Below are 72,089 nucleotides of genomic sequence, written 5' to 3'. Positions count from 1 at the left end.
TGACATTTCCATTGCCTTGGCACTATAAGAGTGTTTCGCAGATCAGTTGCTCTTGTTGCCGCATGGTTTCAAAGTAACGATGTAGTAATGGTGAGGCCACCAACCATATTTTTGTTCTTGCGGACCACTGGCCATTGAAGTGGGTTTCTTAAACCTTTGTCGTTAGTTTGAGCCCTGCCTAGAAGCACTCCAAAGAGATATCCTTGCCTATGTGTTCAAAGCTATTAATTCTAAGTTACATTTTCCACATCCTACTTTCACCCGCTAGGACGCAGTTTTAAAAATGATTAAATCTGCCAAGCCTGAAATATATATATATCCATGATATATAAGATGCATTTAGGAAAAAGGATGGACTTGGTGTCATTGTGAAACCTTTAATAAGAAAGGATTATGTAAATAGTATTGCTTATTTTATATCATGGGAGGCATATAATGAGGGGCGGAATGGGATTATGGTCACTAGCCACAAACCACAAAGCTGTGTTTCATCATTAGTTGTATTTGAAACAATTTTACAGGACCTGTCCGCACATGCAACAATCCTTGCATGAAGAAGGTTCATGTATGTATCTTACTCTATTACCAAATGTGTGGCTAGTGGTAGAAGGGAGGAAAATAACCTGGTGCCTTTCCAGAAGACAGGGTTAGGACCAGTCCATCCCTTAGGCAAAAGGAGGCAACTAATTCGAGAGGCAAACATTGAGTCTCTTGATCATTCTCCTTAGTTGGAGATCAGAACTGTGTGTGCTATATAGTCTAGGTTGTAGGGCTGGGCGGTTTCGTTCGTTAATTTCGTAATTCGTTAATAATTCGTTATTTTTCTTGAATACGAAGCGATAACAAACCATCCAGGAGCAACTAAAAAACGAAATGAATTTTTAAAGCTATTTTGTAATTGTTTTGTAATTGCTTCGTTATTATTTCAGCTCCCGGGCTGCAAAGGGGCCTGAGCAGGGGCAAGGAGAAGGGAAGGCAGGCGAGAGAGAGAGACTGAGCGAGCAAGCTCCCTTCCCGGCCTGGCTTCCTCCCCTCGCTCCCCTCGCTCCCCCCGCCCCCTTCTTCCCCCTTTTCCCGGCTCACCTGGGCATGCACACCCCACACATGCCCGGCCCGGCGCAGGGGTGGTCCGGCGTGCCCGCTCGGAGGGGCCCTGGCATCTGCCGCCCTGGGAAAGACCCCCGCCCAGCAGCAGCGGCAAGGCCGATGACGCTGCGGTTGCTGACTCCCCCGATCGCCTCCCCTGCTGGGAAAAGGGAACGCAGGAGGAGGCGCAGCAACGAGACGGAGGCGACCGCCCGGTTGGTAGGGAGGGAGAGGGAGGGAGGGATAGAGAGGGGGCGGACTAAAACTATTATTAAAAACTATTATTATTAAAACTATTATTTAAAACTAATATTTTCATGTTGCGCAACCGCGTCCGCCATTTTAACAAATTGATTCGTTAATAATAACGAAATTTCGTAAATACCGAACTTTTAAAAAGGAAAATTTTGTAATTATTTTAAATATCGAAACAAAAAAACCCCCCCAATACAAATCGATTTTAGAAACAAATTTTTGCGTTGTTACCCAGGCCTACTAGGTTGTTCTGAAACGGTTTCATATGCAAATTGTGGAGTAAAATTCAGGATCCAGTCCAGGTTGCATCTGTACATAATAGGCAAGAAAGTATGGCATTCGACTCTGTGATCCAGGCAGCATCTTGGAGTATTGGAGGCATGACTGGAGCACAGGAAAATATTTTAATTAGAGTATTGGGGCCAAATTCATTGTGTGCAATCTCATTGTGCAGTTATAAATTTATTAACACGTGAGAGAGCTTTGTGAATATTCAGAATGGCTTTAGATATATTGGGGAAGAGCATGAGAACTCATTCCTTCTTCACTGTGGTAAAACAATCCTTCGCTAAGTCATTGCAATGGGAAACAATTCTATGTTTAGCTTTGTCACTCAAAATCAAATCAAATTTTAAGTTCTTAAATTTGGGCATGTTATGCTTTAAAACTGCAGGATGTCCCTGGTCTTATGATTTTCAGCTTGCTTCTAAAGATTTGAAAGATTTTGGAAAAGGTCATGATGATGAGCAATGCATTTTTCTCTCCCAATTCAATTTATTGGCTTTGCATGACAGAGAAATAAGAACTTTTCCTATTTGTTGTTATAGGTTATCTTCTTCTGAAGATGCCTTTGATGTTTTTATTGCATTCTTGAATTGCCTCTGGATTCCATAGATTTGGATATTACTTCTATGAAAAAGAAAGGCGAAGCTAGACAATTCAAACCTTGTGGGTGATGGATATCAAAGAAGCATCAAATATGGTCCCTTTAGCCAAGATTTCTCATGTCCTGTCAGCAAAATTTATTTTGTGATGTTTCCAGTTTCATTCTGACTGTCATCATAGTCTCTGTCTCCTTTGCACACAGTCAGCTGTAACGGATAGGAAGAATGGCAGCTCAAATGCTTCAGGAACAAACAATAGGAAACTTACAAGCCAACACACTGGACACCAATGACTCATCTATATGACTAAGGAACCGGATGGTTTAAATAGTTTTTTAGTTAAGGAAATAGTCCACTCACATGTCAATGGCTTGAAGCATAGTACAAGCTAAGGCCAAGTTTCTACAGGGTACATCCACTTAAGGAAAACTCTTTGCAACTACAAAGCTGCTGTGCCCTTGTATGAGAATTGCAGTTGCAATGTGACATTAAAAAACAAGACGAGCAATGTTGGATCAGAGCCAAGGCCTATCTAGCTCAGGGAACCTTTCACATAACCCAACTATAACAACTACAGCATCCAGCCATTCCTGTTTCTGGTTTAGTATAGTTTTGACTGCCTAGCAGCAATAACCTAAGGTTTTGATGGGGCCTTTCCAGCCATAGGGTTCCCTGGCGGTGCAGCGGGTTAAACTGCCGAGCTGCTAAACTTGCTGACTTGCCAACCTAGCAGTTTGGAAACATGCGAATGTGAATAGATCAATAGGTATGGCCTCTGCGGGAAGGTAACGGCACTCCATGCAGTCATGCTGGCCACATGACCTTGGACATGTCTATGGACAGCACCGGCTCTTCGGCTTAGAAATGGAGATGAGCACCACTCCTCAGAATCAGACACGACTAGACTTGATGTCGGGGGGAAACTTTACCTTTACCTTTATTTCCAGCCATATATTGGAGAGATGGAAGGACCGAATCTCAAGCTTCTTGTATGCAATGCAGAAGTTCTACCACTAAACATTGTAAGTTTCAAGGCCCTTCCACACAGCCATATAGTCCAGAATATCAAGGCAGAAAATCCCACAATATCGGCTTTGAACTGGGTTATTTGTGTCCACACTGTCATATACTCCAGTTCAAAACAGATAACATGGGATTTTATTCAGCTATGTGGAAGGGGCCACAGATACAATTATGGCCAATTGTATTCATTGCAGTTGTATTCCTTAGCTTCAACCATTGATCTGATTCCTTGAGAAGTTACAGAAAAAAAAATTAAAAAAGATTTTCAATCATGATTTTTCTTGTTTATCTTGAAAGCCCTTTGTTTTGGGAGTTGGTCATGTTTTTATCATTTCATTCTGATTGTAGCACCACATATATTGTATTAATGATGATATTGATGAAGACAAAATATTGTCAACAGAACAAGAGAATGGTATTAATTAATTGCCTGGCATTTGCAGGAAACATTGCAGAGGAAGTGGACATTGACTGTAATTCTTCAGAAAGAATGATTGACTCAAAAAGACATTTTTTTGACTTGCATATTTCTTGAAGGGAGGATTCAACTAACCCAGCTGCAACCAATATGTCAGATACCTTTCACGGCCTTTAAGTATAAATGTTTCCCATTATAGGGTGGGAAACATTGTGTGTGTTGCGGGGGAGGGGGACATGAAAGAAAAGGAGCAGTGAACAAACGATATAACCTACCAAGAGTTGTACTATGGCTGCACAGGAAAAGAAAACTGTCAATAAGGGAAAATATAATACAAGCATGACAAATGAATTATGGGTAGGTCTACGTTAACATGTGCAAACGATTAACATGAGTTGCATTCTATGGAGGGGAGCTCTCCGTGTGGAAAAGTTCATAAGAGATTAACAGTAAGAATGGTGACTTTTAGTGTACTTTCCCATGCAAATATCATTGTTGTCAGCTTCCATCTTCCAGTTTTTTAAGAATTTAGCTAAAACTTTTTAATATTTATGTAGGGATTCCACCTCCCAAGGGGTAAACTGGATCATGATGTAGTTTCATTTCATTTTGTATCAAAAGCATTGCATAAATTAGTATAAAACTGATAAAAATAGAAGGAGCACAAGCGGCTAAATATCTTTTGACCAAAAACTGACAACACCAACCACATTGTCTGTAGCCTCAAACAATTCTTCCTCTGTACATGAGGCAGGACATTGTAGACAAGCATACAGATGCAGAGTTGTATGTTCTGCTCCACAGTCGCAGAAGGTGGAGGATAAGTAGTGCCATTTAGCCAGGTTGTCTTTTGATCTGCCCACTCTACTTCTGATTCTGTTCATGGACAAGTTGCCCATTCTTGGTTTGCCCCTGGAGGAAGACCACTGTGGGAGGCCATCCAGTTGGGATTTCCTGGTTTAGCTGCCCAGAGGGATATACTAGCTGTTGCTGGGAAACATTAAGAGGAGTGGTGGTTCTCCTGAAGCTTTTCCTTTATTTGAGTCTACTGGGAGGAGGCTGATAGCCATGCAGTGGATGACTTTCACAGTGTTCAACCTTATTTCTCAGTTGATGTAGTGATCAACAGAGACTTTATCTCAAAGCTGCTCAGCATATTATATCAACCACGGAGAGATTGTTATCCCAGTGGTGGGTCATCTGTCCATTAACATGATGAGAGGGTGACAATTTCTGGGAAATTCTGGAAATCGTAGTCTAAAAAAGTACAAACATCTGAATTTTATATGGCAGTGTAGAAAGGGGCCTGTGTCTGCTTTAAAACAGAGTTATGCACTCTCCAAACAGAAATACTCATTTCAAAATGAGGGGGTTGTTGATCACAGAACTGTAGAAATTTAGCAAATATCTTCAACAACTCGGGAGGAGGACAGACACTGAATAAAGGTGTTAGCAATAGAAACTTTCAGGGAAATCTTTTTTAAAAAACACAGAACTCCAAGAACAAAAGAGTAACCAACCCCATGACTGGACAGGGGCTTCCTGTGGTTATGGGATGCATACTGTCAACCTCTGGTGCGAACACTTCAGATATAAACACCAGAATGGATTTAAACATTGACTAATTACAAATAAGTCTTGGTAAAGGTTTTTAGCCCTCATCTCTCACTTTTGAAAAACACAGAATTTTTTTTATTTCCTTAAAAGGTCACATTATTGTTGTTTATTTGTTCAGTTGCTTCCGTCTCTTCGTGACCTCATGGACCAGCCCACGCCAGAGCTCCCTGTTGACCATGGCCACCCCCAGTTCCTTCAAGATCAAGGCAGTCACTTCAAGGATGCCATCCATCCATCTTGCCCTTGGTCGGCTCCTCTTCCTTTTTCCTTCCATTTTTCCCAGCATCATTGTCTTCTCTAAGCTTTCCTATCTTCTCATGATGTGGCCAAAGTACTTCATCTTTACCTCTGATATCCTTCCCTCCAATGAGTAGTTGGGCTTTATTTCCTGAAGTATGGACTGGTTGGATCTTCTTGCTGTCCATGGCACACTCAGAATTTTCCTCCAGCACCACATTATAGTGTTCATCATTTACCACCTTAATGTACTGATTAATGTAATGTTGCAGTTATATTATAGCCTCAATTATTAATTTCTTTTAAATATGGGCCCTAATGTCTTTTTGTAGAATGGGAGGCCAGAACTTTAAAAACCATTTCCTCCCAAATCCAATTTTGGCCACTTTATTTGCACATATATTTTTGGCCACTTGGTGGCATTATTGCCTAATACTTGTCATGCTGGGTTCATGTCTTGTTTTCTTCCCTATGTGTTTCTAAGTATTTAGCATTCCTTATACCCATAACAGCTGAGGATGCAGATATCAGTTCCTATAAAGACAATCCTGGCTTTGAATGTAATTTTGACTCTATTGAGCACGCTTCATCTGTAGTTCTATCAACTCAGCCATATGGTACGTTCATTAATCGATGATGCATAGACATCCCTGGAATTATGTGTGAAGTCTGAGTGCTCCAATACAGATCAGAAAGCTTCTTTGCATTTTAAGGTTCAAAAGAAGAAACAACACAATTTTCCAAAAGACATGAAAAAGATCGGGCTGGTGTTTAAACTGTCATTGGCATGAAGTACATACAGTTCACTTATTTATGTATTTCAAAGTCTATAGAAGTGGCAGGGGATAGCTAATGAACAATTTCAAAAATTGCTGCATAACTAATGTGACACTCTCTTTTTCTCTCTATTTTCAGACATGCAGATTTGAAACTTTTTCCTCGTGACTTGGAGACTGGACAGCACTTAACCTGCCAGCTGCTTACTATCATATACAGAGCCCCCACTGGCTCCTGAACTTGCTGACTGAAAGGTTGGTGATTCAAATCAAGGGCGTGGGGTGAGCTCTTTCTGTTATCCCCAGCTTCTGCTAACCTAGCAATTTGAAAACATGCAAATGTGAGTAGATCAATAGGTACCACTTCAGTGGGAAGGTAAGGGTGCTCCATGCAGTCATGCCGGCCACATGACCTTGGAGGTGTCTATGGACAATGCTGCCTCTTCAGCTTAGAAATGGAGATGAGCACCACCCCCCAGAGTCGTACATGACTAGATGTCAAGGGGAAACCTTTACCTTTACTAGCATATATACTCAGTATTGCCCAGATTGGGCGTTTTGTAATGGTATTAAAATACTTATTGTTTGTTTTTTGATATTATGAATGATCACGTTAGAAATTGCATACCCATATAATGTGACCTTTTATAAATTGTACAGCTAATGGGCTGTAACTCCAAACAACCCAAGCCTGGTCAGACTGCAACTCCCATTTACTCTAAACCTGGTCAGCTGCAACTCCTATCAGCCACAGATTTGGCCAGTGCAGCTCCCATCAGCTGTAGATCTGGTTGGCTTCAACTGCTATTAGTCCAAGATCTGGCTGGGCTGCAGTTCACAGCTCTCCTCTTAACTGGTCAGACAGCTCAGCTTTGTTGTTGGGCGGTAACTCCCACCATCCCCAGCTTCCCTAGTAAAGGGATTTGAATGTTGGGAGGTGCATTCTGGCTGAGCTATATGACCAATTAGGAGAAGAGCAATGCCTTTGGTCATGAGTGGGAATCATGCAGCTTTCCAGTTGTGACTGGACTCCAGCTCCCATCATCCTCTATCTCTCCTCAAACCCTGTCATTATTTTAAATTGTATTATGAAATGTAAGTCTGTCATGTTTGGTTAAGATCCATTGTTGGTGGGAATGACACAGTTTTCCCAGTGTGGTTAGACTCCAACTCCCATTATCATTATGTGCCCTTCCCAACCCTGCCAGTATTTCAAGTTGGATCATGAGAGGTATGTGTACCAAATTTGGTCCAGATCCATCAAGCCACATAGATGCCTTTGTAGATCAGATAAACCAAAAGACACACTACTTTGACAGACAGACAGATAATGTTGACTGGTTATCTTTTCTGGTATTTGATTTTATTTTTATTTCCTATTTATGCCATCACAATGTTTGCATTTATTTTCCTTGCTTTATCGCTTCTGCAGTTATTCACCCTGTGAATCCTTCCCACAACCATTATTTTCAATTTAATACCTCTACAAGAATATTACAGATGGGAAATGTTTAACCTTCTCGATGTTGCTTGAGTGGAACTTCCATCATTCTTCACCGCTGATTATATTGCTTATTGCTTATAGGAGCTGCACTTTAATTATATTTAAAGGAGCACACATTTCCCACATGTACTGTATTGATAACAACAACAACAACAACAACAACAACAACAACAACTTTTTTCTTATACCTCACCACCATCTCCCCAAAGGGACTTGAGGTGGCTTACATATAAGTTAAAATGCCCTTAAACATAAAAGCAAAACAATCCATTAAAGCAAAAACACAATTAAAATAAGAGCATAGTAAAATTATACAGGTGTGGTTGCATCTAAAACTGCATTTGTGGAGCTGCATTTGTGCAATGTTCTATCCCAAGGAAGTAAAAGAAGACTGCAAATCTCTTATTAAGATGCTTAATACCCAAAGAAAGGAAATACAAATCAAATCCTTCTCATGGTAGCTGATGGCAGCCATGGTGGTGAATCCACTTTGACTTCATTGGAGCTATCCAAGGTGCTGAATCTAGTCGGAGGTTAGACTTCAAGGCCTTGGACATTTCCTTTCATGTCCTAAGAATGGGAAAGTGTATGTCCATGAATCACTGAGTTGCTGGCACTTGATTGTTTGCTGTCTGGGGTTCTCCTGTTTCGGAGTAGTGTTCATTATTTACTGTCTTGATTCTAGTGTTTTTTAAATATTGGTAACCTAAATGTGAATTGCCACTCTGGGAAATTTCCAGGGGTGAGAATTTCCTTTTCCTCCAGGTACATCTACACTGTAGAATTACTGCTGTTTGAAACCACTTTAACTGCTCAATGCTGTAGAATCATGGGAGTTTTGCAAAGCCTTTAGCCTTCTCTGGTAAAGAGTGCTGGTGCGTCACCGAATAACAACTCCCATTATTCTACAGCACTGAACCAGGACAGTTAAAAGTGGTGTCTAAACTGTAGTAATTCTGCAGTGTAGATGCATCCTCAAGGACAAAGGACAGTTTGACGAGTCTGAAGCCAATTGCAAAAATGGTCTCGAAGAAGAGGGTTCATATTATCCCAGGGTTACTAACTTGATAAGTTTTCATAATGCAGAAACTACACACACTTCTTAAACTAATGTAAGAAAACAGCAGCACCTAGTGGTTTGCATGGTAAATGGTACTATAATGCTGAATTCATCTTGCTCCTGGATTTTTGTTTGAGTGTTTTTAGTGTCATGACTCTGGCATACATTAGTGGTGCACAGCAGGAAATACAAATTATACAAATGTTTATATTTACTTTTCTATAGGCTTTCAAGTTGTTTGACTTAATTTGCTTAAGAACAAGCAGTGACAAGTGTTGAACTACATGATTATTCAACATTTCTGCAGCATTCCCAAGTATATATAAGTATTTTGCAATTCTAATCTTCTTTTCGGTCACAGCCCCATGAGATGAACTGAGTTGAAAATGCAGAGATAATTTGTATATAAATTAGACTACATGAAATTCTGTATTTACTTTGTTTTACATCACTGAAGTAATTGGTGTATCTTTGGGTAAATCTACATTATAGAATTAGTCAGTTTGACATGACTTTAATTAACATGACTCAATGCTGTGAGTTCATTGGAGTTTTAGTTTGATAAGGCACAAGCACCATTTGGGAGAGAAGACTAAAGCACTTATAAAACTACAGTTCCCATAATGTCATAGCACTGACCATGGCAGTTAAAATGGAATCAAACTGCATTGATTCTACAGTGTAGATGCACTCTATATTTTTTATTTCTTTCCCCTTCTACTAAACTGGTAGCCTATATAGTGTGTGTATAGATAGATCATATTTTCATAGACATTAAAATGAAGTATTGTGCCAATATGGTGTCATGGTTTGAATATTGGACTGAGGTTAGCTCTAGACTGCTATATATCCCAGGATCTAATCCCACATTATCTTCTTTGAACTAGGTTATCTGAGGTCCCCTACACACAGTTGTATAAAATCTCACTTTGCAGTAATAACCCTAACTAATAAAGGGTTTTATTTCATTACTCCAGACTCCAGGAGGAGGCCACATGACATGGCAAGTCTTTGCCACAATCAGTCAAGTCTCCCAAAGAAAACCAGTTTAGAAACCCAGTAATACAATTACAGCACGGGAACAGTCTAGACAGAGACTGTCTGCTTATGTAAAAACGAATGGGAATTTATTTCCATTGAGACATGAGCTAAGTCTTTAATGTTTTTAGTTTGCTGTTGTTGACACGGTATTCATGGCACTGCTTTGTTGCTATTTGTTTCATAGGTAAGTCTGTTTCTAATTTTCTGGTGATTTGTATTGTGTAAGATAGTCCTTCTCAAAACGTTGATCTATGGAGTGGTGCTCTTCTGTAAGGTATCCGTTGTTGGACCACAAGGGAGTTTCAAGGCAAGAGAAGCAGTTTTAGCCAATGGTACAACTATGGCCCTGGGTCCTGTTTGTAAAATTAGTACATTGCTTCTTCATCACACTAGAGAATGAATCCACTTTAAATCCAGTTTTTGCCTTCTGTCGAATTCTGGGGTTTGTAGTTGAGTGAGGCTGTTCAAGGCTCCTCCCTAAATACAAACCCTATTTTTTCTAGTGTGATGAGGTCCTTTGTTAAAAACAGTGGTGTGCGAACTGGCACAGAATCTGTTCTGTTTTCGTTTTGAATTTTGGGTGTCTCCACAATTCAGTTTTGGGTAAGATCCTTCCCAAAATGGAAATGGAACTCAGGGTTCCAAATTAAAAATCTAAACACACACACCCCACTCCCAATCTCCTGGAATCTTGCCAAAAACAGAATGGTAGGGCATTTGAAATTCGAAACGAAATTCGAAATGAAAACAGAACAAAAACAGAACAGATTCGCACACCCCTAGTAAAACACCAATATATCCATATTAGCCATCCCCTGCCACGCATTGCTGTGGCCCACATGGGGGTTCTGTGTGGGAGGTTTGGCCCAATTCTATCGTTAGTGGGGTTCAGAATGCTCTGTGATTGTAGGTGAACTATAAATCCCAGCAACTATAACTCCCAAATGTCTATTTTTCCCACATTTGGGCATATTGAGTATTCGTGTAGTATTCGTGTAGAGTTTGGTCCAGATCCATCATTGCTTGAGTCCACAGTGATCTCTGATTGTAGGTGAACTACAACTCCACAACCACTGGGACACTGCCCATCAAACCCTTCCAGTATTTTCCAGTATTTTCTGTTGGTCATGGGAAAACTGTGTGCCAAGTTTGGTTCTATACAAATCCCAGCAACTACAACTCCCAAAAGACAAAATCAATTTTTTGAGTGAAGGACATACATTGGGTTGTTAGGTGTCTTGTGTCCAAATTTGGTGTCAATTCGTCCAGTGGTTTTTGAGTTCTGTTAATACCACAAACGAACATTACATTTTTATTTATATAGATTAGATACTAGATTAAAAGCATTGCTGCAAGGCATCTTGCGTTAGATTTCATAATAGAGAGGTGAAATATACACTTTCAAATAAATGAATGCCAAGCCCAGGAGAAGAAATACCCAAGCTACGATTTAACTGGATGCCGGTCGCTTTGTTAATTGTTTGAATTGCAGGAGAGAAAGACATTTTCCGAGCCACATTTGCTTTGGGGAGGAAAGATGTTTTCTCTGTGCTGCCATTCTCTTGACTTCTACCTGAGGATAACTTAACACCCTAGAACTGGTTGGCTACATTCTAAGTGTTAAATCTGTACCTATTCCTCACTTTCCTTGATCCCTCACTTATTTATATTCTGTTCCTTCTGCCCAAAACCCCAAATCTCCAATTTCAACCTACTCCGAGAGTTAAACTGCCAATCCTTTTTTCATTACGTTTCCATCCTTGGTTCCCAACATTCTAAGGAATGCCGTATGGAAATCTTTTCTCAAATTCTTTACTAGACTCTACTATATTAGATACAGATCTTGCCCTGCTGTCAGAATTTGATCTAAAGCAGAAGATTTTCTATTTCATGTATATTGAGATTTTTTTTTATTTTATGATCTTATCTAATATATCTATATCCATCTATCACTTTATTTATATCCCGTCTTATTCCCAGACTGGGATTCAAAATGGCTTATAAAAAAGAGAAAACACAATAAAATAAAAAATAGTTAAAAGCAGACATTGTTGTGGTAATATCTATCTATCTATCTATCTATATCTATCTATCTATCTATCTATCTATCTATCTATCATCTATCTATCTCAATCATAAGGGAAATTGAGAGGAGGAAAACCTTCTGGAATTGGGATTTACTGAATAATATGCTCCAATAATATTTTTATTGAGGGGGTAGAGGTTCATTACTTGTGAGATTTATGAACTTGTAGTACGTTATTGGAAGAAGCAAAGACCAGCAGCAATGAAGTAATGATTCCCACTTTTGTGGCAAGTCCATCAAATTTGGACTGGCCACATTGTCCAAATGCCCTATCACAGTCTTCCAAAACAGTTATTTTACTCTCAGCTCAGGAACGGAAAATTGAATGTTGATGGACAGCAGATTTACATATGGGCTTCAAGCTATCCTTAAAAAATATGACATATGCATAGAGAATTAGGAAGTCCTGGATTTCAAGCGTTCTAACTGGAGGCCTTGGATCGCAAAAAGATCCAACCAGTCCATACTTCAGGAAATAAAGCCCAACTACTCATTGGAGGGAAGGATATTAGAGGTAAAGATGAAGTACTTTGGCCACATTATGAGAAGACAGGAAAGCTTAGAGAAGATAATGATGCTGGGGAAAATGGAAGGAAAAAGGAAGAGGGGCCGACCAAGGGCAAGATGGATGGATGGTATCCTTGAAGTGACTGGCTTGACCTTGAAGGAGCTGGGGGTGGTGACGGCCGACAGGGAGCTCTGGTGTGGGCTGGTCCATGAGGTCACAAACAGTTGGAAGCAACTGAACGAAAAAACAACAATAACTGGAGGTCAGCTGCTACCAACAGTGCTGTGGATTTTGAGGAGACATAATTGGAGAGTGAAATTCTTGTTAGGACCGCCTTCCATCTGGAAATGTATGTGAAAGAACATGTGGATCAAGAAAAGGTCTCTACGAATCCACTGCCTACACTTGAAAGACAATTGGCCACGAGTGATAGCCTATGATAAAATAAGGATGTTATTAAATGTAGAAGTGTGACTATATAATATTCCTTAGAGGGAGCGGACTATTTATTTATTTATTTGAAGTATTTGTATACCATCCTTCTCAACTCTGAAGGGGACTCTGGGCAGTTCAGTGTTGGCACCAATTCAATGCCGTCAAGTGTAAAGAGCATTCCATTGCCGTCAGCCCACTTTCCCAATCATCACGATCTGGTTTCTTGATGTCCTGAAGGAAACATCAAAATTGACCCTCCCGTGATAAAACATTAAACATTATTAAAAACACCACATAAAATAATCATAGAATCATAGAATCAAAGAGTTGGAAGAGACCTCATGGGCCATCCAGTCCAACCCCCTGCCAAGAAGCAGGAATATTGCATTCAAATCACCGCTGACAGATGGCCATCCAGCCTCTGTTTAAAAGCTTCTAAAGAAGGAGCCTCCACCACACTCCGGGGCAGAGAGTTCCACTGCTGAACGGCTCTCACAGTCAGGAAGTTCTTCCTCATGTTCAGATGGAATCTTCTCTCTTGTAGTTTGAAGCCATTGTTCCGCGTCCTAGTCTCCAGGGAAGCAGAAAACAAGCTTGCTCCCTCCTCCCTGTGACTTCCTCTCACATCTTTATACATGGCTATCATATCCCCTCTCAGCCTTCTCTTCTTCAGGCTAAACATGCCCAGCTCCTTAAGCCGCTCCTCATAGGGCTTGTTCTCCAGACCTTTTATCATTTTAGTCGCTCTCCTCTGGACACATTCCAGATTGTCAATATCTCTCTTGAATTGTGGTGCCCAGAATTGGACACAATATTCCAGATGTGGTCTAACCAAAGCAGAATAGAGGGGTAGCATTACTTCCTTAGATCTAGACACTATGCTCCTATTGATGCAGGCCAAAATCCCATTGGCTTTTTTTGCCGCCACATCACATTGTTGGCTCATGTTTAACTTGTTGTCCACGAGGACTCCAAGATCTTTTTCACACGTACTGCTCTCAAGCCAGGCATCCCCCATTCTGTATCTTTGCATTTTGTTTTTCCTGCCAAAGTGGAGTATCTTGCATTTGTCACTGTTGAACTTCATTTTGTTAATTTTGGCCCATCTCTCTAATCTGTCAAGATCGTTTTGAATCCTGCTCCTGTCCTCTGGAGTATTGGCTATCCCTCCCAATTTGGTGTCGTCTGCAAACTTGATGATCCTGCCTTCTAGCCCTTCATCTAAGTCATTAATAAAGATGACTTAATGTCACATTTGTAGTTTGAATTAGAAAACCAGTTTGAATTAGGAAACGAGCAGTGTGTCTAGTTTGAATTAGAAAACCAGTAGTGTGAGAGGTCTATAGACTAGTCTTTATGTTTGCTAGTTAATCTTCTTTTAGTATCAATGTTAGATATGTATATATGTATATCTTTATATTGGTGTGTTTGATTTTTTGTGTCTATATGGGGTTTTTTTGTGTATGTTATCATGTGTTTCTCTATTTTTGTACTAGTTAGAAAGTAAGTTGCATTTTTTTTAAAAAAATGTATAACTGTATGATGTGCTTGTTTATGTTTGCCATAGAACAATAGAGTTGGAAGAGACCACATAATTGGGCCATCCAGTCCAACCCTCTGCCATATAGGAAAAGCACAAAGTATCCCTGACAGGTGTTCATCCATATATATATATATATATATATATATATATATATATACACACACACACACACACACACACACACACACACACACACACACCTTATTAAACAGCACATGTTCACTTCTTATGCTGCTGCATTACAGCAATAGAAAGCTTTTTCTTTTCCACATCTGTTAAAACCATTAGGAAAGAAGGATGCTTTGATTGGAAGAAGTAGTTATCAGTATCCAAAAACCATTATTATTGTTTCAACTAGAGTCAGCAACTTTTGGCATCTCCTTTCCTGGACTATTTTGGATTGCAGATGATATTACATCAATTAATATTTTTACAAACTGCCATCTAAATCATTTTCTTGTGTATGTGATGCCTTATAAACTGTTGGCTTGAATGCACGGCCGGTTCTTATTGATTTTTGCAAGTTTTTCTTTTCCAGAATAGTTACCTTTTTAAAACTAAGATTGCAATGAATACAATCCTAAACTTGTTACACAGCAATTCTATGCTTTTTGATGCACAAATGAGTCTCATATAATTCAAATGCTTAGTAATGTGTAGAGGATTGTAGCTTTTCCTATTAAAGACACATTGAATTCAGTGGTCTTAGATAAATGGGTAAGGCTTGCACCCCAAATTTATTCACAACTTATAAGCTACTTCAAAAAAAAGGAACAGTCCTGAGTATTTCAGGATATTATTATTATTATTATTATTATTATTATTAAAACACAAAATTTACATATGCAGTATTGTGTCCAGTAACATAAAGAAGTAGTTTAGATCAACACAACAAAATGTTATATGGACTCCAAATTTACTTATCACACTTGTGTGATAACATAGAAAACAACATCTACACTTATCATTTAATGCAATTTCAAACCAGTTTTGAAGGGGTTTTACTCGACAGATGATTACCTAGGAAACCCTGGAACCAGTTTGAGGCCCAGATGGTGATCGTACAAAAAATTACAGAATACTGATACACATTGAGGTTCCTTCTACATTACCATAAAAAATCCAGACTATCTGCTTTGGATTGGATTATATGACAGTGTAAAAGGAGCCTAAAACCATTCTTTTGTGTACTTTTGTGCAAGTTGTTTGGCCACCACAGTTTGAAGCTAGCTTCAAACTGCATTAAATGGTCAGTGTAGAATGGGTCAATGAAGCCTCTAGCAATGGGATTCATGTTTTTCAGTGATAGGACGCAGAATGGTTGAAACCATTAAAAACTTGTTTCGTATGTGATTTTGGCAGCACTTTTACATGAAATGTATCATTACCTTGTATGAAAAAAGAGTACTTCAATAAGTCTATAGAAAAACATTTTATTTATTTACAGCATAACATTAATCAAATAAAATGGTTTACATCTGGTTCAGACAGTTTACGCACTGACACATGTGTTTGAGTGAGACACGCACATCCAAAACAAGAATGAACATTTTTGTTTGAAATAGGAAGAAACCAAGAAAGATAACAGGAAGATAGTACTGTTAAGAAAAGAGCTCTTAACATTACATTGTTAAGCACAACATGGCAGCTCTTGGATAAAGAGGACTAGAACTTAAAAAAGAATTATTCATTGACTTTTCTTATTTTCTCTTCTTGCTTTTCTTTTCTGCTGTATAGTCTTTAGTTCTGTCATGACATTCACTGTTTTATAAACCCAAGCAATCTGAAAAACAAATGAAAAGCAAATGGTTCACAAGTTAAAATGTCTTTCTTCCTCAGAGTGGGAATTAATTCTCCAGATGCCAAGTGTTTAATGGAGCCAAAATGACACCATCCATAAAGAAGCAGGAAGCACTAGCAGGCTTAAAGGAACCACGAAGTTTACAGAAATACTGACAATGTTTAGCAAAATAATCTGGGAGAAGGGAGCAATAAAGGAGCCCACTGATGATGATTCTACACTGTAGAATGAATGGAGACTGACACCACTTGAAATGCCATAGCTCAATGTTATGGGATCCTGGGATTTGTGGTTTGGATAGGCATCAACACTCTTTGGAAGAGAAGGCTAAAGACATTGAAAACTACAACTTCCATAGCATGGAGCCATGGCAGTTAAACCAAGCTCAAACTGCATTAATATTACAGTGCAGATGTACCCTAAGAATGCTTAGTTGAGCTCTAGAGATTGATTGGTAGAGAATGCAATTTAGAGTGACACAGTATTTGAAATGATGCCTCTGAATGGATCACATCCCCACTGCAGGAAAACTTGACACTGCAACAAACTGTAGAAGGTATTCATACATTTCTTAAAATTTCTTACAAAAATTACATTTCTTACAAAAGATTAAGCCTTACCACAATGATGATAGCATTCAGCAGTAATGGTGCTGAGAACACTAAGGAAATAAACATTCCCCTGGAATCAAAGTATTGGTGCTTTGAGAACAATCTGAAAAAAGAGGAGGAAAAATTAGGCTGCAATAGGATACATATTTAATTTGGAACATGTCCATCTGATGCCTTTCTTCTAATGGTATATGCCTAAGATTATTTGTTTTCTAGAGGTTGTTTTTTTTTAAAAAAAGTCTCATTCATGTCGGAACTTGATGGGATCATAAAAATGATATGCAATGAAACAGATAAGTATAAGCATTAAGATGAGTAAGAGGCAAGGCATATTTGTTTCTATAGTTATTTAAAGCTCATGTGTCAAACTCAAGCCCCGGAGGCTGAATTCTGCTTGTCATGTCATTTTCTGTGGCCCTTCATATGCGGAAGTACAACTCCAATATTCCTCATTATTAGACAACAAGACTTGACCAGATGGGAGTTGTGATACAGTATCATCTGGAAGGTTGTAGTTTGTTCTGTTTAGTCAGGGGAGTGGGCTTTCAATTTAGGTACAAGGCTTCTGGATATGATGCCTGACTTTAAAATGCCCTTTATCCTTTCCCCAACCACAGAGCCACAGGTGTTATTGCACTGCAATTCCTACTATCTCCTGTCTACATGACAGATAATTAAAAGAGATGAGAGTTGTCATTCAGTAATACTTGGGGTAAAAGCAAAAGAGTGCCAACCACTATGTAAAAAAATTATATTTGGTCCTCTGTATCCAGCCACGGATTCAACAGTCCTTTGAAAGCAACTATAAAGCTGATGTGGCCCTTGATGATAATGTGTTTGACACCCCTGATTTAATGGCATGGCTGTTTTTCTCTATGAAAACTTGTGCTGATAATATTCTAGTGTCTACTTTTAAATACTCAAACTTGTTTTCCCTAGTGTATAAATTAACACCTGCTTCTTGCCACTCATGCGCTTTGCCTCCACTGAGAGCATTTGGCTTAAGTCAGCCATGAAAATGGCAAGACCTCCTGAATTAATGTGCACCTGGCATCACCTCTGCAAGACTCCTGCTGTTCAGGGCTCACAACCTCTGTCTGGAAATCCAATTATACAAGCTGCAGTACTGGGCAAAAAACAAAACAAAACAAACCCAAACACATGTCTGGGGTGGGGGGGGGGGTCGTTACCTAACTTTTATCAACTCCTTTTTGTAAATCACAAATCCATTTCTGTATGAAGTGCAGGATATGAGGACTTTCGTAGCAATCTCAAGCTGAAGACTCTTGTTCCAAATAGGAAAATTTGGTAGAGATGGAGAGATACTCCAATCACATTTAAGCACTTTGATTTTAGGGGCAGAGGGTTAGGAATATTCTTAATGTTGCAATTAATGTAACATTGAAGGGTTTAATATTTGGTTTGTTACCCCTAAGGTATTATATTCCTCATGCCATCTTGATATACAATTTACTTTTAATACTTTTGCTACTAAACAAACAGTAAAAACTACCTTGCTCATTCCCTCTAATAAAAATATTAATTGTTTGTTGCATTTGTTTCATATAGATATTACTTATATAGATATTACTATATAAGTAAATATTACTAGAACATGGCCATATAGCCTAGAAAAAACCTACAACAGCCCAGTGATTCCGGCCATGAAAGCCTTCGACAAGATATTACTTTTGTCTTTAAATCAATATGCAGTACAGTTGTTCCTCCATATTTGCATTTACAGATTTTATTATTTACATATTACTGTATTTTTCACCTATCTGTATCGATTAAAAGTGCAAAATATGTATGTGTGTATGTGGCTGGGGTGCCCACTTCCACAGACAGGTTCCCACTTCCACAAACAGCTTTAACCTACAATGCTGAGGAGCCACCAAAAGCCCTTCCTCCAATGGCATTACAGGTTACGAGCACCATGAACATGTAGCCCAACCCCTGCCAATGTCCTCCCCAAACACCATACTACCCAAAATCTAAGGAATGCTTTCATTTGGGGACCATTTCATTTTACATGTTTCCTCCACAACAGACATCCCAGTGTTTCTTACTCCCTCCATTGGTGTGGAATTTGCATGATCCCGCCCACTGCCTCTCTTTTAACCCTTTCCTAATCTTTTCAACTCTTTTTGAACTCTTTTTGCACAACAAACAGAGCAGAACGAATCCCTAACTAAACATACTGGAGGAATTTGGGGGATTGACTCCACAGGATAGTTGTAGTTCACCCTGCATCAAGTCAGAGCACTGTGACCCCCACCAACAATGGACCCGGACCACATTTGCAACACAGAATTCCCATGACCAACAAAAATGCTGGAAAGGTTTTGGGGGAATTCGCCTTGATTTATAGCTGTTGTAAATACTGGGATTTATAGTTCACCTGCAATACAAAGAGCACTCTGGACTCCACCAACCATGGCCCTAGACCTAACTTGGCACACAGAACTACCATGATCAACTGAAAATACTGGAGGGATTTGTGGGGAACTACCTTCATTTCTGGAAGTTATAGTTCACTTACATCCAGAGACACTGACCATCACCAATGACGGATCTGGATCAGACTTGGCACACAGAATCCCTATGACCAACTGAACCTACTGAAGGGATTTGAGGGGGCTGACCCACCTTGATGGGAGCTGTAGTTTATCCTGCAGCCAGAGATCACACTGAACCCCACCAAGGATGCATCTAGAGCAAACTTGCCCAACATGACAAACTTCAACTACTAATGGAGTTTCAGGGGGTTAAACTGGAATTATGTGAGTTGTTCACCCATCTACCTAGTTCTCTCTAAGTATTTCTAGGTCTTGCTGCATGATTTTATTCAAAATGCATAGAAAAGTGCTCTCTCGGGTAATATGAAATTGGTTTATTTATTCCCAATAGTTATTATATTAGCGTTTTATCTAGGTTTGCAGGGAAACTAATCCCCTAACCTCCACGTGTATTGAGGGCCAACTGTATTATTAATTATCGGACACAAGCCACTTGTGACACATGACACAAATGTTTAAAAACAAAAGATATATAATAAAGAAGATGTTCATATGTTTACCTCCAGTTTGCAGCAGCCATTTCATTTATATATTCTGCACAGAATACTAGAATCACTACAACAGGGAAAACAAATGCAATGTTTAATTCATTAAAAAATAGAGAGAATGGAATTGCATCCATAACACAAAAGCCACAATGAAGTATGCCCCTGTCCCACTAAACATAACTTGGAAGATGAAGAACAACACATGATTTCATTTTAGCACCAAGTAGAAATATGGTCTTTGGGAATTACTGGTTTATCTCAACATCCAAATCGATATGGTTTTCTAATGGTTATGAAAGCTGTTCTTAACATGACAATTGCATTGAACATGTTAACTTGTTTATCATTATCACTGTATATTGTTTCTGTTTATTTGCAGTGATTTTATGGGTACAAAACCCCAGGATGTTTTGATCCCGGGCATACATAACAATATTTTAATAAATAAATAGCTTTTAAGGTCCTTCCCTTCCTATAACCAACAGGCACATTCTATGAGACTGGTATAGGTAGGTAGGGAATGAAGATAGCCACATATATGGCTTAGATATATGCCTGAATGTTTAAACTGAGAACGAGGAAAGATAGAATAAATATACCATAATCAATACTCACTGAGAGAAAGAAACTGCCCTATTTGCAGTCGGTAATGCCAGAAAGAAAAGTAAGTGAGAAAGAGGCAGGCTATGTGAAAAAATATGAGTCCCAGGATCCATGGTTCGGACCAGTCTGTGTCCTATAAAAAACATTAAGAAAGAAAACATTATTTTTATTATAGCAAATACAGATGAATTACCTGGGTTCTTATTACATGTACATTATATTTTCATAATTAATCTAAAACTCGATGCCTAACAGAGGTGATCTCTCTCTCTCTCTCCTCCCCCTATATATAGACAGATGCCTACCGAGCAGTTCAAAAGCATGCAAGGTGAGTAGATCAATAGGTACATCGATGGGAAGGTGAAAGGGTACGCCATGTAGACATGCTGGCAAAAAGATCGGAGATGTTTACCGACAGCAGACTCCTTTGGAACGAAAAATGGAACAACAGCATCTCCCTATGTCCGGAAGTTGAGCATTGCCTCCAGACGTCGGAGATGGAAACGGGAAGGCCTTTACCTTATTTCTGTATTGTATGTTGTTGTTCATGTAAAAAAGCATTAATGTTTGCCTCATATGTACTTTAATCCACTCTGAGTCCCTCCGGGGAGATAAAGTGGAATATAAATAAAGTGTATTATTATTTATTATGTGTATATATGTTTTGACATCGGTTTAAACTCCCCTCTTCTACTACCAGTCATTCTGACAGCATCAATCTGCCTGGATTCAAGTCAAATCTTTGGCACTCTTAGCTGAAATTCAAGCCATGATCTGACTTCAAAATAATTAATCTATCTATGGTGTATGTCTATATATGTATGTTGGCTCGTACCACAAAGGCTCCTACATGACATGATGGATCTGGACCAAACATGGCATACACACCCTTCAATATCTAACCCCATCCATTTTGGGCACTGACCAGAGGGAAAGAAAAATAATGAAGCAGATTGACTGTGGTCAGGTGAAGTGGCCCTCTGTCTAAAGCAGGGGTTCTCAAACTACGGCCGAGGGCCGGATACGGCCCCCCCAAGGTCATTTACCTAGCCCTCGCTCACAGTCAATCTAAGTCTGAAACGACTTGAAAGCACACAACAACAACAATCCTATCTTATCAGCCAAAAGCAGGCCCAGACTTCCCAATGAAATACTAATAAGCTTATATTTGTTAACATTGTTCTTAATTTTAATTATTGTATTGTTTTAAAGTGTTTTTGCACTACAAATAAGATATGAGCAGTGTGCATAGGAATTCATTCATGTTTTTTTTTTCAAATTATAATCCGGCCCTCCAACAGTTTGAGGGACTGTGACCTGGCCCTCTGTTTAAAAAGTTTGAGGACCCCTAGTCTAAAGACTGGGAAATCAAGGGAGTGAAGTGGATTGGCTGTTGCTAAGTGACATGCCTAGGAGGGGTGTAAGGGAGTGAAGAAAGAGAAAGAAAAAGAAAGGAAGGAAGAAGGAAGGAAGGGAAGGAGATAGAGAGGGAGAAAGTTTATGAGGGAAATGGAGGAAGAAAAGAGACAGCTACAGTGTTGCCATGAAGATATTGTGAGGTAGGTTTTCTTAGAGCTGGAGAAGGGAGAAAGCAGGCAGATAGCTTTCTCACACATGAACACATGGGCAATATCGGATATATGCACTAGTTTACCATAACATTAGACCAGGTGCTTAATTTGTACTGCTTCAGCACATTGTTTATTTCAGTTTTCTCTACAATATGTATGTATATGTGTGTGTATACACACACAGACATGTACGCTTACTGCCAGCTAACCGCTCTTGCACTCTGGCCCATCATGTCCCTGTTAAACGGTGGAGGAGCCCCACCACTAAAAGCAGATGGCGCTCCTCTCTTTCGTTTGGCAGGCAAACCGTTCTTTTAAATCTAACAGGCTTTTGAAACAAAGCTTTTGAAGAACAGCATGGGGATGCTGCATTATCTTAACATGAACTGTCTTGGTAGGTTTTCACTTTATTCTTTTCCAATTGCTTTAATGCCGTGTCCACAGCTGGATTTTATTTTAAGGCCCACTTTCTGTATGCTTTGAATTCTGTTCTTTTATGTTGTAAACTGCTTTGGAGTCCCAATCTGGGGAGCAAATCAGGGCACAAATACATATATCATCATTGCTCTCCAAACAATGAAGTCCATTCGTGTCCGACTCTGGGGTGTGGTGTTCATCTCCATTTCTAAGCTGAAGAGAGCAGATGTTGTCCGTAGACACCTCCAAGATCATATGGTCAACATGACTGCATGGAGCGCCATTGCCTTCCAGCCGGAGCGGTACCTATTGATCTACTCACATTTGCATGTTTTCGAACTGCTAGGTTGGCAGAAGCTGGGGATGACAGCAGGAGCTCACACCGCTCCCCGGATTCGAACCTGCGGCCTTTTGGTCAACAAGCTCAGTGGCTCAACGGTTTAACCCACTATGCAACTGATATTTAAGAAATATAATATAATTTTAAGTAATCCTTAGATTGTCAGTTTTAAATGGTTTTGTTTTTAAGCTGATTTGAAGTCAAATAAATATAATGGTGATTACGATGGTACAGACACCCTCTTCACTTTTTTAACTTTAGTGTTGTTCTTGTTGTTGTTATTCTTATGACTATCTGAACCTATGAACTGTTAACCCTTACTAAAGTTAAATAACGATTGCAGAGAAGAGGGAATTTCAGCAGGATTTCCTTGTCATTTGATTGCATGCTAAGCAGCAGCAGCAGCTGAAACCCTCTTGGTTGCCCATTCTTAAAGGTACAGGCGCCTTTTTCCTCTGGAAAGGAGGCTCCCATCCGAACCTTCCCGCCTAAGACAGACACATAGGCATAATAGCAAGGACATTACCGTCAGGATCCTAGTGACTCCAATGGGCGCGCGCCCGGGAGATTCCATGGCGCGAGGGAAACGCGCGAGGACGCGTTGCAACACAGCTGGGAGCCCCAAGAGTTGGCACACTAATACACTTCCGGCTTCGATTGGACACGCCTCCCTATACTTCAGAACAAGCAAGCGGCAAAGGGGAAAGCCGTTCTATTCTTTTCGTATCTCTGTGGCCTTTTTCGATCCTCTCTCTCCACCCTCACCTTCAATGAGCACCCGGAAGTGTTGTATGCCTTTTAACGCCATAGGGTTCTGACTACCTGGGGAGGAGGAAGAGAGGGAAAAGGCTCGGTCTCTGCTGTTCTCGCGAGATAATAGAAATGCGAATGAGGAGCAACTAGGAGGATGCTATTCAGACTTTTCTTTTCCTGTCAGTAATTTCAACAGAAAGGAGGAGACCATGGAAATTAACACAATCTGACTACCAGTATTTTTTTAAAAAACTCTAAAATCAGGACAGTAAACAAAAAAGAGCAACACTAAAAAAGAGGGAATTCCAGACAAGAACCAATCAGGGCCAACTAACACCTTCCAACAAAGGATCCCTCAGGCATCAGCCAGCCAGGCTTTGAAGCTGCAAGGCTATTAAATGCTAATCAAGGTGGCCAATTGCAATATTAACACCTGCCTCAAACAGACAAGAGTTCTTTCTCCCACCCTGGACATTATTTCACAGATATATAGTTTCCAACACTCAACCTCTGAGGATGCCTGCCATAGTTGTGGGTGAAACATCAGGAGAGAATGCTTCTGGAACATGGCCATACAGCCCAGAAAACTCACAGCAATGGAACATTGAAATGGAAAAAACAAAAACAAAGAGAGTGTTTAATGATGTGACTACAGCGGTTGGGATAATCTATGCTAGGTACTGGAGAAATGAAGAGGTGCCAACAATCAACCAATGGATATTGAAATCAATGGAAATCATGAATATGGACAGACTGACATATTTAATGGCAACGAACCAAGGGGGAAGGAAATCCCAAACAGACTGGCAATTAGTAAAAGCCTATTTTTAAAAAAGAGAGGATGAAAATATTAATATAAATGGAAGGAGGACTAAATTTGCACGAAATAGCTGTTCTGTGAACATGTTACATTAAAGAAGGGGGAAAGAAGAGAGGATTAAATAATATATGAAGAATATAATATGTTACCAACACCAAGAAGTAGATGAAAGTCAATGTGTCCCTTACCCTTCTACCCTTCCCCCCCATCCCCATTAACACAACTGTATTTTTTTTCCTGTTTGTCATTGGGACTTTGCTGTCTTGGTTTATTGTTGCTTTTTAAAATGTAAATGGTTTTATTTTATGTATTTTTAAAATTGAATAAATACTATTAAAAATAAAACACTGGGTCCAACTTGGGCAAATGTGAAATCATTTCCTCAAAACTCATGGGATACAATTGTTACCAGGAACTCTCATGTATTTAAAAGTGAACTTGTAAGTTTCCATTCTCTGAGCTTCAGATTGATCCTTAGGGTCATAGAATCCTGGAGTTGGAAGGGACCTCGTGGGCCATCCAGTCCAACCCCCTGCCAAGAAGCAGGAATATTGCATTCAAAGCACCCCCGACAGATGGCCATCCAGCCTCTGTTTAAAAGCCTCCAAAGAAGGAGCCTCCGCCACACTCCGGGGCAGAGAGTTCCACTGCTGAACAGCTCTCACAGTCAGGAAGTTCTTCCTAATGTTCAGGTAGAATCTCCTTTCCTATTGTTTGAAGCCATTGTTCCACGTCCTAGTCTCCAGGGCAGCAGAAAACAAGCTTGCTCCCTCCTCCCTATAGCTTCAGTATGTGAATACTAAGAATTACATTTATTAAAATTCTGTTGCCGAAAAAAACCCAGGTGAGGTTTAATGAGCAGGCAATTTGAATTCTTCCATTTGAGCTTTAACAGATTAACTGTAAGAACAAAGACAAAAGAGAGAAGAAAGTCAGGTAGTGACTTTTGACTCGCTGTGTATTTTTCATTACCCTGGTCATTCTTTTTGGTAATTGGTTCCAAATTACAATAGTATTAACTGCTGAAATTAATTTCTCTAATCTTTTGTTCCCTTTTGACAAGGGATTAGAAGGAACTTTTCCAGTCATCCTGATCAACTTTATAGTTCTTACCCAATTGCATTTAACTTTGAAACACCGATAAATATCGGAAGAGACGAAATGTGAGCACAAGCACCTGTAATCACCTTACTGTGACAAGGTAACATTTGGTGTGTTGGAAAACAGTCTGGCTGATGGAATATTTTAGGGTAATTTCTGCTTCTCTCTTTCTGAATCTGTGTTTGAAATACAAATGAATTAAAATCTTGTTCCGTTGTTAGAGATGAAAAACGGTTATTCATATCCTTGGTATTTGTTGGATAAATATTTGGCAGACATATTTTGTAGGATGCACAGGTAATTCCTACATAGAGACTAGTTTTATGGATTTAATCCAAGTACACGTGATCATTGAACCTATGGGACTTGTTAAGTCAGTACATATACAAGTCCTGTGTATTCAGTTGATCTGTTCTTGTTGGCTGAAACAATTGGATATTTCTATCAATGCTGAGCAAATAGCTACTGTATAATTCACTAGAATTTATTTCCAAGGAAGCGTCTACAGGAAAAGGTCAAGAAGCAGTTCAGACAGTGAGACAGAGTATGCATCAGAGCTTTCAGTGTTGGTGACACACTTTCTAGACACGCATCATTTTGTTGTACAATAAGTTTTACTGGCAAACCTGAGGTCAAACCAACCCCTTATAAGATATATGGATACATACGTAAATTGTAATATTGAAGTGTATGGGATCAGAATATTTCTCATGAAAACCTTTCATTCATATTTTGAAACATATACAATGTGTCCCTGGTGGAGCAGTGGGTTAAACCGTTAAGCTGACTGAAAGGTCGCAGGTTTGAATCTGGGGAGCAGGGTGAGTTCCCACTGATAGCCCCAGCTTCTGCCAACCTAGCAGTTTGAAAACATGTGAATGTGAGTAGATCAATAGGTACCGCTCCAGCGGGAAGGTAACAGCACTTCATGCAATCATGCTGGCTACATGACCTTGGAGGTGTCTACAGACAACGTTGGCTCTTTGGCTTAGAAATGGAGATAAGCACTAACCCCCAGAGTCGGACACGACTGGACTTCATGTCAGGGGAAAACCTTTACCTTACAATGAGTAACACAATAACACATTGATTCCAAGGGTTTTTGTTATTTCTTGTTACATTTTCATGACACCACACTGAAGTCGACTAATGCAAAATAAGGCCTGTTTTAGACTTAGTGTCACCCTATTATTTATTTATTTACCACACTTGTACCCTGCCCTTCTCAGCCCAAAGGGGTCTCAGGGCGGCCTCACAAAGACAAAATTCAATACCGTTTATACATATTAGTAAATAAACAATTGCATTCAAATCAACCCAATTAAAAACATCTACATTAAAACATCTGTCAAAATCACAAAATCCAAATCATGTTCCAGGGCCAAACTGAGTCATCATTCCATTATTTGTAGTCTCTTATTGCGCTGCTTACTGACCAAAAGCTTGTTCCCAAAGCCATGGCTTTCGTTTTTTCCTGAAGGTCAGGAAGGAGGGGACCAATCTAATTTCACTAGAGAGGAAGTTCCATAGACCCTAAGTCTGAAACAACTTGAAGACACAACAACAAATCTAATTAACCTGACTATCTTATCAGCTGAAAGCAGGCCCACTCTTCCCATTTGAAATACTAGAAAGTTTACACTAGTTACAATTGCTCTTCATTTTAAACATTGTATTGCTCTTTCATGGTTTTTTTTTTTTTTGCACTACAAATAAGATATGTGCAGTATGCATAGGAATTCATTAATTTTTTTTTCAAAGTATAGTCCGGTCCCCCAACAGTCTGAGGGACCCTGAATCGGCCCTTTGCCTAAAAAATTTGACGAGTCCTGCTCTATAATAATACACAGTTTGGAAAGTTCTGCTTTAGGTGAAGAACACTAAGAAACAGGTTTTCAGAAATCAAAACGAGCTCTGTTAGGAAATATAAGAAACTCTTATTATATTAAGTTAACTTAGAAGGGGGAAATGCTGATGTTATATATCGTAGTTAAGCTGATTTTTATGCTTTTAATTTGTCCATATGTAGGGGCAATTAAATCTGAGCATCCGGAAGTAAAACTTTGGAAGGGAATGCAAGCATACATAGTAGTTATAGTAAGCCAGGACAAAACTTACTTTGCCCAATATGGCCTGGATCCTTAAGATTCAGAAAACAAAGTGATATTGATATGATTTTGAGATAGCAAAAAAAAAAAAATGTACGTGCAAGGTAAGTTTGGAAGGGATTTCAAGCAAAGTGATTTCCATCAACAGCAAACCAGGACAATACAATTTAAGGCCCCATCTGCACTGCCACGTTATGCAGTTTGACTCATATGCCAGGAGCCACGGTGGTGCAATGAGTTAAGCCCTTGTGCCAACAGAACTGCTGACTTGAAGGTCAGTGGTTCAAATCAGTGAGATGGGGTGAGCTCCCTTCTGTCAGCTCCAGCTTCCCAGTGTGGAGCCTCCCACAGGATGGTAAAACATCCACACATTCTCTGGGAACATCCCTGCAGATGGCCAATTCTCTCACACCAGAAGCAACTTTCAGTTTCTAAAATCGCTTCTGACATGATTTTTTTAAAGCTCATATACCCTTGCTCCCTGTGTGTCAAATTTCAGTTCCTGACACTTCAGGATTTCTAACAGGTGGTGGTAGTGATAGTTATTATAATTATTTATAACCCACTTTCTTCTAAGAATGGGATTCAAAGTGGTCAGGCGCTCCATGCAAGTTATTGGAATATACTCCTTGCAAAAGAAGTGGGACATGAATTTTGGCTACATTGAGTACTGCTGCTTTTGGAATTGGTTGTTTTTGAAAAAAAAAGTGTGATTTGTATGGGAAGCCACAGAGGTGATGGTCATCACCAGAATTTCACTACATTACTATCCATTACTTTTCATTGGAGTTATGATTGTAGTGAACTTACTTTCAGCAGGAGCCATACTCAGAAATTTAAAAAACCGCCACTTCGAATATGATTACGGGAAAATAAAGTAACCTACTTTCACCTTTTAAAAATCCAGCTTAATATTGTTTTTTTGGTCAAAGATATTTTAATATGAACAATATCAGCTATCAGTGTTTTAAAAGCTCATATAGACTCACACACAGATCAGCTTTAATTCTTTCTATATGCACTATTATTAATTTCATCTTGCTAAAATAATGGCATTCATAAAAGTATTTCCCAAATACTGGCTTTGCTTATAGGCACTGCATGAACACAATCAATCTGAGAATCTCAAGTCATGACATATTCCCTTTATATCCTCATGAAACTCAACCTAAAGCTTTTGAGCTTCAACAGTTCCTTTCAAGTTGGGGACATCAATCCTTGTGATATTTGTATGTAGCACATTTCCACCAGGCTTTATTTTAAAGACATCAGAAGGGCTTGTGAGATCTTTGAATATCTGCACGTCTCATTTTGATATTCTGATATTTTCCAAATGATCTTTACCCCTTTCTTCTTCTAAATAAAGCATTTTAGTGAGAAAATCAAGAGGCATTGATGTACATTTAATACAATATATGCATTTCTAAGAATTTAGTTTCTGAGAATATAGAAAGGATAAGATGGAAATTTGCTTCTAAAATAATAATAGCTGTTTCAGTCAAATAGTTGACTAATGTAGAGAACCATTATGCCATAAATTTTGATTACAGAAGTGCCTGTGATCTTAAGCTGATCTAGAAAAGTGCCCGAAAAGCAATAATCAAGCATTATCTGCCTAGAAAACAACTTCGTTCTGAGTTCCTCATTTTCTCAAACTGTCTTTGGGCAGCTACTTACTAGTGGTAGTTCATGTTAGGTTGAACTGGTGGTGAGAAGGGAGAAGAGGTCACACCCATAGCCTTATTTATTCCTAACCCTTAAATGGACATAAATTATATTTTACAATGAACTAAAGATAACTGCTGAAAGCGAGGAGGAGCCGAGGAGCCTTCTAATCAAGGTGAAAGAAGAAAGTGCAAAAGCTGGGTTGCAGCTATCAAAAAGACCAAGATTATGGCAACAAGAATGATTGATAACTGGCAAATAGAGGGAGAAAACGTGGAGGCAGTGACAGACTTTGTATTTCTAGGTGCAAAGATTATTCCAGATGCAGACTGCAGCCAGGAAATCAGGAGACGCTTACTTTTTGGGTGGAGAGCAATGACCAATCTTGATAAAATAGTGAAGAGTAGAGACATCACAATGGCAACAAAGATCCGCATAGTTAAAGCAATGGTATTCCCCATAGTCACCTATGGCTGTGAGAGCTGGACCATAGGGAAGGCTGAGCGAAGGAAGATAGATGCTTTTGAACTGTGGTGTTGGAGGAAAGTTCAGAGAGTGCCCTGGACAGTGAGAAGATCCAACCAGTCCATACTTCAAGAAATAAAGCCTGACTGCTCATTGGAGGGAAGAATAGTAGAGGCCAAGATGAAGTACTTTGGCCACATCATGAGAAGAAAGGAAAGCTTTGAGAAGACAATTATGCTGGGGAAAATGGAAGAAAAAGGAAGAGGGGCCGGCCAAGGGCAAGATGGATGGATTGTATCCTTGAAATGACTGGATTGACCTTGAAGGAGCTGGGGGTGGTGACGACTGACAGGAAGCTCTGGCGTGGACTGGTCCATGAAGTCACAAAGAGTCGGAAACAACTGAACGAATGAACAACAACAAAAGATAACTGACCTACCTTGACTGAGAATGGTTGCATGCTTTTGCACTCAATTCTGGGTCCCTTTGGAAGAAAAGGACGGTGACTGTGACAATCATGCCACCCTTTACTTTGAAGCACTGACCTGGAGTGTTTGTTAACTTGGAAATCCTTTAGCCAGTATAACTGACTCTGGTGTACAAGAATCCAAAAGGTGCATGTGGATTGAAATATAGCCTTTGAGGAAGCTGAGGACCTTCCTGTCTCTCAGTTCACCCAACCAAAAATCTTCCAGCCACAACTCTTACTTCTATCAGACTGACACTTGTGAAGTGATATGTGGTGCCGCTATCTTGGGACCTTATCAGATGGGGTTTTGGAAGCATCCCAGAACACTTCCCCACCAGTCCAGCGATGGATGGGCATGATGCCACTGGACTTCTGGTAGAGGCCCCACCCACAATTGGAGTGGAAGTGTTATACAATGCTCCCTTCCAACAAGAGAGCCTGCCATGGAGACTTGCTGATCAGACAACACTTCTCACGTATGATGGAGGAAGTGTCGGCATGACGGACCGGCATGCAGGGTGACAGATTTGCCCCACTGCCCCTCTATTTGGCCGATGTGATAAGGTCACCAGGGTGCATCTACACTGTGGAATTAATGCAGTTTGATACCACTTTAATTGGTATTATTCAGTGCTATGTAATCCTTGGACTTGCATTTTGGTTAAGGCAGAAGAGGTTAAAGACCTTGTAAAACTACAACTTCCAGGATTCCATTTTCATTAACTGTTTTTGCCCAAACATATCCATGAATTTAATTCTGTCTTTTAAAAAAAGTACATACTTATGAGTCCTCCTAATTCTGCCACTAGGTGGCAATAAATCCCAAGGTTTCCTGTGTGGACAATGCGGTTTTAAACAGAAAGGACAAAATAAGATCTGAATTTAAAGATGATCGTTGTGTTCTTCTTAAGAGAGAAATGATAAACTAGCACGGTATTTGCTAACTTCCTTACTGTGGTTTAAGTTTAATAAATCTTTTATAAAACCATATATTTGATGAGCTGCAATTCCCATCAGCCTGAGATTTGGCTGGGCAACTCGCAATTCTTCTCCTAATTGGTCAGACAGCTCAACGTTCTTGTTGGCTGTAACTCCCATCATCCTCTGCCTGCGTAGTGAAGGGATAAGGATGTTGGGAGATGCAGCTTGGCAAGTGCGCTGAGCCTTCTGACTTGTTAGGAGAGTTGTGCCCTTGGACTTGGTTGGGAATCATGCAACTTCCAGGATGTGACTTGACTTCATAATCCTCTTTCAACCCCCTCCTCACGGCTAGTATTTTAATTTGGATCATGAATGATATGTGTAGTGGTGCTTGACCACAGCTGTAGTGTAGTCTTCATGCATTTGTTCAGCCAGATGGGGGTAGGGGAGGCCTTCTTGCTCTGCTGATAGCTTTGACCAGCCTTGACGTGTGTGTGGACTCAGTCTTTGGTTTGATTGAGCACGATTCACATTTTGTGTCATCATCAGTGCTATTATCACTTCTTGGGGAACATCCATGGCTGAATGAGGTGAGAGTTGTGATGCAGATGAGCCTTAGCAATAAAGGTTCATTTGCACTTATGGATGTGCTGAGTCCTTTTTTCTGTGGGAACATTAGCAGGCATCCTAAGGGGCTAGCTGTGGGAACGGCAATCTATCCCTAGTACAAGTGCCATCTCTGCTCATGAGCATCAGCAAGTCTCACAAAACAGATGAGAACCTGCCCTGCCATTTGTGGCAGCTGTCAAGCCATGGATACTGCAGTTCCTAGATTTGGGTCAATTCTTGCCTCATAGTGGGATGCCTGTGTGAGCAGTCTGCCATGAGTTGGTTTTGTTTGATGTTTAAATGGCAGTGTAGAAGCTGCACTACAGAAATAATGCATCTATCTCTACATATCTGTCTTAATTCCCCCCTCTCCCTTATAGTTTCTACAGGAAGGTCCTGATATGGTTAACTTTATTTCCTTGATATTTAAAATCCTGTGACTTAACTTCTTTAAAACTTTGACCCTTATTCTTTCCTTTTGTGAATGTTATAATCACATTGGGTAGCTTATTTCTTTATTTCAATTTCTCTGTTATCCTTCTGGTACTCTCTCCAAATTATCTTCTGGCATTCCTATATTATATTCTTTTTGCCACTAAATACAAGTTATTCTTATTTCAGCTTCCTTCATTTTGTCCATCAAATGTTTCAACCTACAATTTTGCCTTTTTTGGTGATTCACCCTTTCTCTAACCTTTTCCTCAGCTCTGCCACCTTCTTCTTGTCTTACCTCTTTTCCATTTTGCTCTTTTCTATCCCACACCACATCTGTAATCTTTTTTGTTTCTTTAATGCCACTTGCAAGCTCTTTAGTTATGTCTCCAACACTTTGAAAAGCCTTCAAAAGTTTATCCATCTAACACCCTAATTCTCCTTAGGACAGCCCAGCATCTTCCTCCCTGTTGCCATGTCTTTCAGTATTGAAATAACTGCTCACAGATCTTCACCGATCTGGTATTTTACTTTACAAGACAGGGCTTTAACAAATTGGACTGAAAATCCATCCCTGCTTGAGTTCAAAAACTGTTCTCATTTCAAATGGGAGTTGAATTCCTTGGGTTTCTTTGTTTTTACCTATTTGATCTGGGAGAAGAGAACTTGAAAGTGTACAATCTTTGTTGGAACATATGTGAGCCTTGACTTTCTGTCCTACAGTTCTTGAGTGCATCTTCCCTTCAACATTCTACATGTCTGAATCATCATCTATATCAGGAATTCCCAAACTTCAGGTCTTAATTGGACTTCAGTTCCCAAAGGCACTAGCTGACTCAGTTTCTGGAAGCTAAAGTTTACAACATCTGGAGAACCATAGCTTGAGGTCTACTGATCTTGATGTTTAATTTGCTGCACTGATTATGTTCTTAATCATGTCATATTGGCTTTCCTCTGCATGTTCTGCTTCCTTATATGGTGCAATGAAGACAGAGATGAAAACCAGGAGTCATTAGATTGTGGCCACATGGGATCTGTATGAACCCTGAGTCCCTTCGGAGAGAGAGGGCGGGTTATAAATAAAGGCTTCCTCCTCCTCCTCCTCCTCCTCCTCCTCCTTCTCCTCCTCCTCCTCTTCTTCTTTCATGTATAATTAAAAACAGACTTTTAGATCATTTTTCCAGGTCCATTTTCCCCAGAAGGGCAGAGGAAGGAATGGACTGTCTGTCTCAGACAGAATTGACCAGGATTGTCACAATGTCAAGCAGTAAGCCTGCTAACTTGCCTTATCATTAAGGTCTTGGGTTCCTGTTGAGCAAAAAAGAGCTGACTCAACAGCTGTGCTTGTTGTGTGGATAACTGTGGCACCCATCTCTGTTGCTGATTTGCACTCCATATGGCGAGGCTATTCTGAGAATGAGTTGAAGTGGTTACTTGTTGGTGAGCAACAAGGTGAGTGTGTAGTCCCATTTGTGACATCAATCCTAAATGATACTACTCTTGATCTTCTCAGCTAAACGAAGACTTTGACTCAGATAGGGGAAGCAGGAATCTCTGATGGCACTTTAAAATGTATTATCCCAAGAGATCTTGTAGTACATTTGAGAGAACAAAGTTGGTAGCATTGATTGTTTGAGATTCCTCTAAGGAACTAGATTCAGTTTATGAAAGCTTATGCTACCAACTTACGACCTCATCACACTCACCAAAGAAAGCGTCCTAGGATGCTTATTATTTATTTATTTCAAACATTTGTACCCCGTCCTTCTCAACCTCCTCCCCCCCCCCCCCCGTGTGCATTCTCAGGGCAGCTTACAACCGGCAACAATTAGATGCCAACACATACAAGCAACATAGTATATCACACATAAACATTAGTTAAAAACGGTAAGTTAAAAAGTATTCATCTAAAAACATTATTTACAGCAATACAGCTGTATCCAAATCCAATTCAGCTTGCCTTCTGAATGGAGCTCCACACCAGCCATCACACAACATCGTGTGACTTCCAGCAGAGTCCCCATCTTCAACTGGAGTGACAGCATTGTTGGAGGTTTCTCCCACAACACAGGAGACTTCCTCCGTGGAAGGGCGATGCTTCCCCCGTGTGACGGGGAAAGCGTTGCTGAGAGAAAGCTGTGCGTAGAGTGACAGATTCGCCTTGCTACCCCTCTCTTTTCTAACTGAAGCCAGGTGAAGTGGGATGCTTTGCACTGCATGCACCCTCATGTTATTTGAGCCCTGCATTCTCTCAGTCTGTATGATATTGCAAGGTCCCTTAGTCATGTTAGTATAGAATATCAGTAGGCAATCTTTTTCATTTTTAAAAATATAGTTTCAAATTCAATGGATCACATTTGCGAATTGGCTCTAAAACAAATGGATTATGGCAATAGAATGCAACTTTAATTATATGTTAGAGTGTAATATCTGAAAATGAGTGAAAGTTGTGATTAATATTACGTGCCTACTGAGTCAGCGTGTTTATTGCATGGGGAGAGTGTCTGGGATGGGGGTAGAACTGACATCTTCTGTCATACAAATTAATCTACCCCAGATGGTAATGTGATTGCTAAGCACCCTGGAATATTTTTACCATCTCCTTGTGCTATCTGGAAAATATAGTTATTACTCTGATTTGATGTGTGTCAAAATATTCCTGAAGTCTCTGTCAGACCAGTTGCTACACCTCAGATGACAAGCTGTTTTGCACTTGCTGTATCTTTTGAGTCTTCTTCAAGAGTACTTCCATAATTACAATTTAAGTGTAATTTTTAGAATTACCTAGTTGGTGTCTTGTTTCCTGATATAAATGTGTTTTATCCATAACCTCTAATATATATACAGAAGAGAAGGCTTATTTTGTACAATGGAATAATGTTGGAATTGGTTTGTTTTGGGATATAGGATTGTGTTAAGGGTTTAAAGGCCAAAGCCAGCACTTTGAATTAGGCCCGGTAGCAAACCGGCAGCCAGCGGAGCTGGCGCAACAAGGGTGTTGTATGCTTTCTGAGGGCCGCTCCTGTTAGCAACCTGGCTGCTGTTCATTGGACTAGTTGAAGCTACTGGACTGTCTTCAAAGGCAACCCCACATAGAGCGAGTTGCAGTAGTCTATATGGGATGTAACCAGAGCGTGGACTACTGTGACCAAGTCAGGCTTCCCAAGGTACGGCTGCAGCTGGCACACAAGTTTTAACTGTGCAAATGCTCCCCTGGTCACCACCGAAACCTGGGGTTCCAGGCTCAGCGATGAATCCAGGACCATACCCAAGCTGCGAACCTGCATCTTCAGAGGGAGTGTAACCCCATCCAACACAGGCTGTAACCCTATGCCCTGTTTGGTCTTGTGACTGACCAGCAGTACCTCTGTCTTGTCTGGATTCAATTTCAATTTGTTAGCCCTCATCCAGTCCGATACAGCAGCCAAGCACCAGTTCAGGACCTGAACAGCTCTTTAGTAGCAGGTGGAGGCCTTCTTTGGAGGCTTTTAAGCAGTGGCTCGATGGCCATCTGTCGGAGGTGCTTTCAATGCAATTTTCCTGCTTCTTGGCAGAATGGGGCTGGACTAGATGGCCCACGAGGTCACTTCCAACTCTATGATTCTATGATCTATATTATCCTTTATCAACAGTCCTAGAGAACCAAAGAGCTCAGAATATACTATTTGCAGTGAGACAAATTACATTGTCTTCTGAGAAAACTGCACTCCAATTTATTTTGTAATATCTTCCCAAACCACATGTTCAAAAACAATTGATAAAATGTATGAATATAATTTAACATTTAATTTGATATCTAGTTTGAGATCTAACTGCAATTCGAGGTGTCTTCCAAAGAAAGCCTGTGATGGGATATGATGATATTTCCACCTTCATCAGGGACCTTTTGCATATTTGTAGATACTCCTTTGATATTGGAACTGGAACACTGGAGAAGTGAGACTTTACTAGAATTCTTTTTTGACCAAAACATCCATAGTGGATATATTTGCTATTTGAAATATCTGAAGAATTGTCGTGATCTCAGGTCTCTGGGTCATGAAAAAGCACCCATTTATTATGAGAAGATGTGGCTGTTACTTTGGAAATCATAAGAGGAACTAAAGCAAGACTAAAAAGAAGTTTTAATGGTGTTATTTGAGCCTAAAGCTTGGCTCGACGCACAAAGAGAGTGGGATGGCTTCCAAATGGAAACAGCTGCTTTTGTGTGACTGTTTTCAAAGGTTCTGACTACAGTTCCACAAAGGAGTGGAAATAGATTCAGCGAGCATTTTCTGTGAGCTGTGTGTCTCCACAAGAGCATGCTTTTATCCTCAGGGGCCATCTCATTTGCAGCCTTTGGAAATGATTTACATTTCCAGAAGTTATCAGATCTGAGAAATAGTTAGAATGATATTACGGCCTAACAGCTGGACTCCCTGCATGAAACAATTACTGCCAGTGAGGGGAAAGAAAAAGTGAGCAATTGGTTTTAAGACTAATGGAGGCAGATGGGAAACCATCCTAGAGGTGGTATTAGGAATATGTGACTTAATTATTTCTGGGAGATCTAAATAGATTGAAACTATAAAGCCCTTCCAGACTTGACTCAGAATAAGTGGTGAAATTAAATTATTGTGATGAACTGTCCTGTATTTTAAGGATCTGGGACACATAACATTATAATTGTATAAAATATTAATAATCCAATTTTCTTAAAAGTTTTTTTTTGCTTTCTTTTAAGCCCTTCAGTGTATACACACGGCTAAGCTCTTTGCTCTGCTTTAAGAATACAGGCAGTCCCCAGGTTACAAACAAGATCGGTTCTGTCGCTTTTTCTGAAGTTGAATTTGTTTGTAAGTCAGAACAGGCACATTTGTTAAGTGTTAGCTCCACTCAAAAATCTATATTTTTTAGCTTTGGATAGGATAGGGAAGGGTTAATGCTCCTGTGGGTTTGTTTTTCTGTCTTTGCCCCTGTTCAGGTTTAACTTCACTTTCTGTCCCTGTGATAATTGTATTTTGAAAAAAATGGTTTGTTGTGGAAACAGGATTGGCGAGAAAGCAGTCGAGAGACATCTCTCCATGATAACTATTTCAGGAGTGAATTTCGCTTTCTAGGGTTAGATCTCTCTCTTCCTGTTGTCTCACCCCTGTTCTTAACAATGAGTCATTTGTAAGTCAGATGTTTGTGACTTGGGGACTGTAGTCAGAGTGGGATCCAGGGCCCTTTCATATGCACAGTTATAGCACTATGGTTCCACTTTAACCTACATGATGACTTTCTGTGGAATCCTGGGATTTGTAGTTTTATGAGGCACTAGAGTAGGGGTCCTCAAACTTTTTAAACAGAGGGCCAGGTCACAGTTCCTCAAACTGTTGGAGGGCCGGATTAGAATTTGAAAAAAACCCCCAAAAAACCATGAATGAATTCCTATGCAAACTGCACATATCTTATTTGTAGTGCAAAAAAAGTAACAACAATAAAATTATTAAAATGAAGAACAAACTTAACAAATATAAACTTTTTACTATTTCAATGGGAAGTGTGGGCCTGCTTTTGGCTGATGAGATAGGATTGTTGCTGTTGTTGTGTGCTTTCAAGTCATTTCAGATTTAGGTTGACCTTGAGCAAGGGCCGGGTAAATGAGCTTGGAGAGCCATATCCGGCTCTGGAGCCTTAGTTTGAGGACTCCTGCACTAGGGGATCACTCTGGGTAAGAATTATAAATGCCAACCCATGAATTGCTAGTCTCAAGATTCCATAGGATGTGGCCACCATGGTAGTTAAAGTGGAATATATAGTGTAAAAGGGTCCCTAAACTTCTAGGGCCCTTCCACACAGCCATATAATCCAGAATATCAAGTCAAAAATTCCCACAATATCTGCTTTGAACTGGGTTACACACTTCCATATATTTCAGTTCAAAGCAGACAATGTGGGATTTTACTCAGCTGTGTGGAAGGGGCCCAAGTCACAAAAAGGGATGAGAATAGTGGAGTGGGATGCTGGAGGAAAATGGAAGATGCTCTTTGCTAATTTTCCTTTCCTTAGCCAGTACAAACTCCCATATTGATATGAACTGAGCTGTGAAACTGGCATAATCAATCATCATTACCAACCAACTCTTCCTTCTAGTGCAGTGGTTCTCAACCCATGGGTCCCCAGATGTTTTGGCCTTCAACTCCCAGAAATCCTAACAGCTGGTAAACCGGCTGGGATTTCTGGGAGTTGTAGGCCAAAAGACCTGGGGACCCACAGTTTGAGAACCACTCTTCTAGTGGGAGCCTCCCATGAACACCTCCTGGAAACTCTGGATCCAATAGTAATTTTCAGTCTCAAAAAGAACTCTTAGTTTTCATTAATGGTTTAATGCCAACAATATTTAGTTTAAACTTCATGTACTGGAGTGAACAATTTTAGCTTCCCAGATACACTTCTGTCTTGCAGAATGCACACAGAACTAGACTGATTGTGTAGGTCATAGTGAAAAATATTGCCAAATATTGGGCAGTGGACCTATGCCTTGTATCCCAGCATTGCATACATTTTGGAATTCTTGTTCATCATACATTTATGCTGTTGGGTGAACTGGAAGGAGAAGAAGGAAGGAGGATCATGGTGCTTTCAGTGACCTCAGAGTTTCCTGCTGACAGCCTGTGAGATTAGGGTTGAGGATGAAGAAGCAAGTTAGGGGAGCACAGTGTGTTGAGAAAACTTGAGTGAATCAGAAATTCAGGAATGTTTATTGTAAATTCAGTATCAGCTTTCTTAAATAATTAATTTAAATCTAGCCTTTCTCCTGGGGAAGAACCCCAAAACAGTTTAGAACAATTTAGAACAAGGTCTTGCTAAAGCCTTAAAACAAAACAAAAAACAAAAAATAATTAAATAAAGTCTATTCAAAGCAGATAGTTAAAACAATTTTGGCTGTGTTTAAAACATAATTAAAAGATAAGAACACATCACATTGAAAACACCCTTCTACTACATGATATAACTACTAAAGCCTACCTAAGTTAAAAGGCTTTTGTCTGAGGGTACACATAACAAAGAAAGGGAGGGAGGGCAACCAAACCTCCCCTGCAAAGGAGTTCCACAGCCTGGAAAGAGTCACTGAGTAGTTCATCACACCAGGCAGGCAAATCCCTGTTACTGCAGGACAAGAGCATTTTACCTTGGGCTTACAATGTTGCTCTTTTCCTGCTGCTCTCCCAGTGGAAACAGACTGGATAGTGTGTGTGTGTGTGTTTAACAAAATTAGCTCATTAATGGATTATTTGTCTTTGTAAAATATGTGATTTCCAGGTTGTTTCCCACTGGAGGAGAATGGAATTAATGGAATAATATTATGCGATACATCCAAGGGAAAGGCACATCTACACTGTTCCTATAGTGGAGCTCCAAGCAGACTTGAGATGGTTATGGCCACAAAATGGGCTCTTGATGATGTACACAGTAACAGGAATTACATGGGAAATAGTGAATTTAAAAAATCACAAGAAAGTCTGAAGTAAGCCATATATTGCACTGCAGCAGATGCAGGTGTAGCCCAGATCCAGGCTGCCATTCATTCCAGAAAATGCAGAGCATTTTCGACCTCTTCCTCTGCTAAAGCACAAAGAAGATTCCAAATGGGGCTGCCAAAAATTATCCCAAGGGCATGACTGCTCACCAGTGATGCAATGGGTTAAACCCTTGTGCCAGCAAGACTGCTGGCCAAAAGGTTGGCAGTTTGAATCCAGGGTGCGGGGTGAGCTCCCATCTGTCAGCTCCAGCTTCCCGTGTGGGGGCATAAGGGAACATAAGGGAAGCCTCCCACAGGATGGTAAAACATCTGGGCGTCCCCTTGCAGACAGCCAATTCTCTCACACCAGAAGCGGCTTCCAGTTTCTCAAGTTGCTCCTGACATGAAAAAAGAAGGGGTGGTGGGATAATTGACCGGTAACTGTCACTTTCCCTTTTTTCTCCCTGTAAGCCTCTGGTGTGCTGATACACATCTGTCAGAAATGAGGGGAAAACCCTTCACAGTAGTTTAAGGCCAGGCTCTATGGGAAATGTAATCACCTTTCTGGCCTCAAGCCGCTTCTGAGCATGGCAAGCTAATCACCCATGTAGCAAAACCAGTTTCTCCCAAACTGGTTCCAAGTTGGATTAGTTTGGGAAGAAGTGCCCAGAGATGCTATTGTCCTGCTGCAATTGTGATTTGGTTGCATTGTGTGATAAACTCCTAAAAAACTTCTAAAAACTCTTGAGGCCTCACCAAATATGCCTGTGTTGGGACTGAGTGAAAGCTTTTGCCCAAATATCTTAAGAGTTGCATAAGTTTGTATAGGAAAGTCCTATAGGTAGTATCAAAGTCGATGAGGGTCAATAAATGCATGACTGTTCTGTATAATAACTAAAACAGATGGCAAGCTATTGTGTTTTCTCATTTTCTCTCCTGCAGTTTGTATAAACACATATGCACAATCAAAACGAGAGAGATCTTGCCTGTGAGCCAAATTTGGGCCAGAGTCCCACCATGGAGCCTTGTCCCTCCCTAAATTCCCTTACCTGCTTAACCTCCTGCAAGGATAAAGGACTGTATAGCCTCATGATTGGGACTTGGCTGTGATGTTTGCAACTCTATCCGAGATGACTTTGTTTTAATTTCCTTTTTCTGCATACACAAAGCCAGGTGTTGTAATTCGTGTTTCCGAGCACTCTTGGGTATCAAAGATTTCTTTATATGAAGTGCTGCCAATGTCAGGTTGATACTGTTCAATTACACTCATTTGCCAGATTTTTGAGTCATTAAGGAGCTGTGTTGGCTTCAGTTTGACAATATTCCTAACAAGAACAAGGAAAAGCCTCATAGCCAGCTGTTGTTTTTCTGGCTGATAATTATCATTGTAAATCTTAACAAAGTTAATTCTTGAGGCTGGTGGGATGCTGGTCAGTAGGCTACCAAACTATTGTGAAACAAATACCAATTATTTGACAGGCTAAACAGTCTTTGTTATTGAGATTATCTCGTGTAAGTGGTCATCTAAACATAAAAAGAACTCTGCTGGATAATCTGCCTCTACCAACAACCTGTTTCTATCTTTAATGACTTACTCTGTTTGCATACAGAGAACATAAACATTGTTTTTGTGGGAGTGACACAGTAGCAAAGGATAAGTGACAAGCAGGACAAATACAAGGAGACAAGAAGGAATAGTTTGGCATCAGTATTGAGAAGGAAAGAGAGGTTGTTGTTTATTCACTCAGTCACTTCCAACTCTTCGTGACCTCATAGACCAGCCCATGCCAGAGCTCCCTGTCGGCCGTCACCACCCCCAGCTCCTTCAAGGTCAAGCCAGTCACTTCAAGGATACCAAGAAATGAGGCCTGTGAAAAAGGTAGCCAGGAGAAGAAAACCCTAAGCATGAAAGTAAAAAATTGATAAGTAAAACTTAAGTCATTTTGACTCAGCAGTGATATCATTTATTTATTTATTTATTTATTTTTATTTATTTATTTATTTATTTATTTATGACATTTATATCCTGCCCTTCTCACCCCCAAAGGGGACTCAGAACAGCTTACAAGTTATATGTACATACAATGTATTATATGATTAGCATAGCAGAATATTAGTATTATATATTACTAAACTATACTATACCACTATACTGCAATACTATCAGTAATACTACATGTAATATAAAATATATAATTATTATATTATTATATTGTATTTTTATTAGTATTATATTTTATTACAATTTATGATTAATATAGTGTATGTTGCATACTATATATTATAATTATTAGTATAGCACAATATTAGTATTATATATTACTATATTGCACTATACCACTATACTGCAATATTATTAGTAATATTACATGTAATATATAATATACAGTTACTATATCATATTATTAGTAGTATTATATTGTATTACATGATAATATTATTATCAATTATATATATATAATATAATATATAAAACTATCCCATTTTTGTACAGTTTTGTATATTTAGTAAGAAATATCAACTTTAAATAGTAAAAGCAATGATAAAAGTAAGGATTGTTGCAAGAATCTTATGTTTATATTTCACACTCATAAGAAAACATAGGTTAACAGCCCCCCCCCCCCCCAAATTCTTGCTAGCTTAGTATAATGCAAGCCAGTCGTTGTGTTATGGATGGTTTCAATGCTTCATGAATTGCAAATATAAACCACTCATCCTAAAAGGGAGTTAAAATGATATACTTCTATTTACAATCTCATGCATGCATGTCTAGTTATTAATATCAGTATCAATATTTTAATTTCTTTGCCATTGTACCCATGCCAGGTAAAACTGGAGAAAAAGAAAGCATAGTATCTAACTCATTGATGTGGCAAAAGATGAGCAGATAGAGTCAAGATATAAATATAAAATATATGTAATAAATCATTAAAACTATCAATTATTCAAATTAAAACTACACCATCCATTCTATAAATAACAATACAGGAGGTCCATAGGATATACATCAGTTTCTGAAGGCGGGGGGGGGGGGGGGGAATGCCTGAAGTCTCATCTGATTTTTCATTTAAACACAAGCTGGAAGTGTTTCAAGAAGCCGACTTCAGCACCCAATATAAATTTTATGTTGTCCAATATTTCCACCAAACAAAAGCTACACTAGATATCGATTTATACAAAGTAATAAAATGCTTCTCCACTCCCCAAATCTATTCAGGAAATCATACATGCATGCCTGATTTTTAATATCTGTTAGTGTTTTATATTATTTTAATACCTACAAGTGGTTATATTAATCTTTATTTTAATTCATGATCAGATTGGTTTAAGATTTCTTTGAAATTAATATATTGATTGACTTCTCTCTCATTTCACATTCTGACTCAGAACCCATCCAGATGAATAACCACTGTTTTTTCAACTGGTGCAAATCCCACGGTACTACTTGTATTATCATTATATCTGGGAAGAAGAAGCGTTGCCCAAGTGGGGTAGAAATGTCCTGGCTCCTTTGGAGCCAGGATAACATGGAAGTCTTCCTGTGTTGATGAGGAGTCATCCTAGGGTGCTTCCATGCTAGTTGAGGGGTGGAGCGTCTGCTGGAAATTGTGGGATGGTGTGTTATGGGCTGTGTGCTCATCTGTCCTTCAACTGGCTGTCAAGCATCTTAGGACACTTATATTGGTAACTGTGGGGCTTGTCTATGTTGTTTCAGATTTCAAGGATAAAACCCAGTGAATTTTCTCTGTGAAACTGATGACTCTAGGTTACCACCATGCAGATGAATGGAAAACATAATTTTCTCCTGAGGACATACTCAGACAGAGAAGTCATGCATCCTTACACCAACAGAAGCCGAGCTCTTGGTCCTTCTATGAAAATATGTTGTTTTGTGAAGGGAAGGACAGTGCAACAAAGTATGGTCAATATTGAACCAATCAATACATTTTGCTGGTTTCACCAGTGACCACTATAGAGTGTATCTAAAGTTACTAGACAAAACCAAATGGAATTCTGCCTTTGATACACTGAAGCAGTTAAATAAACTCATCTACTATGCTACTTGAGGATGTTATAATAATGGAAAAGTGCTGCATTCAGATTCACAGGGCATAGGTTGGGGTGACAAATAGCCAGTAACCAAGTTCCTAGTTTCCTGTAGCAGGAAGTGAGCACATAGATGTGTTGTTTGCTACCAACTCTGCACACTTCAGGCAACCACTCAGAAATGCTTGGGAAGTCATTCAAACTTATTCTATTTGTGAAATTGTGATACACAGTGGCATCAAAGAGCAATTAGTTCCAATCTAATCCTTGACATCTTTGGGAATTTGGTGCCAAAGCCCTCTGTAAACACCAAAATCTATGAATGCTCAAGCCCCATTATATACAATGCTGTAGTAAAATGACAAAATCAAGATTTGCCTTTTGTATTGTTTGTTTGTTTGGGGATTTTCACACTGCGGATGGTTGAATCCATGGGTTCAGAGAGCTGTGTATAAGAATCTTCTTTCGGCTGTGTGCATTATGTCCATGTATGCACAAACATGTACATTTATCATCCAGGTATTTATTTATCACCACATCAATTATCTTTCTGATAGAAAAGATTTAAACCAACATATAGAAATAACAGTTTAGAAGAGAATGGTCTTTTGCATCTGGACATCATCCACAGGATCTTAATCTGTCCTAAGACTTCTGCTGAGATCTATTTATGAATCAGTAGATTAAAGTAAGGGAGATGGATATGAAAATGAAATTAAGATGAAGGTGCAGAGAGGAAGCAATGACAAAGTATTTTGGAGGGATGTGAAATATTTTTTTTTAAAAAAAATCATACTATGTTGCCTTATTTCCTAAGCTCAAAATAGGGTTGGAGAGTAAAACCAGTGATGGGTTAATTTTGCTGTCATACTTAAAATGAAATAGCAGATTAATTGTGGAAAGCACACTCTTGAGTTTAAATTTAATTGAATTACAATAGGGGGTTATTAAATATTAATGAATTGTGTAAACCCTTGTCCACTGATGTTTCTGTCTCTCTTGAAACCATTAATACAATGTGAATACAATAACTAGAAGCATCATAAATGCATCATAGTGTCTGGAGAATTAAAATATGAGAAGCAAAATTCTATGGGGAAAGATTTGTACACTCAGCAGCCTGCTGTATCAGTTAGGGACCTCATCTTATGTGCTGCTGGAATCACCAGGCATTGTGACAAATTTGGCAGTGCCAGGTGGAGGGAACCTGCCGCCCCACACCCCAAATCTCCTGGCTTCCCCCCGCCTCATCCTACAGGAGAAGCGTCCACCACTCAGCTTCCCCTTATAGATCCCAATATAATATGTGAAGCCTCCCATGTTGCCGCTGCTGCAATATACACTGGTTCCTCTTTAGTTTTGCAACATTAGTCTTAGTTAACTGTATGTCATGGGATGGGAGCCGGTGAGCCCTCTTGCAAAACTCCACCACCAATATTTACCCCATCTTTTGAGGTGGTGGGACAAGATACCTGTTCCTCAATACATTAAAAAATAATAGTAGAATTGAGGTAGGGGAAATATGTTTTGAGATTACAACAAAATTGCTGAGGCTGTGCAAATACCTACTTTGTACTCCATATAGAGCACTAGCAAATCCTAAATCCAAGTTATCTGCTTTGAATTGGATTATATAGCAGTGCTGACTCATATAATCCAATTGAAAACAGATAATGTGTATTATTTTGCTTTGTTAATTTGAATTACAGTGGTTCCTCACTTATTGCGGGTGTTATGTTCCTGGACCAGCTGAGATAAGTGAAATTCCGCGCTGTAGGGACGCCCCCTCAGCTTTCCCCTCCTCGCCCTCCTTACCTTCCTTCTCCTCCTCCTCTTCATTGCCTGGGGCCTCTTCCCGTGGTGCCAAGTGGCAGGAAGAAGCCCCAGGAGGTGAAGAGGAAGAGGATGGGGAAGGTAAGAAGGGCAAAATTATTTTTAAAAAAAACAAACAAACCACAAAACAGCGAGTCCCCAATAGGCAGACCACGAAGGAACGAGGGACCATTGTATATGGCATTGTATAAGGAGCCCTAGTTTTGGAGAAGGAAATATGGATGCATATACACTATGAAACGAATGCAGTTTGAAATTACTTTAACGGGCATGGCTTGATGTTATGGAATCATAGGTTGTAATTTGGTGAAGCATTAGCATCATTGGGCAGAGAAGGCTACAAATCTTTTGAAACTACAATTCACACGATCCTTAGCGTTGAGTCATAGAAGTTCAATAGGTGCCAGATTGCATTTATTCTACAGTGTAGATGCTCTCTATGTGGATGACACTGTGTGAAGGTGAGACTGTGGGTATGTGATTGTATGTCTGGCAGCATTATGTCTAACACCCTTCAATCATAAATTTATTTATTTGTAGTATTTCTGTACCACTCTTCTCTAAATCAGCAGTGGTTTAATTTTTTTTTTGCTTCTAAAATTAGATTGAATGTGTTCATAATGTGTTCCTGTTTCTGAAAGAGTCATATCTCAAGGTCCTGTGAGCTGGAATTCATCACATGTCATTCTGCTTAATATTTTAAAGTCTTCTTCATAGAATCAAGGGAAAAAATCTGGAATAATTCTGATGACACCCTCGAATGCATCTTATTGTTAAGCAGCGAGTCTTTCATGAAAAATTCCTGCAGGGTTCCCCTGAAAGAAACTGTATTCCAAAGACAGGACTCATTTCTTGAGTTCTACTGAGGGAGTTCTTCAAACCCTGAAATGCTAAAATGCACTGGGCTTTTTATACACTGGATCCTCTCTGCGTTTTGCATTTTTCTACTGAATTCTTATAGATTTAAGGGAGGCAAGTCACCCTTTTTATATAGCATAGGTGCCTCCCTATGAAAATCTATGCATGGATTCATTGTGACTTTCACACAGAAGAGTCTCCTTGGGACTGCAAGTCAATGGCTTGTGCACACAAACTCATTGAAATATATTTTGTACTTTGGATTACAATTTATGAATTTCACTAATAAAGTGGATCTGAAATACACAACAAAGCCTTGGCATTACTTTTTGAAGGTACATCTGTTTATTAAAATCCTTTACCAGCTAAGGGCTTATTATGATATGAGAGAAACAGAAATGGAGCATTAGGTAAAGATTTACATAGCATGAAGCTGCTATAAGAGGCTTACAGGTGAGCAAATTACATTTCTTTCCTGGGCCAGGATTTCATCAGCAAGGAAGGGAGGTTAGACAAAGATGGGGGATTTTTATTTTGAAAACTGCATAGTGATTTAATAGAACACGTGCTTGGCTTATGTATATTATTAATATAGTCGACTGAGCATATCTGTTAATTATTCTGTAATTTGCTGTTTATGATTTGTTTTGGAACTACACTACTTGATATTCAGTTTATGAAGAGAGTCTTATGAAGATGACTTTTGAAAAATTAACAGGAGTTTAAAGAACAAATTGTACTGTCTGTTTAGTCATTCATGGGATTCCTGATCTTGTTTGTCTTCCTTTCTTTTCTTATATAACACCATGCTATAAAAAAACTGAAGAATTCAAAACTTTGGCATCACATATATCTGGCAAAGGTTTATAATCTAATACAAATGGGGATATGGGGGAAATAAGGGACCTAATATAAATAAGAGAAAACAAATACTGGATATACTCATAGAAGCCTTAAATTTTAAAATCAAAAATCAACTCAAAATCCTGGGTCAATTTATCAATGGGTCAATATATCAGTTGTAAACCAAGGTCGCAACAACTTCTCTCATAGAACTCCAATATGCTGATGATAATGTAGTCTGTGTGCATTCAGAAGAAGACCTACAAGCCACTCTAAACACCTTTGCGGAACCATACAAGAAGTCTGCTCTCTCATTGAACATCGAGAAAACCAAAGTGCTCTTCAATCAGTCACCAGCCTCTGCAATGCCAGGAATACAGCTTAATGGTGTAACATTAGAAAATGTTGACCATTTCTGCTCCCTTGCTAGCCACCTCTTGACAAAAGTCAACATTGACATGGAAATACAACACTGCCTGAGTTCTGTGAGTGCAGCATTTTTCCGAATGAAGCAAAGAGTGTTTGAGGATCAGGACATTCATTGGGATACCTAGGTGCTAGTTTATAAAGCTATTGTCCTCCCAACCCTGCTATATACTTGAGAAACGTGGACTGTCTACAGATGTCACACTAAAGTCCTGGAACGATTCCATCACTGTTGTCTCCAAAATATCTTGCAAATCTCTTGGGAAAATAGGTGAACATATGTCAGCATTCTGGAAGAAGCATAGACCACCAGCATTGAAGCGATGCTCCTACACCATCAATTCTGCAGTACTGGCCACATTGTCCGAATGCCCAATCCCCATCTCCCAAAGCAGTTACTATACTCCCAACTCAAAAATGGAAAACAAAATTTTGGTGTACAGGAAAAGAAATTCAAAGATGAGCTTAAAGCTAATCTTAAAAACTGTGCCATAGACACTGAGAACTGGGAAGTACTGGTCCTTGAGTGCTCTAACTGGAGGTCAGCTGTGAACAGCAGTGCTTTGGAATTTGAAGAGACACAAATGGAGGGCAAAAGGGAGAAATATGCCATGAGGGAGGCCAACTCTGACCGGGACTGCCTTCCACCTGAAAACTGATGTCCTCACTGTGGAAGAACATGTGAGTCAAGAATAGGGCTCCACAGTCACCTACGTATCCACCACCAAGACACTGCACTTGGTAGGCCATCATACTTGGACAATGAGGGATCACCTAAGTTAAGTAAAAGTAAAGTATAACTTAATTTTCATAAAAACAAAAGAAAAAAACTCATCCCTTTCTCTTGAGTAGAGTGGCAAAAGGCATGAGCTTGGTCTGTCGTAGCAGAATATAAAAGAAATGCAGACCCCTTCTACTTGTTCTGTATTAACAAACTTATGGTTTTTTAATACCTGGTTGGAGAAAGGGGGGTTGTACATATCTTTCGCATTTCCCTTCAAGGGAGTGCTGAGAGTAGAAGGGTTTGGTGCTGTCTTTAAAAAGGGAATTAATACTGTACATTAACTGGATGCATCTACACTACCAAATAATTCAGTGTGGGTTTCACATCAGCCTGGTATGATCACACAGTTCATGCAGACTGATGTGATTTGACCTGGGGTAAGCCCCAAGTTTTTTTTAAAAAGACACAGAGGAAGGTCCAATTCCTTTAGCAGGATTTAAACCTTCTGTGTATTGGGGCAACGGACAACCATCCAAGATCCCTATGTGGGGTGCTGGATCACTGTCTACATAGCTATACTGCACTCCCCAGGCTCAGGCAGCCAAGGAAGGTGAGATAGATGTCCATTCCTTCCCTCTGCACTCCCAATTTTACTCAGAAGAAGAAAGAAAATCCACCTATCACATGGTATTAAATTTCTTTTTCTTGGTCCTGTGCCATGAACCTAGCAAAGGAACCTGGAAAGAACAATCCTCCTTCTTTAGAGAATTTAAAATTGAGGCTGAACACCCATGACCGTGTTTTGACTGCATATTCCTATATGGCTGGGGTTCATAGGCCTTCTGGCTTCTTTCAGTTCTATGATTCTGTTATTCTATGACTCGTGCACCAATTCATAAACCAATTCAACAATTTCAATGGAGTCTTTTTTGTTACTGTTCACTGTTAAAGGACTGTAGCAATATTAAAAGGTAAATGTAAAAGTTTCCCCTGACATTAAGTCCAGTCATGTCCGACTCTGGGGACTGGTGCTCATCTCCATTTCTAAGACGAAGAGCCAGCGTTGTCTGTAGACGCCTCCAAGGCAATGTGGTCAGCATGACCTCATGGAGCGCCATTACCTTCCCATCAGAGCAGCATCTATTGATCTGCTCACATTTGCATGTTTTTGAACTGCTAGGTTGGCAGAAGCTGGGGCTAACAGTGGGAGCTCACCCCACTTCCCAGATTCGAACTGCTGGCCTTTTGATCAGCAAGTTCATTACCTCAGCAGTTTAAACCACTGTGCCACTAGGGGCTCCAATATTACACTAGTTAAATAATAGGATGATTATTTAATCACCTCTGAGGATGCTTGCCATAGATGCAGGCGAAACGTCAGAAGAAAATGCCTTTAGAACATGGCCATATAGCCCAAAAAAACCTACAACAATCTAGTGATTCCGGCCATGAAAGCCTTCGACAATAGAGGATGATTTTGCATTGGTGCAAATGTTCCTCTTTTCTTCAATTGATTTCTGTAGAACAGGCGTCCTGGGAAAAAATTGTTGTGTTTTACTAACGTTGACTATCTTAGCTAGTTCTGGAATTGTATAACCTGACTGCCAAGTTTCATTTTGGGAAATACTGTGTTAATTTAAACTGATATAGGAAGTGGGGATGAAAAGTTTTTAATCCCCAGAGTTCTCAGGAAATAAAATCAGCTTGCACAGCAACAAAGTTTGGGGCTTTCACAATTTTTGTTCTTCTCCGGAAGGGATCTCTATGTTCCCTGGTATCCAATTGAGTGGCAAGGGAAAGTGAGCTAAACTCTGCAGGATAGTGATGTGAATTTCTCCCTTGGTTTGTCCTGTCCCTGAAGGGGGCAGGAAATTGTATTCTTATTTTCAGTGTTCTGCGGTGAGAGATATTTTAAGTGGGTCACCCCTTACACAAAAGCCAACTCTTTCCTAACAAATTCCCAAAGAATGAGAGCTATAAAACATTCATCTGTCTTTTTCTCCCTAACTATTCTTGCAATTAGCCATGTGAACCATAAAACTCAATTCACAATGTCTAATAAGAAAGGATAGCCACTGTTTATCTTTAGAATGGAATTTTTCTTTTTGCTCCTCCCTTTCAGCAACTCAGTGGAGTAATTTAAATTGTCTTGAATGAAACTCACACAATTAAAATGAACGGCTGAGGCACTGTTAATTCTATTACTTAAGCAATAAGAACATCCTGAGCATTGGATATCTGATTGAAGTGTTGTCCGTCATGGTACTTTTTTTGCAAATGAAGTGTCTGCAAGGTCTCACACCTGGAATGAACAGCTGGCAATTCCGTAACTGGAAAATACTTGAACCAAGTATCAAAAATAGCAGCTTACTGGTTTAACCCTCTGAACCACTCAGGAAGTGGCTGGTGACATTTTCATCCACTCTTCATGTGAGCAATCTCCAATGTGAGAAGGAATTGTAGAAGAGACCCCGCTTCTGCCTATAGCAATGGGGATTACTCAGAGGAGGGGCTGGGAACATCAACCACGACAGTTTATTTATTTATTTATTTATTTACAGTTCTTATATTCCGCCCTTCTCACCCCGCAGGGGACTCAGGGAGGATTACAGTCAACACATATATGGCAACCATTCAATGCCAGTTTTGACAAACAACATTTAACACACAAATACACCAAGGCTATTTAACTTTTTTCTGGCCGCCAGGGGAGCTGCTGCTTTTCATCGTCCATCAGCGACACCGATGAAGTTCTTCCGCATTCCACATTCCCCGGAGTCTTTTTTCTTTATGGCCTCATAAATTAGTTAAATTTAGCCTCCCACACAAGGTGGTGCCTTATTTTCCTACTTGACAGATGCAACTGTCTTTCGGGTTGCAAAGGTCGACAATGGGCTACACAATGGCTGGACACCCACTCCAGCCCGGGCTGGCTTCGAACTCATGACCTTTTGGTCAGAGTGATCTTAATGCAGCTGACACTCAGCCAGCTGCGCCACAATCCCGGTGCCGGGATTGTGGCGCAGTTCTACACAAAAATCCCCCCCCCCCAAAATAAATAAAATAAAAATGCCTCTCTACTTCCTGATCCTTTTTCATGTGGAAAATTCTAATCCTGTTGTGGGATTTTGATTTTCCCCTGTGTTTTTTAATCCATTACGCAACTTTCCCCAGGTTAAACTGCATCTGTCTGTATGCCTTGTGTAGATGCTTGCAGACTGATATGTAGAACCAAGTGATAGGAAAACATACCATTGTCAATTGCAGCAGCTGTTTCCTAGTAAGTGGAGTTTGAGCTGCATAGCTATGGTGGTTACACATTCATAACTCCCCAACAGGATTCTGGCCGCAAGGATTTATATCTAGCAGTGAGTAAATTGAAACATAAAACATTCTGAGATGCAATCAATATAATCAGGGGCCAACAACACTAGAATATAGGCAGAAACACTGCAGGGATCCCTGGCAGCAACCCATTTTGTACCACTTCATCAGCTGCATGGCTTTTAGATCCTAATTCTCTTGGCTTCAGGCTGTAGCTGTATCGGATTCTTATAAACATTTATCACCTTTACTTTCTTGCTCATAGTCATTCCAAAGAAGTCAAGTCAGTCATCTAATTCTAAGTAGAGGGCTTATTTGTGTAGAACACCAAATAAATTATCATTAATTCAAAATCCATTGAAGTGTATCCATTATATTGATTTTAGTTGACTCCTGTTCATGCAAACAAGAGCTCTCTTTGTTTAGATGCACAAGGAGATTAAAAGGCTTCCTGCCAGGTGATTCTTCAGATTTTTCTTAGAAAAGGTCTCCTGATTTGATCTTTTGTCCCAGATCACATGGTTCTTACCATGATTGAGGTTTCTAGCTGTCATGAAATATCTAAAGGGATAATTTGACCTATTTTAGTATGTTCATTCAAGCATGTTGCAGAAGAGGAGGAAGAGCAAGCAGGTCTATGTAATCTCTAACTGTGGTTTGGCTTCAGTTTAGCTAGAGAGAAAGGGCACCTCCAGACAGTGCTCAAAATGCAGGTCCCGTCAGACTTTTACCTGAGGCATCCAAACGATGCCTCACGTAAAAGCAAATTGATTTGGGACAAAGCAGGAAAACCCCGCTTTATCCTGAATTAATTAGATACCCTATTAGACCCTGGCCTTCCTGAAAGGTCTGGTTCTAATGGGGTATGGGCCCTGTGGAGACAGACTCCCAGGACTGCTTCTGCAATCCCAGGAATCTGTCCCCACAGCCCAATTCTCTTCTTTGGGCTCCATAGGCCCAGAGAAGCAAAGAGGGCACCCAGCCCTTCCCACACCCAGCCTAAAAAATAAAGAAAAGCTTACCAGGTTTCCATGAGGCTGCTCCAGCAGCCCTCCTGGTGAATAAAATTGACACGGCATTGGGGGGGGGGGGGAGGGCAAATTGCCTCCTGGCATGTCATTTTTTACACACCAGGAAAGCTGCGAGAGCGGTCTCATGGCAACCTGGTAAGTTTTCTTTATTTTTAAGGCTTGGGGAGGGGTGGTGGGTTAGGTGATCCAATGCCAACCCAAAAGTTTTTGGGATGGCATGGAGAAACCCAACCGGGAAAGCCCAAGTTTTTTATGTGGAGACTTAAAGTTCAGAACAGGTTTCTTTAACCCACTCTGAAGCGGATTTAAGCCCTGTGTGGAAGTACCTGCAGCCTGATAAAACTGCAGTTCCTGCCCTTGGAATCTTGCCTTTCATCCTGTCTTTGTGTCACTTCCCCCCTCCCCCCACATTGGCCCCATCTACACTGCCACATAATGCAGCATAGGAAACTGATGAGCCTGGGGTATCCTAGTGATGCTTCAAACTTATCTTTTTCAACCTGGAATAAACCTAACATATCCAGTTTTATCCCAGGGTGATAAAATACTTGCAAAGATTTGAATCTTCCAGCAAGGTGAAGAGCTTTCCAGGTGTGGGAGGTGTGGAACGGCTTCCTGGGATTACATATATGATCCCATGTTGCAGTCCCCACAGCCATCCTATCTCCAAGGGCTCAACCATCCTATCTCCAAGGGCTCAGGCAGACTCATGCAAAAATGTACCTTAAAAGCCTCGGTACCAAGGCACAATGTTTCTCCAGTGCTCCTGGCACTCCAAAAGAATGCCACAGAACTTTGGACTCCCCTCCCCCAAAGTTCCTGGTATCATATAACAAAAATACACATCTAGGTTTATTACTAGATTTAGAATCATTAAAATAAATTATGTTGTTGAGCAAATTTTTCTATATCAAATGGTAAGCCTTTGTGGTATGGCCTTTGTCATTTGTTATAGAACTGTCATAATACCCTTCTAACACAAGTAATTCTGAGTGGAAAAATCAAGACCTTGTCACTGGTCAAATGGCCAAATTGACCACTTGACCACTGTATTAGTGATCTGTGACAGCCAAGTGAAGACATTATTTCCTCTGGCTATAGAGTTTAATGGCTACATTTATCTTTCAAGGAATACCTTAACATATTTATATTCACCATATATATGACACACACACACATATATAAATGGATTTTGTTTTTAAAAATGTGTCTACTGTAAAGCATTTCTTTCTTCTCTTTTACAAAAATGTTTTTATTGAGAAAACAACTTCACAAAATTCAATAGAACAAAAGAAAATTTACAGGCTGTCAATATTCTTTAACATAACACAATAAATACACATATTCGTGCACATTTCTTTTTCTAGATCCTAAGCTCAGGTGTCATTTTAAAAACTGACATGAAAACCAAATGGATCTGTATTATTTCTGCTTCCATTAATAAAAGCAATAAAAGTCTTTCATAAAGGAGGGATCATGGAATTAATTTCTACAGTTGCAAACCAATGTTGATGAAACCAATTTCTATGAAAGGACAAAGCCACAACTTCTCATAACAACTTTGTAAAGTGAAGTTGTGTAGGCCTTTTTGAGCAATCACCATATTAGCCTCTAGTGCAGTGGTTTTCAACCTATAGGTCCCCAGATGTTTTGGCCTTCAACTCCTAACAGCTAGTAAACTGGCTGGGATTTCTGGGAGGTGTAGGCCAAAACACCTGGGGACCCACAGGTTGAGAACCACTGCAGTCTAGTGATTCTCAACCTGTGAATCCCCAGGTGTTTTAGCCTACAACTCCCAAAAATCCCAGCCAGTTTACCAGCTGTTGGGATTTCTTGGAGTTGAAGACCAAAACATGTGGGGACCCACAGGTTGAAAACCACTGCATGACTAGATGAAGCTATTCAGGTTTTTGCTTTCTTTGAAATAAAAAAACCCCCCAAAAGGTATTTCTTTTCATATTCAAAGAACTTTTGATGTGTTTCAGTAGCTGTTGCTTCACTAAAAACTCTAAGTTGTAACCTTGAAGTTAAATTTTTGTTGGGTCCTAAAGGAGAGGGCCACATAAATGTATTTATGGTGGATATTAATTTCAGGGTGTAAACTGAATATCTTGTTAAAAGCTTTTAACTCTTTTGAGAGGAGGAAGAGGGTTGTATAGCAATTATTTAAAAAACACACCCCAGGATAATCTAAAGGTATTGTAAATGGGTTGCAGTGTTTAAACAATAGTATCACACAAGATGTTGAAGGCTTAAAAGCAATTTCAGCCATAAATTGTTCATGAAAAGCACCATTAGAAGTATGAATGGGCTTTTAAATATAGTGAGAACTATATGATCTAAACAAGGGACAAGGAAGTTGTGACAAAACATTGCAGCTATATATGGAGAGACAGTTCTGCAGTTTATAGCAGGATATTAATTCAGTAACTTGGAGTAAAACTATAAAATAATATAAAGTTTTTGTACCATTATAGTTTGTTCCACTAGCACACAGGCAACTTTTTGTTTTAGCCACTTTGGCAAATTGGTTGTCTATAACTAAAGGTAAAGGTTTTCCTTGACATTAAGTCTCATCATGTCTGACTCTCGGAGGTGGTGCTCATCTCCATTTTTAAGCCAAAGAGCTGGCATTATCCATAGATGCCTCCAAAGTCATGTGGCTGGCATGACTGCATGGAACACCATTACCTTCCCACCATAGCAGTACCTATTGATCTACCTACAGTTTATTTTTTTTAACTGCTAGGTTGGCAGAAGCTGGGGGTAACAGCAGGAGCTCAATATGAATTATTGATCTTTTGATCAGCATGTTCAGCAGCTTAGCGGTTTAACCCACAGCACCACCAGGGGCTAGGTTGTCTATATTTCCCCCTTTATTCAATATGGAAGACTCTTCATACAAAAGTATTGACTATAATGAACACCTCTCCTGCAATGGTATACTTTCCCTGAAACATTTTGATTGCAATTCTTTAAAAGTATTAGATAGATTTTTTTTTAAAAAAAAATCTTATCTTTAGATAATTTAGAACCAGAATGCTACTAATCCAAATAGACTTTCCTTGAATTTCAGGAAGATCATTTTCTTTGAAAGTTTCCAATTCAAATGACCTTCTTACTTTTTTGGGACAAATTTGGATTTTCAGTTTCAAAGCTGCCAGAAGATCATATTACAGGTTAATAGAAAATAATTGTTTCGGCCACAGTTCAAGTTAATGGTCAACCAGGTTGTGTCATGTCAGCCTCATTGTGTCTCACATTGGCTGTTTTGCTGCTCAAAAGCTTCTCTTCATTGAAGGTTTTCAGGAAAACTCCAAAAGTTGGCTGTAGAGGGAGCTGCAAGATTGTTAATCCTTAATGTTGTCAGGTTGCTGTGATGAGGAACTTTACAGAACGAATGCATATCAGGGATCAAACTGGACTTGACTTGGGGACAAAACAGATGAGATGTGGGAAAACCATAATTAGATCTCTTAGGGTTTTTTGAAAAATGGAAACGTCAAACCAACTACAGAGGAGGGCACTAATGTTGATGAAAGCAGTGGCACCAAGTACTGTATTCTGCTTTTCCTTTGCAGTGCAGTCTAGGGCCCCATCCACACAACTGAATAAAATCCCACATTATCTGGTTTGAACTGGAATATATGGCAGTGTGGACTCAAATAACCCAGTTCAAAGCAGATACTGTGGGATTTTCCGCCTTGATATTCTGGGTTATATGGCTGTGTGGAAGGACACTTGAACAAAACTACCTTCTTGAAATTGTCATTGTTCCATAGGAGAGATCTGACAGCACCATAGAGCTATTTGTATCCCCCCTGCTCCCCCAAGGAAATAATAATCAGATTTAAGGGTGTTAATTTCAGTTCAGAAGACAACAGGATTTACTTTCTAAAATACCACTGTTCCACTCAAATTTGTTTAGAAGGTTTAACAAACCTAGAGGGAGATCCAATTATAGATCTTCAATGTAAAAAGTTTTTGTTTGTTTATTGGAAAAGCACTATTGAGGGGAAATGATTAGAACACTTCTTTAAAGGTCTTATGTGCTAAATGTACTTTTCTTTTCCACCTAAGTTGTATTTTGTACTGTGGAAGATAGAGATGGATGAAGATGTAATGCTCACTTTCTTCCACATTGTATCATCATTAAAAACAAAATGCATGGCATTCCTAAACATCTCCACTGGCCCAAGCCCACAAGGTGCTGTTATATGTCCAGAATAGGGGGGAAACATTGCCATAGAGCATCTTTTCATCTTTCTTAAAGATGAAAGAGCCAGTCAGAAGAGGTGGCCACTCAAATTTTGATTTAAAAAAGCAAAACAAAAGGTGGGCACATAATCCTTTTTATCTCAGCTGTATATGACCACTTGGCTTTCAGACACATTCAAAACAACTAAACCAAGGTATTCAGATAATGACTCTGAGAGAGATCCGAAGTCAGCAACTACAGGTCACCAAATAGTGGAAAACCCAGTTTATGCATCTTTGGTAAAATATAAAAAAATAGAAGACTGCAGATAATCATTAATAAGAAATGATGAAGTGGTAGTGTCTATAAAATCTAAATTGAATGCTTCTCCTATAATTATGTACTTAATAGAATTAGTAGGGTTGTTCTTTAAAGCCAAATAACTTGGATAACCACCTTGCTGACAAGAAACATCCTGGAGACAATGATGTCTATTCAAAAGGATGATAGTTCCACCTTTATCAACTGGTTTTATAATGATATTCCAATTGGAAGCTAATGATTTCAGGGTAAGAATCCCCTTACAGGATAAAGCCACCTTGAGAACATATGTATTAGGGGTACAATTTTGTCATAAGTCGTACCAAATTTGTTAAATTCATACTTATGGCACAATATACAAAGCGTGGGCGTGGCCCGCATGTAAACCTTAAGAATCAAAACTTATCATACCTTTTTGTTTGCATCTTGTAAATCTTGGAAGCCTCCCAAAGTCAGTTTCATTTTCAGTGCAAGGAAACAAAGCGAAGCCAAAAAAGCTGCCTTTCCTCATTAGATTTATGTCCTTTTACCACCAGGAAAGGGAAGCAGCAGGGAGAAAGCAGGGAAGGAGACCGAGAAAGCACAGAATTCTGGGAAATGTAGTTTGGGAAGCCCAGTAGCCCTATGCCAGAGAATTCAAAAGGCCCTGCCCTAAACTACATTTCCCAGAATTCTGCTCAGCATCAGAAATTTCCAATCAGGATAGGAGAGAGATTTGTCCCTCTGTACCAGCAGCCAACCAGACTTCCAATAAATCAGGTGACTTCCAACGAATCACCAAAGAGGAGAACTGACTGATACTTCTACTAAGTAAATCTCTATGCTATGCTGGGAAGAAATCCCAAAATGGAAGTCCTATTGGTTAATATGAGAAGGAGTCAATGAGATACTTTTGTCAAAACTTTAGAAAATTCCCTAAAATCAGTACATGTGTGAATATTTTTGAAAGTTGGGGGGAGTGATCCCCTATTATCTTGTGTCATTGTATAGAAAACTCAATGAGCTAGTTCCTGTAGTTTTTTTAAAAAATGTTGTTTATAAAAACTTTGAAAATCTCCCAAAAATCTGTGGATAAGTGAAACGTTCTGAAAATTGGTGGGCTAACAGTGGCAAACGTATTCTACCATTGTAGCAAGTTTCATTCCAATAGTTATAAACATAAGGGAGAAAGGAGCCTCTGAAGTTTTCCCACTTGTGCAATTGCTATAACAAAAAAAGTAACAAAATTTAGTTTCTCCTGTTATAGTAGTGAAAGTTTTACTAATGATACTTTAGAAACAAAATGTCAGTGTTCCCTAATTTTGTAATGACTTTTGAAACATTTTTAATTCATTGCACATGCCTATTACCTATATCAGGAGAAATGCAGGATAAAAATTAAGGAATTAATATTACAACAGTTTATCAATGTCATGCAAAAACACTTTCTCAAAAGTAGAGGTATGGTTATTGTTCATCACAGGAGTGAATTTAGATTTTGACCTGAACCAGAAAGAGATTTGTGATTACATCTTTCCAAAAATTGAAGTTTCGATAGTCTGGTCAATTTGAAATATCAAGTTTGGTCTGAAAGGACTAGAATTTGGCAGTATAAACAACAAACAAACATGGTCATGATTTAGAAGAGAATGTTCATTAGGGTGAATAAATATGAAGATAATTTCATAGAATCATAGAATCAAAGAGTTGGAAGAGACCTCATGGGCCATCCAGTCCAACCCCCTGCCAAGAAGCAGGAATATTGCATTCAAATCACCCCTGACAGATGGCCATCCAGCCTCTGCTTAAAAGCTTCCAAAGAAGGAGCCTCCACCACACTCCGGGGCAGAGAGTTCCACTGCTGAACGGCTCTCACAGTCAGGAAGTTCTTCCTAATGTTCAGATGGAATCTCCTCTCTTGTAGTTTGAAGCCATTGTTCCGCGTCCTAGTCTCCAAGGAAACAGAAAACAAGCTTGCTCCCTCTTCCCTGTGGCTTCCTCTCACATATTTATACATGGCTATCATATCTCCTCTCAGACTTCTCTTCTTCAGGCTAAACATGCCCAGTTCCCTAAGCCGCTCCTCATAGGGCTTGTTCTCCAGACCCTTGATCATTTTAGTCGCCCTCCTCTGGACACATTCCAGCTTGTCAATATCTCTCTTGAATTGTGGTGCCCAGAATTGGACACAATATTCCAGATGTGGTCTAACCAAAGCAGAATAGAGGGGTAGCATTACTTCCTTAGATCTAGACACTATGCTCCTATTGATGCAGGCCAAAATCCCATTGGCTTTTTTTGCCGCCACATCACATTGTTGGCTCATGTTTAACTTGTTGTCCATGAGGACTCCAAGATCTTTTTCACACGTACTGCTCTCGAGCCAGGCGTCCCCCATTCTGTATCTTTGCATTTCATTTTTTTCTGCCAAAGTGGAGTATCTTGCATTTGTCACTGTTGAACTTCATTTTGTTAGTTTTGGCCCATCTCTCTAATCTGTCAAGATCGTTTTGAATTCTGCTCCTGTCCTGTGGACTATTGGCTATCCCTCCCAATTTGGTGTCGTCTGCAAACTTGATGATCATGCCTTCTAGCCCTTCATCTAAGTCATTAATAAAGATGTTGAACAGGACCGGGCCCAGGACGGAACCCTGCGGCACTCCGCTCGTCACTTCTTTCGAAGATGAAGAGGAAGCATTAGTGAGCACTCTCTGTGTTTGTCCACTTAACCAATTACAGATCCACCTCACCGTAGTTTTGCCTAGCCCACATTGGACTAGTTTCCTTGCCAGAAGTTCATGGGGGACCTTGTCGAAGGCCTTACTGAAATCCAGGTACGCTACATCCACGGCATTCCCCGCATCTACCCAGCTTGTAGCTCTATCGAAGAAAGAGATCAGATTAGTCTGGCATGACTTGTTTTTGATAAATCCATGTTGACTATTAGCGATGACTGCATTTGTGTCTAAGTGTTTGCAGACTGCTTCCTTAACAATCTTTTCCAGAATCTTGCCCGGTATCGACTACTGTCCGGTCAGCCTCACGTCGATACCGGGCAAGATTCTGGAAAAGATTGTTAAGGAAACGGTCTGCAAACACTTAGAAACAAATGCAGTCATCGCTAATAGTCAACATGGATTTATCAAAAACAAGTCATGCCAGACTAATCTGATCTCTTTCTTCGATAGAGCTACAAGCTGGGTAGATGCGGGGAATGCCGTGGATGTAGCGTACCTGGATTTCAGTAAGGCCTTCGACAAGGTCCCCCATGACCTTCTGGCAAGGAAACTAGTCCAATGTGGGCTAGGCAAAACTACGGTGAGGTGGATCTGTAATTGGTTAAGTGGACGAACACAGAGAGTGCTCACTAATGCTTCCACCAATTTAACCACCAAGTCCTGTTTCTTTCCTGATCCAAATTTAAAATGTGTAATCTTTTTCAATTCAAATTGGACTGCTGTTTGTTGATTGAAAATATCTTGTGCAGAATCTTTTTTACTGGAAATACCTGTAAAGTGCCTCTGTTCATCTAAGGATTCCTCATTCAATGGAAACTAGTTAACTGGGTAATATGGAACTTTTCAGCCAATCCAATACATTTGTCTTTAATTTTATACAAAATTGAATCTTCCCAATGATTCCACACATTTTTATATATCTTGAAAAAGATGATCATTGGTTAATTTCTGCTGGACCTCCTCAATTTTAGAATCAATGACAAGCAATTCAGCATTTAAATGTTCCACTAATAAAATTAAATCAAAAGAACATTTGTTCAAAACTGCAGCCAGATTGGTTTTGAATTTAGATCAGGCATAAATAAACATGGGTTTGTCTAAATCCTGAGGGATTTTCAGTTTGCTTGTTCTTCAGCAGCACATTGGTGCTGTAAGCTTTTTTACATGGCTGACATCTGAGCAAAGGTGCTTATATCATCTTATTTTAATATGTACAGTTTTGGATGTTAGTGTCTGCTTTTGTGAAGGATAGTTGCTTTTTGTCTGTGAGGAATGGGATTCTGGGCCATTTATTTCATTCTTCTTTTCTTTGCACTTCCTTCCCCTATAATTTAGCATAAAGGGATATCAAATTGCATCTCAAACTCCCACCGAAAAGTTAAAATACAAGCCGTCACCTTTGATCAAATTCTAATGGATTTAGCTGGGAACCTGGTGGGCCAGGATTCAGGGTTTGGAAATTTTATTTAGACATGAAGTATCATTTCCTCCCACGTCTCACCAGGAGTCCAACAGTTGCACTGTATAATGGTGTTAGTAGTGGAAAGCTTGTTTTCCTGCCAAGTCATATTCTGCTCCTTGCTCAAATTTCAGGACAGCTGTATCTGAGTAGAAATGCACACAGACTCAGGTCCCTTCCACACATCTATAAAAAATCCACATTGAGCTGGATTATATGGCAGTGTGGACTCAGATAACCCAGTTCAAAGCAGATGAATTATCTGCCTTGATATTCTAGGTTATACGGCTGTTTTGGAAGGGCCCTCGGTTGCACCACTAAAGAGACACGGGGTGGAGACTGCAATGGGTGACACATTCCAGGGAGGTGACACCAAAATGACTGCCTATTACAAAAATGTGCAGTGGACATGCCAATTGTACAAGATCTGGGTCTGTTCTCAGGCACACTTATACCAAGTGAAACTGCCCATTATAGGAATGTAGTAACTGAGAGGAGTAGAAAGAGGCTATGTAAGTGGGCCACCAAGAAGGTGACCCATTCATTCTTGTGGTCCTCAGGTTGCCCAAATGTTTAGGAGAACTGTTGGCAGCAGGAGAGTACATCAGAGTAGCGGTGGCCTTGGGATCTGCTCAGCTCCAAGTCCCATTGCTCTTCCAGCTCAGATTGGATGCTGTATCAAGGCTTCTGAAGAGCCCTGTCAGAGCAAAAGTCCATTTATTCTAGCATTCTGTTTCCATAGTGGCCAACCAGATGCTAGGCAGCCCACAAGAAGACCTGAGCACAATAGCACCCTCCTTCTTGTTGATCCTTATAACCTTGACAAATGGAGAATATTTATAGTCTTTCTTAGTAACCACTGTCTGTTGTACTTTTGATGATTTTATCTAATCCTTTTAAAAAGGCAATTGCTGGGCATCTCTGCTCCATGTGGAAGTAAATATCACAGTTTAACTCCTTATCTGTCTTCACTTCTCCACCTTTTAGCTTCACTGAATGGCTGTAGTTTCAGACATTATGAAAATAAGAAAAATAAATCTTGAGCTCACATGTTTCCTTCCCATTTGGACTATTAGGAAGGAAAATGCATGATAATTGCAAGTAACTGCCTTGTTTCTCCTTCCCTGCACTCTTCTTCTAGGTAGAAGAAGTGAGGACTTGGATGTGGCAGATAGTTTACCAATTAACTCCACATCCACCATCAGGATTTAGGGTTGCTCTGTAGGTGGTCTTATGTAATGTATTATCTCACAGCATGAGCTGATTTAGATGTACTTTGTAAATAATTGGCTATGAGATTTATTTATTTATTTTCCACTTTTTTCCCCAGGTGGGACAAAAAGTGGCTTATTTTGTGTGTGAAAATAACTTTAAAAATCTGTAGTACAAATTTTCTTTTAAAAAAACATTAAACAACCAACCACTTAATTAAATTAGTTTAAAACAGTTGAGAACACATTAAACATATAACTACTCTAACGAAAAGCTGATGGCCTGTTTAAATAAGAAGGTCTTTGCTTGTTGGCAAAAATAAAGCAGAGAGGTGGTAAAGCAAGACTCTATTTGGAGGAATCCGGGAGCCACCACAGACAGCACTTCTGTTCTGACCATGTACAGGCAGTCCCCAAGTTACAAACAAGATAGGTTCTGTAGGTTTGTTCTTAAGTTGAATTTGTTTGTAAGTTGCAAAAAATACATTTTTCTGTGTAATTCCATATTCACAAACACACAAGCTTTAGAAAGAATAGTGAATGGTTAACACCCCCATGGTGTTTCTTTTGCTGACTGTGCTCCTGTTTAGGAGATTTCATCTCACCATCTTTCCCTGTTATAACTGGATTTTGAAAAATCTGGCTCGTTGTGGAAAGAAGGATTGGTGGAAAAGTTTCTGCAGAAACCTCATGATAACTCTTTCAGGAATGAATTTTCCTTCCGAGGGATAGATTTCTCTCACTTCCTGATATCTCACCCTTGTTCTTAACTATGAGTCATTTGTAAGCCAGATGTTTGTAACTTGTAACTGACTGTAATGCAGTTTGAAGCTGGCTCAAGACCACAAAATGCACACTGCCAATGCACACTACAGAATGCATTAATAATTATACAATGCTTTAGAAAAGTCCCAGAGAATTTTGAGTTCATCCAAAAAATGTGCTGCAGCAGATACCAGTGTGCCCCAGATCCAGGCCAAAATTGGCTCCACAAAATGCAAAATGCATTGTAGACATCTGCCCGTGCTGAAGCACAGTTAAGAATCCACAAAGGTGGGGAGGTGCTAAAAACTCCTCAAAGGCATAATCGAGCAGCAAGGAGGTAACTGTTACTCCCCCCCTTTCCTAACCAGTACGTCTCTGCTGTAGTGATGTAGGAAATGGTGGCGGCAGCGGAGGGGAGGGGGGCTGCAAGTTAAGTTCTATGGTAACTCTAATTGCCTTCCTGGCCTCAAACCATTTGCAGGCATGGCAATCTGCAGTGAAATGCGCTCCTTTTGATCCAGTTCCAAGCTGAATTATAGTTTGGTTGGTTGGTGGCATGCTGCAAGTCACTTCTGATATGAGAGAATTAGCTGTCTACAAAGACGTTGCCCAGGGGATGCCCAAATGTGCTACAATCCTGCAGGTAGGTGTAAAGAAGCACTAATCCCACTAGATGCCACCAAAATTATGTGAGGAAGTATTAATCTTCTTTAATGCCACCAATATTCTGTGAGGAACCTTCTTTTAGGTATCAATTAAGCTGCCACCAATATGTTTAGAGACGCTGGTTTATGTCTCTGTTTATCTTTAGTTGTGTTGTGAGGTGACTTTGGTAGTGTGGAATGCACCAAGCATTAAAGCAATGGAGGAGGCAGGTTTGAAATACAAAGAGAACAAGTTTTATTGTTAACAGAACGTAATTGTTGCAGTTTTGAGAGTTTGAACTTGGCACAAGGCTTGATGTTACAAAATGGCTGGTTTGAGATACATTCAGACTTCTGATGTTACAATTCCACAAACTCCTTCTTTAGTGAAGTGCTTATACTACTTCAGAGTTCCCTATTGTGAATATCCACACTGTTTGCCCTATACTCGGAACAAACCACTGATCACCAGTCTTTCCTTACTGGCGATCCTTTAAACCCCCTCTGTTAGATTCTTTAACCTAAGCAATCTAACAAGGTAACACCTTCAGCTCTCTTGCTGAAGAAATATTCACAAATCCTAAGAACTAACTGAATTCTCACAGCTTCACAACCCAGAGCCCTAACTGACTCTGAACTCTTCCCCGGGTCTCATCCACCGGACTGGAGCTTAACTGCCACTTTCAAACCTTTTTCTCCTTAAGCTCCGCCCACCTCCTCTGCTGCCTTGTCTTGTCACCATGGCAACCTATCCCTCACAGCTAGGCCATGGCAACAAATGTAAACCACAAATACAGTTTTAAACACATTATAATTAACACTTTATAATAAACACATCTCTACAGTAGGTTTCTCTCATGTTAGTGTAGAAATGCCCTGAAGAGCCCCTTTCACTTGTTTTCACCAGCCAAACTTAGGAGGACAGGGGAATGGAGAGAAAGTCCTCCTCCAGGATATGTATCACTATTACACCATTTTTGATTACCTATTATACATAAATACATGTAACAAATTACAACAAGTTGTTATAAAGCCAGCTTGGGTCTGATGTTGGGGGAAGGCAGGGTACAAAATTAAACAAATAATGGGATACTGTGCCATTATTTGGATGGAGGCCAAAAGGGGGCACTAGACAGAAAAGGATAGTCCATGGGGGAGGGGGAGTTGAAGGAGGAAAACAATTTCACCTGTTTTCTCTGGTTATTCCCTCCCTTCCCCCTTCCCATGTCATAAATGACAATTATTTCAATGATTCAGTTCTTGTGGGTTTTTTCGGGCTATATGGCCATGTTCTAGAGGCATTTCTCCTGACGTTTCGCCTGCATCTATGGCAAGCTTCCTCAGAGGTGAGGTCTGCTGGAGCTGGGAAAAAAGGGGGTTTATATATCTGTGGAATGACCAGGGTGAGACAAAAGGCTTTTGTAAGTGGGCTAGGTGTGAATCTTTTCAACTGACCACCTTGATTAGCATACAATGGGCTGACTGTGCCTGGAGCAAACTCTTCTTGAAAGGTGATTAAATGTCCCTGCCTGTTTTTCTCTCTGCTGTTTTAATTTTAGAATTTTTTAATACTGGTAGCCAGATTTTGTTCATTTTCATGGTTTCTTCCTTTCTGTTGAAATTGTCCACATGTTTTTGGATTTCAATGGCTTCTCTGTGTAGTCTGACATGGTGGTTGTGAGAGTGGTCCAGCATTTCTGTGTTCTCAAATAATATGCTGTGTCCAGGCTGGTTCATCAGGTGCTCTGCTATGGCTGATTTCTCTGGTTGGAGTAGTCTGCAGTGCCTTTCATGTTCCTGGATTCTTGTTTGGACGCTGCGTTTGGTGGTCCCTATGTAGACTTGTCCACAGCTGCATGGTATACGGTAGACTCCTGCAGAGGTGAGAGGATCCCTCTTGTCCTTTGCTGAACGTAGCATTTGTTGGATTTTCTTGGTGGGTTTGTAGATTGTTTGTATGTTGTGTTCCCTCATCAGCTTCCCTATGCGATCAGTGGTTCCCTTGATGTATGGCAGGAACACTTTTCCTCTGGGTGGATCTTTCAATGATGGCAACATGGTTTGGGGGAATAACAGGAAAACAGAGGAAATGATTTTATTCCCTCAACCCCCTGTAAAATGGGCTATCCTTCTCTGTCTAGTGTCCCTCTTTGGCAACCGCCCAGATAATGGAATAGTACCAAAAATAGTTTAGCAGAAAGATCACTGTCAGTACAGACATAATGTGGCACTGTCTAAACCAGGGGTACGAAATAAAAATACTGGGATCTGGGGTCCAAGAACTTCTGAAGGAGACCCATAATTACCATATCTTTCCCCATGCATTCATACTGTTCATTGGAGAGTTCTAGCAATGTATTGATTTATCCTTGAAAACACATTCTTGGAACCCCTGTATTTTGGAGTGAAAGAAAAGCTGTCAGGAGAGCGTTAAGCAGTCACATCTCAAAAGTATTCTCATCAATAGCTGTGCTCTATTCAGTCAAATAATGGTTTCCTCCATGCATTACTATATAGCACATTGTTTACCTGTGGTTGCAATCAATTGTTGGTGTGATATGTTTGATGTAGAGCCTACATATTGCAGATGCTTTGGGAGCTCTTCTTGCTACAGTGCTGCAGGCAATACTAGAACACCAGAACCATATGGTCAAAACATACTGTACAGACTTTTCCCCACTTGATTTCTTTATACTCTTCAGCATTGTCCTTGCCTGTGGATTTTGTGGTATTTGCAGTGTCTACACTTGTAAGAGCATGTGTGAATAGGGCAATAGTGTAATGACTAAGACTGTGAGACATGGACTTGGGACTTCATCACATGCAAGATCCCCCCTCCCCCATGTCCACATATTTCTAAAACAGTAAATACACAAAATAGAACAGATCCCTTCATACGACGCAGCAGACATCCGCCTGTCATCAGTACTACTTCATCTTTGAAATGTTTCAGAAGTGTGAGGAAGAAGGAGGGGGGATTGAGCCTGTGGAAGTTATTCTCTGAGCTCCTGAAACATATGAAAATGGGAGAAAGCTGTGTTTCACAAGTGTGGGGAAGTGGTAATGGGCAGGGATTGAGCCAGGAAGAAATTTTCTGTGCTTCTGATGCACATGGAAATGGGAGAAAGATGTGATTAACCTGCAGGATGGGATCTTTAAGAACAATGCCTTATGTCTCCTTCAGAGGGAAAGTAAAGGAGCCCATAGAAGTGGTGACTGTGGTCGAGCTAGAGACAGGAGGATGTGATCCTGTATGATGGGGTTAAATTCGCAGTCTTTTTTAAAGACAGAATCCCATACAGAGAACACAATTTTCCCCACTTTCCCCTGTTTCCCCCAGCTCCATCTGATGAAGTCTTTAATCTTATGTTAGGATCATGATTTCAGCAGGCCTCCTTAGACAAGCCACAGTTGTCACTCCCTCAGCTATATGCCAATAATAAATTTGGCCTGTCTTAGATGGCTATTTGGTAACCTGAAGAGCAACTTCGAAAAAGAAATGCAAGAGTTGCAGGGCATGTCACTTTAAGGGATAAAATTTCGGGCAAACATTGTACATCTGTATAAGTCCATTTCTGTTCACAAGAAACCAAGGTGAACAGTTGATGTGTTTAACGCCAAAACATTAATATTCCAGTTGTACTGCTTCCATTTTTCTATGTGTGACATGTCTCATTGACTTGCTAAAATGCCAGCTTTGTGTTTAAAAGCTAGCATTCATCATCCTTAGGGAAAAGGAAGACCAGGTTTGCCATCTCTACATTTTTCCCTTACTAAGGCTAATCCCTGTGTTTTGTTACAATAATGGTCTTTGTTTCTTTACTAAATATCATTTTTATTATATGTTTCAAGTTCTGTGTTATCAGAGTTTAAAGTCTATGGCCACATCAGCTGAAATCTTAGTAATGTCATTTTCACATGAGTTGATAATAAAGTCCCTTTTTTACACTTTATATATGGAGGTTTTCTTTTTTTTAAAAAAAAAACAGCATGAAATCACCATTTAGTACTTAGAAATTAATTTTATTGTATCTACTTCTCTTCCTCTTTAGAGGTAATAGCCACTCCAAAATGGGTAATAATAAGCCCATGGAAACCATGGGATATAACAGTGTGCAGCTCTTCTGAGGGACAATGATATAGAAAAAAACATGGTAATTCCATTTGCAATATTTATGACAACAGCGATCCAAGTGATATGCCTGCCTAGCGGATCAGAGAGCTAATTATTATTATAAAATTTTAAAAGACGACCCATTTAAACTCTCCTTCTTTTCTACAAGTTTCCAAATTACTCATAACAAAATCTAAGGGAAGAATTCAAACACATAGCTATGCTAGTCTGAAATGCAAAGGTAGCTTGTAGCATTTTTGTGACTAATGGAGGGCCTTTCCACACTGCCCTTTATCCCAGGATCTGATCCCAGGTTATCTGATTTAAACTGGAATATATGAGTTCCCAATGCCAGATAACCTGGGATAAACAGATAATCTGGGATCAGATCCTGGGATAAAAGGGCAATGTGGGAGGGCCCTGAGGGTGCATCTACACTGACCATTTAATGCATAGGGTCCCTGGATCTGTTTCATGGCATCAGGGCCACCTTAACACTCCCTTGATCAAAGTTAGTCACAGGAAGCTCCCAATTCTGGCCCAATATTTTGGGCCCATGTAGACAGTTGTGCTCATTCTGAGATGGAGTCACCTGCAATTGTTTACACTGCCACCTCATGTTTCCAGGATTTGGGAGCCCTAGGGACATGGGAGTGCACTTACTGTCCTCTCCTGTTCTCGATGGATCTCAGCAGATGCAATGAAAGGAGTGTCTTTTCCGGACTTGTCTCCACTGCCAGAACAGAGTCCAATGGAGCCCATCACATGATGCAGGGTTACTTCTGGTGTGACTCAGTGAGGCTCTGTTGTGGCAGTATTGCAGCAGCCCAGAGGATTTGGGTGTCCTGCTAGATGCCTGTTTTCTGCAGTGATGTCAGTCTGGGTGACTGGGAAAAGGAAGGGAAGAGGACAGCAATTTTCCTCTCCCAACTCCATTGTCACCCTAACAGAAGTCACTGCAGGTGATAACTGACTAGCAGGACCCATGTTGTACATGGAGACCATAAGAGGGGCTGTCTGGCAGCGCCAAATTGGGTTCAGGTTTGCTAGGTGGTTGGGATCTACTCTTGCTTCCACAGTATCTGGGGGTCAGGGGAATTGTGTAAATCATTCTTGGGCTTCATCTGGCATATGCCACACCATAGGGTGCCAGGATAACAGATCTACCCAGAGAGAAGTAAGTTAGTAGCATAAGGTTGGACTGACGAAGGCTACATTTACATGAGGTGAAATGGTCTAGAGTAGTCTGCTCTGCAGCTGTCCTGGATACATTGTGCGAGTTACACACAGAGTATTAAGGAAGTGCCCCAAAGCCAATTTGCAGTCCAGTTGATCAACCAGTGTCCTCTTCTCTAGGGTTGCCACCACTGTTTTGCTATTCAGATGTAACTCCCAGCAGAACATTGGTGGCAATATCACTTATGATGAGGTAACAATGTCCTGGATAGCCAAGCCAAGTTTGCCAGCCAAGTTTGCCTGGCCAGCCAAGTTTGCCACAAGAGTCTTCTAGAGAACAGTGGATTTTTTTAATGTGTAAACACTGGATGTGTGGAAACTGTCCACAGATCTCCACTATAGGTAGCACTGTTGTAGTCCATTAGGACCTTACCACCATTACTTGGTACCAGTCAAGTTGATTTTCTTGACTGCTGTTCATTTTTTCAGCTGTGGGGCAACAATGGTTCTTGTTGCAGTTTGGAACTAAGTGCCTAAAGTAGATTCTGCATATTTTATTTATTTCCCTTTCCCATTCCAAAACTCCTCAATCACCCTGGATCTTGTTTGAATTTTCTGTCCATGTGCCAAAACCCCTGGGGGGCAATTTTAAGAGAATTTTTGAACCTTTCATAGTTTCTTTCATTTCATCTTTTGAGAAAGTGTCCACTGGACAAAACTGGATTTTTTTTAAAAAAAAAACAACATTTTTTTAATGGAGAAAGCAATGGGGTTTTTCCATAATGTCCATTTGTATTCAGAAAAATTTTAATTGCCCTGGTCTCCCCCCCCCCCTTTCCATTCTACCGTTCCTGGGTACCTTTTGAGTTTGGGTTGGGGGGAAACTCTAAAGTTGTTAAACTCCCTTTTGTAGAAAATTGGTCTCCTGTTAAATTCATCTATCTGCTTGACTGCTAGCTCATCTAATCTTACCTCATTTCATTATTCCTTCATTATTCTCACCCCAAATATAATTAAGGTTTCCCCCATTCACAACTTCTGGGTAGAATCTCATTTGATTGGCAGCTATAAGATTCTGAAAAAGTGAGGAATAATCTCATCTACTGACCTTTAGAACAAAGAAGGAGATTTGAATTTCTTCCTTCTGCCTGGGAATCCTCTCTTTTGGCATTGCTGTACCTGAGAAATATTTTTGTTTCCCTCACATTTTGTCTATGTATAAGTAAAAAGTTAGTTAAAATCCAGGTGTTGACTCTAACTAGAGGACACCTATTGAGGATTGGCATAAATGCTGACTTTACTGAGCCCCCAGTGATGCAAAGGGTTAAACTCTTGTGCCACTATACACTATCCCAGAATACTTGTAGGCTGTCAAAATACACAAAGTAATCTATGTCAGGAAAAATACTCAAGGAGCATAAAGTATATGATATTCAGTATATAGTTCAGAGAAATTCAGTGTATTCACATAGACTGAAGTGAAAAGGAGCAACAGCTCTCAAACATAAGAGTTGTAATACAGTCATATAAAGTTAATTGAAAAGGAGCAACTGCTCTCAAACAATACAGTTGTAAGATCCCAATATATACAGGTTTCAGGGAAGCATATGCAATAGAAACCCTTGTGCCAGCAGAACTGCTGGCACAAGGGTTGGCAGTTTGAATCCGGGGAGCGGGGTGAGCTCCCAGCTGTCAGCTCCAGCTTCCCATTCAAGGACATGAGATAAGCCTCCTTCAGGATGGTAAAACATCCAGGTGTCATCTGGGCAACGTCCTTGTAGACAGTCCATTCTCTCACATTAGAAGTAGCTTGCAGTTTCTGAAGTTGCTTCTGACACGAATAAAAAAAAGTTCATTTACTTTACACAAGTCTAAAAATGTAGTGCCCTGGATACCTGTGTATTCATGCCTTGAAAATACATTACTATGGTACTTGGCACTTGAAGCGAGGAGCAGCTCATGTCTACATGTTTTACTGGGAAAGAACTCACCAACAACATCCCTGCTGTCCTTCTTCATGAAACTATTGAGGGATCTTTTTCGGAAACCTCCAAAGAATTAATTCTTGGTTGGATCTGGTTTTAAGCCCAAGTTAACTATTTTAAACAAGATAAACACACACTAAACAAGAAAACAAAACAATGTTCATAGTTACAATAGTTTAAAACTTTATGTATGTATACAGGTTGAAGAAAATTATTAACTAATGCACCATGTGAATTTCTTTCTTGCATGCCTCCTAATTCATGCCTCCTCCACCACTAACATACACGCCTCTGTGGGACATAGTGAAGGGTCATTTCTGCAGAACGCAGTGATCTGCAGATATATATATATATATATATATATATATATATATATATATATAGTGGGTGGCCCTTTAGGTATCAAGATCCCAAGCTGTTTAGGGCTTTAAATGTCATTGCCAGAGCTTGGAATTCAGATGAGAAGAAGTGATATGACATTTTCCCATTCTGATCTGCATCGTAGGATTTTCAAAGGCTTCCATAGTGGGTTGTTATTAAGAATTACATTGTGTGAGAGTGTGTGAGGAGAATCATTTCCACAGACTGTGCAAGTGCTTTGCAAATTTTTCAATGTTTATAAGCTTTCATGAATATCCCCTTTGTGGAAAACTTCTGCATCAACAGCTGAAAGTTGACTGAAAGATGACATTTTCAAAAAG

The 72,089-nt window shown here is 39.9% G+C and overlaps 1 protein-coding gene across 2 annotated transcripts; it reads right to left on the bottom strand.

Annotated features, from left to right (window-relative positions):
• Positions 1-15,890: 15,890 nt before the first annotated feature.
• Positions 15,891-57,855, bottom strand: TMEM18 (transmembrane protein 18). Of its 2 annotated transcripts, none has more exons than XM_067468200.1 (5): positions 57,729-57,855; positions 20,568-20,688; positions 19,965-20,019; positions 16,895-16,988; positions 15,891-16,256 (listed from the first exon to the last, which is right to left on the bottom strand). In XM_067468200.1, the coding sequence occupies exons 1-5, from the start codon at positions 57,777-57,779 to the stop codon at positions 16,161-16,163; spliced, it is 417 nt and encodes a 138-aa protein (XP_067324301.1). In that variant the 5' UTR covers positions 57,780-57,855; the 3' UTR covers positions 15,891-16,160. The 2 variants fall into 2 exon arrangements, with proteins under 2 accessions (XP_067324301.1, XP_060608713.2); XM_060752730.2 differs by lacking the exon at positions 57,729-57,855 and adding an exon at positions 23,410-23,676.
• Positions 57,856-72,089: the final 14,234 nt, after the last annotated feature.

The sequence above is a fragment of the Anolis sagrei genome, chromosome 1, assembly GCF_037176765.1.
Source record: "Anolis sagrei isolate rAnoSag1 chromosome 1, rAnoSag1.mat, whole genome shotgun sequence".
NCBI classification, from domain to species: domain Eukaryota; kingdom Metazoa; phylum Chordata; class Lepidosauria; order Squamata; family Dactyloidae; genus Anolis; species Anolis sagrei.
This window is presented reverse-complemented; position numbering and strand designations above follow the sequence as displayed.

Excerpts from the sequence above, each read along its gene's own strand:
- TMEM18 (XM_067468200.1), bottom strand. The coding sequence starts at position 57,779 with ATGAAACTGACTTTGGGAGGCTTCCAAGATTTACAAGATGCAAACAAA. Across the intron at positions 20,689-57,728 it reads TACAAGATGCAAACAAAAAG|GACACAGACTGGTCCGAACC; the intron begins GTATGATAAGTT and ends TGTTTTTTATAG. Across the intron at positions 16,989-19,964 it reads ATGGCTGCTGCAAACTGGAG|ATTGTTCTCAAAGCACCAAT; the intron begins GTAAACATATGA and ends CTCTTTTTTCAG.